Source organism: Monodelphis domestica, chromosome 4, assembly GCF_027887165.1.
Source record: "Monodelphis domestica isolate mMonDom1 chromosome 4, mMonDom1.pri, whole genome shotgun sequence".
NCBI classification, from domain to species: domain Eukaryota; kingdom Metazoa; phylum Chordata; class Mammalia; order Didelphimorphia; family Didelphidae; genus Monodelphis; species Monodelphis domestica.
The window spans coordinates 261369566-261441654 of record NC_077230.1 but is presented as its reverse complement, the minus strand read 5'-3'; positions in this window follow the sequence as shown (position 1 = coordinate 261441654).

The following is a 72089-nucleotide window of genomic DNA, read 5'->3' as shown; positions in this document are numbered from 1 at the left end:
TTCTACCTATTTCTGATATTTTACCTATCCAGGTGATTCTAATAACTTTATTAATGTAAGGCCAGTCTCAGAATTTTAAATCTTATCTGTCTAGGGAAAATGGGGGTTAGCCCAGGGACACACAGCTAAGAAGTGTCTGAATCCAGATTTGAACCCAGGACCTCCTGTCTCTGGGTCTGACCCAAATCCACTGAACCACCCAGTTGCCCCATATATATCATCTAAGAAAAAACCTCATCCTGGCACCAAATGTTGTCAATTAAACACAGTCTGCTTTCTCTTAAGCTATAATTAATTAAATTAATCATATTAAGCTATAACTAAGTTACGAGATACCATAATAAGTGCTGAGTAAACAAAGACAAGAAGGAATAGTAAATGTGCTCAAGTAGCTTCCATTCTACTCATTGTCAGTTTATAACTTGGTTACTCTATCTTGAATCACTTATATTTTAAATCCCAATCAAACTTGGGAAAATGATAATTTATCTGCATCCTAGCTTTTGGTGATTCATTTGATTAGTCCTGAATCTGTCTCCTTTGAGCTTTGGAAAATCTACAGTTTCAAAGATAATTTTCTCTTTAGTTTTCCCCAGATCCAATGTAAATAAGCCAAATATAGCTCTTGGAGTCCTTTTGGTGATGAGGTGATATTGTAGCTTTTCTTGTTCACAAGGATTTGTATTTCCTTTTATTTTTCAAGTAGGAAGGTTAATGACAAGGTGGTTTACCTGCAGGGCTTTACATTCCCATTGTGGTATGTGATAGGGGAAAAACTTGCTAATCATAAAATGCTGAAAAAGCAAGTTCGTTTTTAGCTGCATTTTCCTATGTAGCCACATATTACTCATATTAGAATAGAGGAGCATCCTTTGTATGTGTACCCCTTGCAGTCACTCACGGCTCAGGACAGTGAAAGCAAGCAAAGACACAGTCCTAAGCTTTGGTGCTCATAGATAGGATTTCCTCTGCTTGTCATTGAGCCTGGGACAGCTTTTGCTTAAGCACATGCCAAAGCTGGTAATTCACCTTGCTGAAAATATAGCCCCAAATGTTAATCACTAGCTGCAACATGTCTCTCTGTGAGCTACGGACATGTTTTGTCTTTGAAAACTGTTCACTGTAGTTTTCATGGGATGATCTGCTTCATTATCATGTCAGAACAGAAACGTGTTACTTTGAGGATTCTTACCTTCTTAATTTAGGACAAGGACAACAATATTACTTTTTTCTTTTGGTATTGAACCTTGACTTGGAATAATTCCAAATATTTTATCTTGGAAAGAGAATGAGGATGGGAAGAGGAAGAACTTGATTTTTTAATAGTTCAACAATTTTTGTGTGCATACATATGTGTGTGTATATGTATACACACATGTGTGTGTGCATGAGAGAGATAAAGAGAGAGAGAGAAAGAGAGAGAGAGAGAGAGAGAGAGAGAGAGAGAGAGAGAGAGAGAGAGAGAGAGAGAGAGAGAGAGAGAGAGAGAGAGAGAGAGTACTTAAGGAATGTTTGTTAATTGACTTTAGTTCAGGTCCCTTTAAAGTCTAATATGCTCCCATAGGTGCTCCTAGGTAAAAATAAATTTGTTTTACCTAGATTATCAGCATCTCTGATTTTAGTGTCTTTATATGTAAGAAAGGAAATAATAATACCTTACCTCACTTTACCAGTTCAAGATTATTTTGAGGATCAAATGATATTATGGATGTGAAAGCTCTTAGCAAAAAACTACAGCAATATATGACATTTATTTATTACTATTACTATCAGCATTTGTATAATACTATATTCAGGTAGGATACTTCCTGATGAAATTAATTCCATTATATTTTATTTTTAATTAAAATGATAGGGCTAAAATGGACAATAGAGTTCCTCTGATCTAACTCCTACTTGAAGCATAGTCATCTTCTTGTGACAGGAAACTCAATATTTAGCCAGGCAGTCTCTTACAGTTTTGCACAATTCTTATTTTTAGAAAATGCTTCTTATACCGAGTTAAAAATTGGCCTCTTGACAGTTTTTACCTTTTGATCCTCTGGGGCTAAACAAGTATAATCTCTTTTTTTTCTGTATATGTGTGTATATATATATGTATATACATATATATATATTTCAAATAATATCTATCTTTTTAAAGTTCACAGTGCCTTATATTATGATTGATTCTTCATGATGAGGGGGAAAGGGAACAAATATATATTAAGCACCTAATACATGCAAGCCCACCAACCACTCGACATATACTGTTTTGCTTGATCCTCTTCACAACAACCCTGAGAAGTAGGTAATTTCATAGTTGGGGAAACTGAAGCAAACAGAGGTTAAGTGATTTACCCAAGGTCACACAGCTAACACATATCTCAGACCAGATTTGAACTCAGGTCTTCCTGACTCCAAGTCTACCACTCTGTCTATTGCACCATCTATTTGCATGAATAATAATCTTGTGAGGCAGGTGCTAGAGTTATTTCTATTTTATATCTGAGGAAACGAAGGCTCACAGAGAAAAGATCACTTGCCTAGATTAGACAAAAAATATCTAATGTGGACTTGACTCTAGCTAGGTCTTCACTGACTCACATGATAATCTATTATGTATCTGAAGACAACAATTACAACTACTTATTTTCCCCATGGTATTTCTTTTCCTGAGGAAGATAACCCCTGTTCTTTAAATGATCATCCTTCTATGACTTGATTTCAAATCCTTTCAGCATACTGCTGGCTCTTTACTGACTGGGCTGAGTCTCTGAGTGTAGAAAACAAGGTGGTCTTCTGTAAATTCCGTATTTAATGTGAATTTAAAATCTGGCTCCCACCTTCTTTGTAATATCCTGCATTTCATGAGTAGTCACTGGCTAAAGTAGATCTCTAGAGAAATAATATATTAGAAGTAATCTGAGTTTTGAATATTGAGTCAAAAGACATGGCTATAAATATAATTCTACCACCTCTGTTACCCATCAGTGAGTTGTTTAATGTTTATATGATTCAGCTTCCCAATATGTGACATAGAGGGATTTGGTCTGAATGATCTCTCGGGTCCTTTGTATGGCCCTGATTGGTTGTTGTCCTTGGAACTCAGAGGATCAAAATAACATCATTGGTGGCGTGTTTTACTCACCCATAAACTGGATTTAAGTGAGGCATCATTGCACAAAGTTGTCAACTTTGCCGCCTCTCCTAGTGTTATCAAAGTCTAGCTGCAAGACAAAAATCAAGACAGTGGGGGGTGGTCTGGGATTTCATGGATGACCTTGGCTTCCTCAGCATCTGAACGGAGCTCCAAGCGCTTCACAGTACCTCCTTCTGCTGCCTCTTCACATGTCTGGGCTAGACACCCTGCTAAGTCACCAACAGGACTGATGCTTGTCAGTGACTAGCACCCTGGTTTAGCAAACCTGCTGAGATGATTTACCAGACTGTAGCTGCTGTGTATGGCTTCTTGGAACCACAGGTGGCAGATGGACCCCAAAGAAGGAAAACAGCTTTGTAAAGGATTTGGAAGACCCTGACACCAGAGGAACTTGCTTCCCAGAACACCCCTACATCCCTCTAATCTGGTTCAACCCCTTTATTTCAGTTAGAAGACTGAGTTCCAATCCTGATTATACCTAGCATCTTGCCTTTGATACATGTGTGTATTACCTTGGAAAATTCATTTTGACATTTTGGGCCTCAATTTACTAATCTGAAATATTAAGAAAATAAAAGCTATCATCGTAAGGCCCATTTCAGACATAGTAGTCTCTCGGTGACCAAGAATGACTATTGTCTTTGTGCAGTTTCATCTACCCTCATGTGGCTTTGGAGTCCAAAGGCTGAGGCGCAGAGTGTGTGGCACATGGGGCCTGGGACGCCAGTTGTTACGGGAGGTGCGGTTGTGGCCTGGTGTCGGCGTTCACGCGCAGCAGCAAGACGTTGACGTCGCTCATCTTCAAAGGTGGTGGCGGCATGGTGAATGTGGGTTCGCCAGCTGCTTCTGTCAGAGGCAGCGAGTTCTAGTTGCTTTGGTGTCATGCCAGCCCACTTCAAGTTGGACTTAAGCTGATTCTTGAATCTTTTCTTTGGTCGGCCTTGTTTCCTGAGTCCACCTGACAGTTCGCCATAGAATACCTGTCTTGGTATTCGCTGTGGGTCCATGCGGATGACGTGTCCAGACCATCGTAGCTGGGTTCTGAGGACCAGGACTTCGATGCTGGTGGAGTTGGCTCTGTCGAGGACTTCCTGGTTGGTGATTCGGTCCTGCCATTGGATCCTCATGATTGACCTGAGAGAGTGTTGGTGGAATTGCTCCAGCTGTTTCATGTGCTTCCTGTACAGTGCCCATGTCTCACAACCGTACAGGAGCGAGCTGAGGACCACTGCGTTGTACACTTTGAGCTTCATCGCAGTGCTCACACCGCTGTGTTGGAGGACTTTGCAGTGCAGCCGCCCGAGTGCCTGGCTGGCCTTTTGGATCCTGGCATTAATCTTGTGGTCTAGGGACCCGACGTTGGCGATGGTGCTGCCCAGGTACTTGAAAGTGTTGACGTTAGAAAGCTGCGTGCCATCGATTGTAATGCACGGCTGGTTCGTTGGCCTCCCTGGGGCGGGTTGGAACAGCACCTCTGTTTTGCTGAGGCTGATAGTCAGGCCAAACAGTTTTGTTGTGGTGGAGAACCTGTCCACAATGGTTTGGAGATGATTTTCTTGGTGGGCCATGAGAGCACAGTCATCTTCAAAGAGAGCTTCCAGGATGAGTCTCTCTGTTGTCTTCGTTTTTGCAGTCAGGTGTCAAAGGTCGAATAGTGAGCCATCCAGTCGGTATTTGATGTAGACGCCCAGGTCTAGATCCATCACAGCATATCGTAATACTTGGGTGAAAAATAGGTTGAATAGTACTGGAGCGAGGACACAGCCTTGTTTCATGCCATTGGAGATGTCGAAGCAATCTGAAGTCTCTCCACCAGACAGGACTTCCCCTGTCATGTCGACATGAAAGAGCTGGATCAGTTTGACGAATTTTGCTGGGCAACCGAGCTTGCTGAGGATCACCCACAATGCATCCCTGTTCACTGTGTCGAATGCCTTTGTCAGGTCTATGAAGACAATGTAGAGACTCAGATTCTGCTCAAGGCATTTTTCCTGCATTTGCCTCACTGTGAAGACCATGTCGATGCTGCTGCGATCTGGTCGTAAACCACATTGTGACTCCAGCAGGTTCTACTCTGAAACAGATGACAGGAGTCTGTTGAGTATAACACGGGCGAGGATCTTTCCAGCAGTGGAGAGTAGCGAGATGCCTCTATAGTTGTCACAGGCTGCTCGTGAGCCTTTGTTCTTGTATAGGGCTACTATAGAGGCATCTCTGAGTTCTGGGGGCATGTCTTCTTCTTCCCATATGCTGGTCAGCACTATGTGGAACACCTGGAGCACCTTTCCATTTAAGGCCTTGTACACCTCGGTTGGGATCCTGTCTTTACTGGGTGCCTTGCCTGCACTCATTTGTTTAATGGCTTTTTGGACTTCCTTTATTGAAGGAGGGACATCAAGTTGTTCAATGGTGTGGTTTTGGGGGATCTGGTCAAGGACACTTTGGTCAACTGAAGAGGGTCGGTTGAGAATCTGACTGAAGTGTTCTTTCCACCTGTTGCTGATGCCTTTTTTATCTTTTATGAGAGTGTCACCGTCAGAGGACAGCAAGGGAGTGGTGGTGAGTTTTAATGGCCCATAGACAGTCTTGAGGGCACTGAAAAATTGTTTGTAGTTTTTGGTATCAGCAAACCGCTGGATTTCTTCTGCCTTTTTTTCCCACCATCAGTCTTGCATCCTCCTGATCTCACTCTGCGCCATGGCTTGGAGAGACTTGAATCTGTCCTTTTTAGGAGCAGAGTTTGGGTTATTTTGCCACTCCATAAAGGCTTTGTTCTTTTTGTTAAATAGGTCTTCAATAGCAGTGTTGTTCTCATCGAACCAGTCCTGGTGGTTGCATTGTTTGGGGCCTAGGACTGCCTTCGATGTTTCCTTCACTGCATCTCTGAACTGTTTCCATTTCTTGGTTGATCTTCCAGTGAGTGGTCCCTTGGCAGACAGCTTGTCGTCCTGGCAGGAATGGAATGTTTGCAAATAAGATGGATCTCTAAGATGACTCACATTGTAAAATGCACGAATTGTCTGGGCGCGTTTTGGATGGTGAGGCGCAATGCGCATTTGAAGAGTCACTCTAACCAATCGGTGGTCTGTCCAGCATTCAGCTCTTCTCATGGCTCTGGTGATCTGTACATCCTGGATGTCTTGCCGGCGTCCAATGATGTAGTCAATGAGATGCCACTGTTTTGATTGTGGGTGCATCCACATTGTTTTATATTTGTTCGCCATTCTGAACACAGTGTTCGTGATGGTGAGTTTGAACTCTGAGCATTTGCTGAGTATCAGTAGGCCGTTGTTGTTTATTTTGCCCACGCCATGTTTGCCGAGCACTCCTTTCCATCTTTGATGGTCCTGGCCAACGTGGGCGTTGAAGTCGTGCCAGCTTGTCATTTGTGGGCACTGAGTGCAGGACGGCACTCAGGTCAGAGTAGAACTGCTTGATGGTCTCCTCTGTGTGTGTCAGTGTTGGGGCATATGCACTGATGATTGTGGCATACCAGTCTTTGCTGAGAGGCAAATGGATCTTCATGAGCCTCTCGCTGATCCCCACAGGCATGTCTGGCAACTGTTTGAGCAAACTGGTCTTGATGGCCAGGCTAACACCATGGATTCTGTCTTCATTTGAGGCTCTACCTTTCCAGAAGAAGGTGTATCCAGTGGTGGGTTCACTGAGTGATCCCTCTTCTGGTAAGTGTGTTTCGCTTAAGGCTGCGATGTCGCTGTTATATCAAGCCAGTTCTTTACCGATTAGAGCTGTTCTTCTCTCAGGTCTTGGGGTATTCTCTCTTTCAGACATAACATAATATTTTATGACATGATACAGCAGAGACACAGAAAATCCCGAGTGAACAAACTAAGGTCATGGTTGGTTGTAGAACATCTATTTGAATCTGGTGTCTTATTTTCTAATCCAGATCCTACTTACTGTCCTCCACACCAGGATAGCACTTTTTATTTTACATTTTATTTTATTTTTCTCCAATTACATATAAAAACAATTTTCACTATTTCACTGAGTCCTAAATTCTCTCCCTCCTTCTAAGATGAGAAGCAATATTATATAGATTTTAAATATGCAAAACATTTTCCATACTAATTCTTTTATAGCAGGAAATGTAAAGAAAAAAAATTAAGAAAGAAAATTAAAAAAAAATGTCCTTTGGTCTGAATTCATACAGCACCATTTCTTTCTCTGGTAGCAGATGATTTAAAAAAAAAACTATAAATCCTTTGGGATTGTTTTACATCATTGAATTATTGATAATAGCTAAGTTATTCACAGTTGTTACTTATACAGTATTCATGTGACTGTGTAAAATGTTCTTCAGGTTCTGCTTATTTTACTCTGTTTCAGTTCATGTAAGTCTTTTCCAGGTTTTTCTGAACTCTTCCTGCTTATTATTTCTTATAGGAGATAATAGTCCATTCCATTACTAATATATACTATAACTTATCAGCATAGCACTCTTGACAACTAATTGTTAATGTTAAAGTATCACCCTACTGATAGAAATTATTTATTTTTATAGAACTAAAGTCCCTAAACTGTATGGGAGGCCTTAAGCATTTTATGAGTCAAAACTCCTAATTATGAATGAAAACTAGCTTCATGTATGTCACTGATAATTGGACTGCAAAAATCTATGTTATTGTTTCTATCGCTTTCTGGATAGCTTTAAATTCTGCTTAGTTTCTAAGTGTGTGATGTCTCATATGCAATTTTTCATATATCATAGAACTAGAACAAGAAGAGATCTAGATAGCCATATAATTAATTCCTTCATTTTCTCAGTTAAAATTAAATTTGTCTATTGGCGCCCAGAGGGGCCTTCAACATCCAGTCCAACTCTTGCCATACTTCTTATTTTAGAGAGAAGAAATCTAAAGTACAGAAAAGGAAAGTGAATTTTCCAAGATCATATAGTGGCAGATCCTGATATAGAATCCTGGTATCCTATTTCCATGCCTTTGAAAATACCATATCAAAAATTAAATCCCTCTTAAGCATATTCAGAGAATGAGGTTAGTTAGTGAAAAAAGTAATCACAATTTCAGCAAAGCATTTCAATGAATTTTCTTCTTCTTCTTCCTCTTCCAGTTCGTGATTCTAAAATTATGGGTTCAGGTTGCCAAGGCTACTCAGTGTCACTAAACTAGACAGCACAACTGACATTCTTATAAGATCTAGGTAGAGAAACTTGGAGTACCTGTAGTAGAAGCAATTGAAATTCTTATCCAATATTTCAAATTGGAAAGACAAACCAGATTTTGAAGACAAAGCTGTTTCTTTTTCTCACTTACTTGAGATCACTAGAATTCACTTGATTTCTTGATTATAATGTAGATGGCGGCTACTGTCAGGCTCTCTGTGTTAAAAAGAGAAGACTGTCAGTACCAATGAAAATTCCACAGGAGATTAGGAAAAGATGCCCAACAGGTCAACATGCTTTGTAAGAGTAGAGATTTATCAGGTCTGGCCACTGATGTGATGTCAGGAAAATTTCTATGTTCCTTGTCAAAGGATATCTCTCCTAAGGACAAAGCCGAGGGAGAGAGTTGCTATTCTTAATATTAGTTGAATTCCAATTTAAAGTGACTATTAGGAAGAAAATGCCATCTGTCTGTACTAGCATCTACAATGTTGCAACTCAGTAGACAGGGAAGTTTCCAATGATTTGTCATAAAATTACTGAAAATAAGGATGGAAAAGTCCAGTCAGGACTTATACAATTGGACCCTTATTTTCTGAATGTTTTACATTGCTTTGATATTACTAATGATTTCACTACCAGAAAATTATTCCTAGTATTTGGCTTAACAGTTTCTTTGTTTCTAATTCCATTTTATTTTTATTATGATTTTTGAATTACCCTGAAATGCATCTTTTGTTTGATTGAAATTTATACTATTCAATTATTAGCAGGTAGACATATCTCCTTCTAGTGATCATTTAGCTATTGCTGAAACTGCTAATATATGAAAATTGATTCCCCTCTGATGAAAGTAATCTCTCTTTGGTATAGTGATTTATCTAGACGTCTATATCCCATTCTGTCTTGTATTATATTACTTATCTCCTTGTCTTATTGTATTATCCTCTCCATTAGGTTTTAAGGTTTATATGGGAAGTATACATATATATGTATGTGTGTATACACATCTATTATTAAATCATTCAGGTGCATACATATATATGGGGTGCATATATGCATGTGCATATGCACACAGAATAAGCATAAAGTTAACAAATACACATATTAACATACATGTATATGCTTGGCCCACTATGGGCCAAGTACTGTACTAAACATTTTTATCCCATTTATTATTGTATCGCATATTGTTATATATTTCGGTATATTATATATTATAGAAATTATAGCATTTTATCCTTACAGTAATTATTATTATTGCAATCTTACACTGAAGGAGAAAAACAGATTTAAATGACTTATCCATTCAAAAAATTAGTGAGTGTCTAGGGGTAAACTCAGACTCAGGTCTTTTAGACTCCAGGTCCAGCACTCTATCCACACTGTCTCAGATGCCTTAAAGAGAAGCAAGGAGGGTGGATATTGCAGATATTGGGTTGTTTGGTGCAAAGAAAAAGAAATAAGCGATGGATTATCATTAGTGAGGATAAAGAGAAGTCCAGTTCAACTGGATTCCAGAGTGCTGAAGGGGAATGGCCAATGAGGCTGGAAATAGAGTTGGGGTCGGGGTATGTAAGTCTTTAAAAGTTAAACAGAGAATACGAATAATCCCTTTGACAGAAATAAAGAAATAAATAAAAATGGAAGAGGGTTAAGATGTAGGGGGATCTTACATGATTACAAACTAGATAAATATGTGAATTTACTTTGTACTGTAAAGTATTATTTAAAATAACCTGTGATTGCAATTATCATCATATAGATTAGGTAACATTTTCTTGATGGAGTCAATAGGACCAAAACTTAAGGAAAAAGTATCTTTTGATAATGAGCTTTGAGAACTCTGGTAAAACCATCTTGGTAGATTGGTTAATCCATGTTGAGAGTAGCCAACAGTCCTTAAACCCATTGGTGAGTTAGGGGGATCTCTACACCAAGTATATGAAGACTTCACCAGGCAGAATGGACAGATGAGAACAATTAGTTCCAACAGCCAGTTCTTATATTCAAATAACCCTTAGTTTATGGATAGATATAAATAATATGTGTTGGATATTATGAATACTTAAAATTTCCTATGCTAAAACTAATGGGAACTTTGTAAATAAATCTGTTCTCTGTTTCTTCTCATACTGATGTTAAGCTTTAGGTGGTAGTTCCAACTATGCCATTAACTCATTGTGTGTGCTTGGATCAGTCATTTATTTCTCCAGGTTTCCATATCTGAGGAAAAATGAGGAAAGAGTGAAATATTTCTGTCTTTATTCATAAGCTTGCCCTCTGGCACCTCCAGGATACAAATGTGCAATCCCTTCAGCCTAGCTATTCTTCTCTATCATCATCACTGTTTTATATTTTCCCTTAATAATCTGTCCTAAAACAAAATAGCAGAACTCCTTTCCTTCAGGAAATCATTCCATACTTACCGAACAAGACCTTAGCAATCCCATTAATATTATATCTATCCTTATATAATAATATAGTAATCTATTTCATGGCAAAAGGCCAGAGTCTAGCGAATACTTGCTACAATTCATTCTGCTTAAAAGAAAGACAATTAGCAATTTCATGAATTGTACATTTATTTGTGTTTCCCTCTTCAAGAATGACTATGTGAAGGGATCCTACCAGAAGTGTCATGTGAATATTTTTCCATCCTTACATGGGTATAGAAAGTGAAAGAAATCTCAGAAGAAATGTAAATATAATTTTAGAGATATAAACAGAATTCTATTTAATGGTCAAAGCTAAAACTTTTGATGTATTTTAAAAAACCAACAATAGTTTTCTAAATAATACCATACATTTCAACCTTGCTAATTATTTTCCAGTGCTTTTGTCATTATTCAGTGGAGTTTCAGTTTTCTCTAATTCATTGTGACTCTATTTGGATTTTCTTGGTCAAGTAACTGGAGTGCTCGCCATTTCTTTCCCCAGCTCATTTCTCATATGAGGAAACTGAGGTAGATAGAGTGAAGGGACTTACCCAGGGTCACACTGCTAAGTATCTCAGGAAAGACTTAAATTCCAATACATGAGTCTCCCTGACTTCAAGCCAAGCATTCTATCCACAATATCACCTTACTTTGCAGAGGTTTTATTAATATTTATATTTATATATACACAGACACAGAGAACAACATGCCCCCACCATAGACTTCAACCTCATGATGAAACCATTTTCTATAGATCAGAAATCTGTAGAAGCTAGAATATTTTTGGATACAGAAAACAACAGGATCATTAAATCATCCAAAGGACTGAATCATTAAGATAATTATGCCTATAAAATAGTTTTTTTTGACATGAACTCTATGGACAGCATTTTGTGGAAATTTTGAGATAGTAGGAATAGAACATGGATTTGTAACTGGATAGGTCCTTAAAACCTTTTTAGTTCAAACCATTCATTTGCAGATGAGATACTGAGGCCCAAAAAGGTTAGTCCAATATCACATTGATATTCAATGGAGAATAGAATTTGAACTTAGACCCTTGGGCTTCAAATATCTCCTGATTATCACTACATTAAATTCCTCCCATGTGTACATATTGATATGTCTCCATTATCCTCTCTCCATGAAGTCTTTTGAAAGCAAAGACCATGTTTCTTGAGTCCTTTATATGTATTTCATGAATTTGGGTTGCTTCATAATAAATGGACTACTACTGTTACTCTAACTACTACTAGTAGTGGTACATATTTGGATAGTAATTTATAGTTTTCTCTTTTTATATTTAATTTTTATTTTTTTCTTGATCGCATATAAACAAAATTTTTTAAATACTTAAAAATTTTGAGTTTCGAGTTCACTTTTTCCTTCCCCACTCTTTCTCCTTGAAAATGAAAATGATATGATATAGATTAAGCATGTGCAGAATTGAAAAACATTTCCCCATTACCCATGTTTAAAAAAAACAAGAAAAAGAAATTAAAGGAAAAGTATGTTTCAGTGTTCATTCAGATTCCATTAATTCATTCTCTGGAAGAGGTTAACAATTTTCACTTTAAGTTCATTTAAATTGTTTTAGGTCATTGTGTTGCTAAGATGAGTGAATAGAGTCAGAGTTGATCAGTTCATAATATTGTGTTTACTTTATATACATTTCTCCTGGTTCAGTTTATTTTGGTTCCTGTTAATTATTTTTCAACTTTTTTTTTTCTGGAAGCATCCTACTCATAATTTCTTTCTTTTTCTCCCAAAGACTTTATTATGTTTCTTCCCAAAGGTCTGTTAAACATTAACATTTGTTTTCTAACATTTTTGATCCAATTTCTTTCCCTTGGTTCATCCTTTCTCCCCTACATGAAGCAACAAGCAACAGGATATTGATTATATATATATATATATATATATATATATATATAATCATGAAATATATATTTTCATATTCATCACATTATAAAAGAAGGCACATATTGCTAACAGAAGAAAATAGAGAAAAAAAGAAAGTGAAATAGGTATGTTCCAATCTGCATTCAGACTCCACCAGTTCTTTTTTATTTTTATGGCAGTTGCTAGCATTTTTCATTATGAGTACTTTGGAGTATCTTTGATACTTTCATTGCTGATGATATTTAAGTCCTTCACTATTTGTCATAATCCAATCTTGATGTTACCATGTGCAATTTTCTCCTGGTTCTGCTTAGTTCACTTTGTATCATTTCATACAAGTCCTTATGTACTTTTCCCCTCAAAATTGTCTTTTTTTGTGGCACAATACAATTATATATTATAACCTGTTCAGTCATTCCCTATTGATGGAATTCCCCTTAGTTTCTAATTCTTTTCCACCACATGCAACAAATGCTTTTTTAAACAAATAGTTACTTTTCTCCTTTTTTCCCCCTATATTTGGTAAACAGATATAGCAGTGTATGGCTGGTTCAAATTGGTCTACATAGTTTTCTAACCCCTGTGATCATGTTTTCAAATTATCCTTAAGAATGGTTCCCCATGGGGTCCATAATCTTTTAAGAACAGTTTTTGTCAAAAAAAAAAAAACAACCTAGAGTCAAGGTAGCGGCATAGAGGCAGTGAAAGTTCAGACCTCTGAAAACCCTTCTTTACCAATTAAAAACCAAATACTCCTAGGGGACTGAAAACCAAACCTAACAACAGGACAGAGCAAAGGAAACCTCCTGTTGGACTCAACTTAAAAGGTACATGCCCAAAAGCCTGAATTTGAGGACACTCTGTTTTAAGGGGAAGGAAGAAGAAAGGTCCCAGGACCCTTTCCCCACCTACAGTACTGAGCCTCCAGCAGTGACTGGAATCTCTGGGCAGGCAAGGGCACTAGTCTGAAGGGATTACCTTGTGGTCAAAGCTGTGCCAGACTCAGGGCTATGAGCACAGGCGGTGGTGAAATAGTTGGAGAAGAAGCTCAGAGCAGGCATCCTAGGCACAGCCAAGACACTACATATTGCCTCCCCCAATTTCTGAGGGTTTGGCCTCAGGGAACATTTAGCTCTGCAAGTTCAACTCCTCTGTACTTAATCTTATCAAGTTTTCAGAGGGCAGGGAAGCTCAAGCTCCAACAACCCCCCCCCCACCCAAAACTGCTCTGAGAGTCTTGCTAAGCTCCAAGGTTGAAAATTGACAGAAAAGCCTAAAACCCACAGATCCAACACATAATGAGAGGGGCAAGAGTGCAGGCAACTACAGGGGGGAAAATAAGGGGAAAATATGAGCAAACGACAGAAAAAGAAAAATGAAATTACAATCCGCAGCTTCTATCCAGGCAATGAGCAAAAAGCAAATGGAACAGAGGAGGATTAAAGAACACCAAGCAAAAACACAGAAACTCCAGTGAATTTGGTCACAGGCTTTGTAAGAACTCAAAATAGAATTTAAAACACAATCAATAGAGGCTTAAGACAACCAGGAAAAGAATGTAAAAAGCAAGATAAATCATCTGGAAATAGGAAATAATGTCTTGAAAGCCAAAATTAGTCAACTTGAAAATGAGGCAAAAGAGATAAAACATGAGGCAAAGAAGATGAAAGATGACCTCCAAAGAAAATGAGAATGGAAGGAGGATGACCAAAAAGCCAGGGATGAAATTCTGTCTTTCAAAACCAGAATACAACAATTAGAAGCAAGAGACTTCACAAAGCAGCAGGAAACTATAAAACAAAATTAAAAGAATGAAAAAAAAATGAGGAAAATAGGAAATACCTCACTCACAAAGCAGAAGATTTAGAAAAGTATTCCAGGAGAGACATCTTAAGAATCATTGGTCTACCAGACGACCCTGACCAAAAAAAAAAAGCCTGGACATCATCCTATAGGAAATTATCCAAGAAAACTATCCTGACATTCTAGAACAAGAGGGAAAAGTGGAGATTGAAAGAATCCACAGATTAACTCCTGTACTTAATACCCAACTGACAACACCCAGGAATGTTATAGCCAAATTCAAGAACTATCAGACCAAGGAAAAAATAATATAAGCTGCTAAGAAGAGGTCATTCTACAGTGAGGATAGCACAGGATCTGGCTGAATCTACAGTGAAGGATAGAAAGGCATGGAATATGATATTCCGGAAAACAAAGGAACTATGTCTACAACCAAGAATCAACTACCCAGAAAAACTGGCTATATTCTTACAGGGGAAAGTATAACCATTGAATAAAATAGAAGAATTCTAAGCATTCATAAAGAAAAGACCAGACCTGAACAGAAGGATTGATGCCCAAACACAGAACTCAAGAGAATCATGAAAAGGTAATTAAGAAAGGTGGAAAAAAAACAAAAACAAAATGAAGAAAAAAAAAAGAAAAAACAACTTTTTTTAAGGGACCCAATATGTTAAAATGATATGTATCCCTATAAGAAAAGAGATCATTGGTAACACTTAAAAAATTTTATTATCAAATGGGTATCTAGAAGAATTATACTTATAGGGAATAGTGACAAACTGTATAGGATTAAATGCCAAGACATAAATATGTATATAAATATATGTATGCATAAATATAGATATAGATATAGATAAAACTAGACTTAAAAACAGGTTAATACTAAGAGAAATGGGAAAAGAAACAATGGTGCAAATTTATATGTCACAAAGAAGCACATGACAGGAGGGGGGAGAACATTTATACACTGGAAGGGTAAAGAAGTTGAAGATAGGAAATACTCAATTCTTACATGCATTGAAATTGACTCAAAGAGGGATGACAATCAAATACACTGGGCCAGAGAATTGATCTGCACCCTATAGGGAACTATAAGGGTAACAAACAGAATGTTGGAGAGGGAAGCAATACAAGGGATGGAGAGGGTAGGGGTAGTTTAAAAAGACTGTAAAGAAAATAAGAGGGGAATAAGAAGGGAGTGGGGTAAAAAGGTAAATAAAATAAGGGTGGGAAATGGGACTGATTAAAAGAAAAACACTGGTGAAGAAGGAAATAGTGAAAGAAGAAAAGGCAGGATTCAGAGTGGAAATAAAAATGCTGGGAAATATATAGCTGGTAAGCATTACTCTGAATGTGAATGGAACGAATTCACCCATAAAATGCAAGTGAATAACAGAGTGGATTAGAAACCAAAAGCCTACTATATGCTCTCTACAAGAAGCACACAAGAGGAAGGTAGACACATATAGGGTAAAAGTAAGAGGATGGAGTCAAACCTATTGGGCATCACCTGATAAAAAGAAGACAGGAGTCACAATCATGTTATCTGATGAAGTCAAAGTAAAAATAAATATAGTTAAAAGAGATAGGGAAGTTAATTACATCCTGATAAAAATCAGTATAGACAATGAGGAAATATTAGTAATCAACATGTATGCAACAAATGTCATAGCATTCAAATTTGTAAAGGAGAAACTAGTGCAGCTCAAGGATAAAATGAATAAAAAACTAAACTAGTGGGAGACCTGAACCTTCCTCTATCAGAACTAGATAAATCAAACCAAAATATAAATAAGAAAGAGGTAAGAGAAATTAGAAAAATTAGAGTTTGTAAGATATGTGTAGAAAAATAAATAGAGACAAAAAGGAATACACCTTCTTTTTAGTATCACATGGTACATTCACAAAGATCAATCATGTACTAGGGCATAAAAAACATTACAAACAAGTACCAAAGAGCAGAAGTAATAAATATAATCTTCTCAGACCACAATACAATGGAAATAATAGTTATCAAGGTACATGGAGAAGCAAATCAAAAATTAATTGGAAATTAAATAATACGATTCTCTAAAATTGGTTAGTTAAAGAACACATCATAGAAACAATTAACAATTTCATTGAAGAAAATGACAATGATGAGATATCCTTTCAAAACCTATTGGATGCAGCCAAGCAGTACTCAGGCAAAATTTATATCCTTGAGTTCATATATTAACAAATTAGGGAGGGCAGAGGTCAATGAATTGGGCATGCAAATTAAAAAAAAAAAAACTAGAAAGTGAACAAATTAAAAAAATCTTCAGATGAAGACTAAATTAGAGATCCTAAAAATTGTAGAAATTAGTAAAATTGAAAGTCAAAGAACTGATTTAATACATATGTCTAAAAGCTGGTACTTTGAAAAAAAATAAAATGAAATAGACAAAGTACTAGTCAATCTAATTAAAAAAAGGAAAGAAGAAAACCAAATTGGCAGTATCCAAGATGAAAAGGGACTTCAACTCTAAGGAAGAGGAAATTAAGGCAATCATTGAAAATTATTATGTCCAATTATATGGCAATCTAGGTGATATGGATGAATAATTACAAAAAAATAAATTGCCTAGACTAACAGAAGAAGATCAGAATAACTTAACAACCCCATATCAGAAAAAAAAAAAATTGAACAAGCCATCAAAGAATTCCCTAAGAAAAAATCCCCAGGACCAGATGGATTCACAAATAAATTCTATCAAATATTCAAAGAGCAACTAATCACAATGTTATATAAACTATTTGACAGAGTAAGCAAAGAAGGAGTTCTACCAAATTCCTTTTATGGTACAAATATGGTAATGATTCCAAAGCCAGGCAAGTCAAAACAGGGGAAAAGAACTACAAACCAATCTACTTAATGAACATAGTTACAAAAATCTTAAATATGATACTAGCAAAAAGTTTTCTGCAAGTGATCATGAAACTTATTCATTATTTTTAGTGGTAGTCTCTCGGTGACCGAGAATGCCTATTGTCTTTGTGCAGTTTCATCTACGATGTACCCTCATGTGGCTTTGGAGTCCAAAGGCTGAGGCACAGAGTTTGTGGCACATGGGGCATGGGATGCCAGTTGTTAGGGGAGGTGCGGTTGTGGCCTGGTGTCGGCGTTCACGCTCAGTGGTAAGACATCTACGTCACTCATCTTCAAAGGTGGTGGCGGCATAGTTAATGTGGGTTTGCCAGCTCTTCTGTCAGAGGCAGTGAGTTCTAGTTGCTTTGGTGTAATGCCAACCCACTTCAAGTTTGACTTTAGCTGATGCTTGAATCTTTTCTTTGGTCAGCCTTGTTTCTTGAGCCCAGCTGACAGTTCACCATAGAATACCTGTCTTGGTATTCACTGTGGGTCCATGCGGATGACGTGTCCAGACCATCGTAGCTGGGTTTTGAGGACCAGGACTTCGATGCTGGTGGAGTTGGCTCAGTCGAGGACTTCCTGATTGGTGATTCGGTCCTGCCATCGGATCCTCATGATTGACCGGAGAGAGTGTTGGTGGAATTGCTCCAGCTGTTTCATGTGCTTCCAGTACAGTGTCCATGTCTCACAACCATACAGGAGCGAGCTGAGCACCACTGCATTACACACTTTGAGCTTCGTCGCAGTGCTTACACCTCTGTGTTGGAGGACTTTGGAGCGCAGCAGCCTGAGTGCCTGGCTGGCCTTTTGGGTCCTGGCATTAATATTGTGGTCTAGGGACCCGTGGTTGGTGATGGTGCTACCCAGGTACTTGAAAGTGTTGACGTTAGAAAGCTGCGTGCCCTCAAAAATTATGCACGACTGGTTAGTTGGCCTCCCTGGTGCAGGTTGGAACAGCACCTCTGTTTTGCTGAGGCTGATAGTCAGGCCAAACAGTTTTGTTGCGGTGGAGAACCTGTCCACAATGGTTTGGAGATGATTTTCTTGGTGGGCCATGAGAGCACAGTCATCTGCGAAGAGAGCTTCCAGGATGAGTCTCTCTGTTGTCTTTGTTTTTGCAGTCAGGCGGCGAAGGTCGAATAGTGAACCATCCAGTCAGTATTTGATGTATACACCCAGGCCTAGATCCATCACAGCATTTTGTAATATTTGGGTGAAAAATAGGTTGAATTGTACTGGAGCGAGGACACAGCCTTGTTTCACGCCATTGGTGATGTTGAAGAGATCTGAAGTCTCTCCACCAGATAGGACCTCCTCTGTCATGTCGACATGAAAGAGCTGGATCACTTTGACAAATTTTGCTGGGCAACCGAGCTTTCTGAGGATCATCCACAATGCATCCCTGTTCACTGTGTTGAACACCTTTGTCAGGTCTATGAAGACAATGTAGAGACTCAGGTTCTGCTGAAGGCATTTTTCCTGCATTTGCCTCATTGTGAAGACCATGTCGATGCTGCTGCGATCTGGTCGTAAACCACATTGTGACTCCAGCAGGTTCTACTCTGAAACAGATGACAGGAGTCTGTTGAGTATAACACGGGCGAGGATCTTTCCTGCAGTGGAGAGTAGTGAGATGCCTCTGTAGTTGTCACAGGCTGCTCGTGAGCCTTTGTTCTTGTATAGGGCTACGATGGAGGCATCTCTGAATTCTGGGGGCATGTCTTCCTCTTCCCATATACTGGTCAGCATTATATGGAATGCCTGGAGCGCCTTTCCATTTAAGGCCTTGTACACCTCGGTTGGGATCCCGTCTTTACCGGGTGCCTTGCCTGCACTCATTTGTTTAATGGCTTTTTGGACTTCCTCTATTGAAGGAGGGACGTCAAGTTGTTCAATGGTGAGGTTTTGGGGGTTCTGGTCAAGGGCGCTTTGGTCAACTGAAGAGGGTTGGTTGAGAAGCTGACTGCAGCTGAGGAAGTCTCCAGACGTAGCAATTTTTCATGCCACTGGACCCAGGCTTCCAACGCCGAGAGAGTGGGACTGTCTCTGTACATAGGCTTTTCTACTTAAATCTCCTTCATGCACAAGTATCTTTTTGCACACTTATCTATCTTAACCCCGTCCACCCTCTTCAAGACCTGTGGCAATGGGGGAGTGGTGACGCAACAGGTGTAGGTGTCCACTGGCAGTTGTAGTCATGATCCTGCACGTAGGTGGCCCACTGACTAGTGGTCGCTCGGCACTGTGGGCAGCAGGGACGCTCAGTAGCATCCTGGGCGACTGAGCAGCCTTCTCTAGGACAGCACTGCTCACCCTAATCAAGGGAGGGGACTAGAAAAGGTGTCGGGTCGTTGACCCCTAGTGAACCAGGCCTTTGCTCACCCAGCATGTGAAGACTGCTTTGGCTGAACAGACGGAAGAAACCAATAAGAAGGTTTGAAGGCTGAGAGGGCGACTCAGCAAAGCACTGTGGAGTGCTTAGGGAATGTTGGAGCACAAAGGACAACACGGCCATCCAATGCAGTATTCATTATGACCAGGTAGGATTTATGCCAGGAATGCAAAGGATGGTTCAATGTTAGGAAAACCATCCACATAAGTAACTATATCAACAAGGAAACCAACAAAAATCACATGATTATCTCAATAGATGCAGGAAAAAGCCTTCAATATAATGCAAACTCATTCTTTTTGAAAACACTAGAAAGCATAGGAAAAGAAGTGCTTTTCCAAAAATTAATAAACAATATATATCTAAAACCATCAGCAAATATCATCTGTAATGGGGATAAACTAGAAGCCTTCCCAATAACATCAGGAGGGAAAAAAGGATACCCATTATCATCTTTATTAATTAAAATGTTACTAGAAACTCTAGCAGTAGCAATTAGAGAAGAACAAATAAGAAATTGAAGGCATTAAAAGAGGCAATGAGGAGACCAAACTCTCACTCTTTGCAGATGATATGATGGTCTACTTAAAGAATCCTAGAGAATCAACTAAAAAGCTAATGAAAATAATCAACAAGTTTAGCAAAGCTGCAGGATACAAAATAAACCCACATAAGTCATTGACATTTCTAAATATGTTCAACATATTTCAGCAGCAAGAATTAGAGAAATTCCGTTTAAAATCACCCTAGACAATATAAAATACTTAGGAATCTATCTGCTTAAACAAACACAGGAACTATATGAATGCAACTACAAAACACTCTCCACACAATTAAAACTAGATCTAAACAATTGGAAAGACATCAATTGCTTATGGTTAAGATGAGCTAACATAATAAAAATGACAATCCTACCCAAATTAATTTACTTATTTAGTGCCATACCCATTGAACTACCAAAAAACTTTTTTACTGAATTAGAAAAAAGACATAACAAAGTTCATTTGGAAGAGCAAAAGATCAAAGATATCCAGAGAAATAATGGGGAAAAATGCGAAGGAAGGTGGCCTTAAAGATCCAGATCTCAAACTATAGTATGTAGCAGTGGTCATCAAAACAATATGGTACTGGCTAAGAGACAGAAAGGAGGATCAGTGGAATAGACTTGGTGTAAATGATCTCAGCAAGACAGTCTATGATGAGCCCAAATATCCCAGCTTTGGGGACAAAAATCCACTATTTGATTAAAAAAAAAAACTCCAGAAAATTGGAAGACAGTATGGGAGATATTAGGTTTGGATCAACATCTCACACTGTACACCAAGATAAACTCAGAATGGATGAATGTCTTGAACATGAAGAAGAAACTATAAGTAAATTTGGTGAACACAGAATAGTATACATGTCAAATCTTTGGGAAAGGAAAAATTTAAAACCAAACAAGAGTTAGAAAAAAATCATAAAATATAAAATAAATAATTTTGATTACATCAAATTAAAAAGGTTTTGTACAAACAAAACCAATGCAACCTAAATTAGAAGGGAAGCAACAAATTGGGAAATAATCTTCATTACTAAAACCTCTGACAAAGGTCTAATTACTCAAATTTAGAAAAAGCTAGATTAATTGTACAAAAAAATCAAGCCATTCTTCAACTGATAAATGGGCAAGGGACATGAATAGGTAATTTTCAGTTAAAGAAATCAAAACTATTATTAAACACATGAAAGTGTTCTAAATCTCTTATAATCAGAGAGATGCAAATCAAAACAACTCTGTGGTATCACCTCATACCTAGCAGATTGGCTAAAATGACAGCAATGGAAAGTAATGAATGCTTGAGGAGATGTGCAACATTGAGTCATTAATGCATTGCTGGTGGAGTTGTGAATTGATCCAAACATTCTGGAGGGCAATTTGGAACTATGCCCAAAGGGTGCTGAAAGACTGCCCTTTGATCCAGTTATAGCACTGCTGGGTCTGTACCCCATACAGATAATAAGGAAAAAGCCTTGTACAAGAATATTCATAGCTGAGCTCTTTGTGGTGGCAAAAAATTGGAAAATGATACCTTTCAATTGGGGAATGGCTGCACAAATTGTGGTATATGTTCGTGATAGAATACTATTAAAGGAATTATGGACTTAAAGGAATAATGAACTGGAGGAATTCCATGTGAGCTGGGACAACCTCCAGGAAGTGATACAGAGCTAAAGGAGCAGAACCAGGAAAACATTGTACATAGCCACTGATACACTGTGGTACAATCTAAGGTAATGGACTTCTTCATTAGTGGCAATGCAGTGATCCTAAATGACTTGGAGAGATCTATGAGAAAGAACACTATCCATATCGAGAGGAAAAACTATGGGAGTAGAAACACCGAAGAAATACAACTGCTTGATTACATGGGTCAAGGGGATATGATTGGTGTTATAGACTGTAAATGAATATCCCAGTGCAAACATCAAAAACATTGAAACAGGTTCTCATCAAGGACACATATAATACCTAGTGGAATTGCACATTGGCTATGAGAAATGTAGGGTGAGGAGAGGGAGAGAAAGAAATATGATTCTTTTAACCAAGGAATAATGTTCTAAATTGAATAAATAAAATTAAAAAAAATTTGTTAACTGTCTTTCAATAGAATTGGAAATAATAAGCAGAAAACGTACTGAAATTAAGGAGGATTGAAAATGCTTCCTGTAGAAAGTGGGATTTTAGCTGGAACTTGAAGAAAGTCTGGAAAATGAAGAGGAAGAGGAAGAGAATTATTGTGTAGGGGAATAGATAGGAAAAGTGAGGCAAAGGAAAACATTTAATAAATAATTCCAAAATGTATTATTATTATGTTAAATGGCTTTTGCCTTTAAATTAAGTCCACCTCTGTCTCTTCCATGTGCTAAAAAGCGTATGGTCAGGGTATCAGACACTTAGATGCTATGAGAGTTTGATCAAGGCTTTTAGCTTCTCTGAGACTAGGTTTCCTTTCTGTAAAGTTTCCTTTCTGGAGTTTCTAATAGCACTTACTTCATAGGGATTTTCTAGGGTCAAATGAGATAATTTATATAAAGGTCTTCAGCAACTACAAAGCAGTATTTAAACCTGAGCTCTATTATTTAAAGACTGTTCAAAGGAGTGGTAATCCCTAGATTGCTGTATGGATGGAAATCACTTCTTAGTCACTTACAGCGACAGAATCCATTCAGTTTCACACCAAGGGAACATTCTGGGAATTTGAACTTGCCTCTCAACTACCACAAAATCCAGAGCACTAAAGAAAACTGAAAGACTACTGGGATAGTGTCTCAATGGTACTATATTCCAGAAGATGTGTAGGTACAATAAAGAATGAGGAGAAAAAAAGGAAAGCCCAAAAGCAAAATAAGCAAGAAAAAAGACAGGAAAGAGAAAAAAATGATGAAACAAGAAAACATCATTTTTGGAATATTGTGCATGCTAGTTATGGGCTGTGTGTAGCTGACAGAAAAGGAAAGTGGATGAGTTCATTTTCAAGTTAAACATCCACATTGGCAGCTCCTTTTCTCAGTAATTCTCTGTATAGTAGGCAGTATCTCTAAAGAGGCAGCTGAGGTTAAGAGTTCAGAGATGGGAACAAAAGAAAGATGGGCTATTTGGAATTCAGCTGCAGTAAGTTGTACCTGCTTTATTTTGAGATATAGATAGGGTACAGTCTCTTGTAAGGTACCCAAGAGAAATCACTTAAACCTTTATGACTTTTTTTTCTACTTCTCATAGGTATTTGTACCGTCACTCCCCCTAACAACTGTGTCTGTCACCATTAGAGTACTATGAGAGAAAAGGTGATCTGTTCTTCCCTGCTGAGTGCCAGGAGTCTTTACCCAAAGTCCAAATCTTGTACATACACCCTTCACAATAGTGTCATGCTGACCAGACACAGTGACTTACAGCTTCAGTGAAAAAGATAGAAATTCCCCCACTGGGAAAGCTGAGAATGCCACATCAAGAACACAAACAACTAAAGTCAGTCCTGGACTGAGAATGATGCATTATGGATGGGATTACCCACAAAAATGCCCCTTTCAAAAAATCTTGAATGTAAAACTCCTTCCACTTAGTTCAGTATCATCTAAAAATCTGGAGCTGGGGAAACAGAGAGAGAAAACACCAAAAATCAGTGCCTTTGGCTATACACATTAAAATATATGAAATATTTAAAAACTATAAAATAATTGTTATATTATTTGTTGCTCAATAGCATATCTGAAAAATAGAAATTGGTGTTTAAAACAAAATAAAATTGCAAGTATAAAACATTGTCAAATTAAACATCACTGTGAAAATGTTTTTCAAGAAAACTTAATTTTAAAAGTTAACATAATTCATAAAGGATAAATATATTTTTTATTAAAAACATTTATTTTTAAATAGTATTGGTGAAATTTGCAAAATGCCTCTTATCTAAAATAAATTTTAAAAATATTATGTCAGTCACCTCTGTGACATTTTGTTGAATCTTATGGACCCCCTTTCAGAATAATGGTTTAAATACATAGAACAATATACAGAAAATTAAAAGTAATATAATTATATGGAAATACAATTATCAAAAACTATTCTTTAAAAGACCATGACTCCCCAATATAATAACTCATGATCCAGTTGTTGCATATAATCAGCTTTTGCTTGGTGGCAAAAGACCAAAATTCTATTTTTCCCAATATAATCATTTTTAAAAATCAAAGATATTATATTTTTCCAATTTAATCAAATTTGCAACATTATATATTAACAAAATTATAAGATCCAAGTTGGCTTCCTCTCTCCCTTTATTCCCTGCTCTTGGAGATAGCAAGCAACTTGATCTGGGTTATATTTGTATTATCATACAAAACATACTTCCATATCAATCATTATTGTAAGATAATACTCATACAATACCAAAACACCCAAATAAAACTATAAACTAACGTGAAAGATGGAATGCTTTGATACACACTTGACTCTAGCAGTTCTTTCTTTGCAGATTTTTTTAAGCCCAACTATAACAATACTTTAATGCTAGATGATGCCTATACAAAGCAATGGTATGGGCAGAGGTATAGAGAAAATCAGCAAATAGTGTCTGCACCTGGATTTGAACTCAAGAAGATGAGTCTTCCTGATTTCTAGCTTGGTGGTCAAACCACTGTTCCACATAGCTGCTAAAATTGTATTTTACTAGTATAGAATTTTGGGCAAGTTCACTTTGTACTGTTTACCTCAGTTTCTTTATCTATAAAATAAACTGGAGGAGGAATGGCAAACCACTCCAGTAGCTTTTGTGAGATGGTACATCTGAGTTATTTTAATTTGATTTTCTGTAATCAGTAGTGATTTGGAGCATCTTTAATATGATTATAGATATTTATTGAAAATTATATACCATGATCACTTAGGATTTATATGAGAAATGCAGGGCTTATTTGATATTAGGAAAATAATAAGCACAAATTACCATATCAATGGCAAAAACAATACAAGTCTTATGGTGATCTTACTAAAAGGAGAAAAAGCTTTTGAAAAAAATTAACATCTATACCTATTAATGACCCAGGAAACTATAGGAATAAATAGAGCTTTTCTTAAAATGATAATTAGTATTTATCTAAAACCAAGATTAAACATTATCTGTAATTGTCATAACTAGAAGCCTTCAAATAAGATCAGGGACAAAACAGAATATCCTTTTCAGCACTATTATTCAATATTGTACTAGAAATGCTGGCTATAGCAATGGAACAGGAAAGAAATTGAAGAAATAAGAATATGCAAAGAAAAGACAAAACTATTATTCTTTGCAGATGATATAATGGGAAAATTAGAGTACACAGAAAGTCAACTAAAAATGTTAAAACAATGAACAACTTTAATAAATTTGCAGGATAAACTCACATAAAACATGGGCATTTCTCTATGTTACCAAGAAAACCCAGCAGGAAGAGAAAGAAAAATAAATTCCATTTAAAATAACTGCAGACAGTATAAAATATTTGGGACTCTACCTGTCAAAAAAAAAACAACAACAAACCAGAAACTATGAATATAATTATAAAACACTTTTCAAACAATTATAGATATAAGTAACTGAAGAAATGTTAATTGCCCATAGGTAGGCTGAGTCAATATAATAAAAAATCAACTCTTCTTAAATTAATTTACATGCTTAATGCCATACCACTAACAACTATGAAAATGGTGGGGAAGGGTCAGCAAATGCTTCATGCAAGGACAATGTCTTGAAGGAATTAGCTATTCTAAAAGACAGAATGGAGACAAAAGAGAATTATTATCAGGAGGAGGTGCAGCTTAGGCAAAAGGAAAGAGATGGCAGATAAAAAGTAATGTAGCAAAAACAACTAGACCAGTTTGGATGGAATATGGAGTACATGGGGAAGGGTGGTGGAGGATATGGAAGGACTAGAATAGAGTCTGAATCTATGATTTCATCAATTTAGCTCCCACATGATAAAACTTCTACTACCAATGCAGATCGGTTGGTTATTTGTTTCTTTGTTTGTTTGCTTATTATTTGTTATTATTCTTTTTCAATCTGTAACCTTAACAAGTTCCCTAGATCACTAGCAAATTGATTTGTCCAAGGTCTCATAGTCAGAATGTTTCAGAAGCAAGACTTGACTAAACTCTTTTTGGTTACAAGGCTCTGGAAACTATACTATACCATCTGAAATTATTTTGGGAAAATTAGAGACAAACTATAATGAATTTGAAATGCTAAATAGGAGTTTTTTTTTTATTCTAGAGGAGGCAGGGAATGTCCATACATGTGAGACAGGGCTATTAAAACAATGTGGGAAAAGATTGAAGAACTAACATTAAGTTGGTGCTCAACTGTAGGTTTTAGAATATGCTGAACCTTTCTCTCTCCAACATCTTACTAGAGACTTGGGAAGATGAAGGGGAAGATAAAGAAAAGTTGAAGAACTGAGATATAAAAAAGGAGGGTAGATAGAAATGTAGATGAGGGAAAATGGAATAATTTTAAAAGTATATATTAGTTTTTAATTTTTCTCATTTTCCCTAAACTGTAGTTACAAGGGAGGGCAAAAAATGAGAAAAGAGAAGAATGTTTATGCAGCTTATGGGAAGGAAAGGAAAAGGGATGGATCCCTCCTCCTGTGGAAGATTAGTTTAAGGATCAACTATTTTAACAGCAGAGCAGTTGTTTAGCAAGTGAGATTGGGGTACTTCTTTGGGTTTTGTGATGTGAACTATGATTGTTAATTCAATTGGGATGAGAAGGAGGCCATTTTTAAAATAATCTACATCTTCATGAGTCAAGATTTTGATATAGATTCTGTCTTCACCAAGAAATTAGGATTTGATTTGGCGTCTGTACGAAGGAGAGAATCAACACTTCTGAAAAAAAAAAAAAACCTAGGTTGTGTTTTTATGCAATAGGCAAAGATAATATGGTCATAGTTTTAGATCTGGAATAAACTTTACAAATCATCTGGTAGATGAGAAAACTGAGACTCAGAGCAAATGACTTTCTCAGGTTTTGAGCCCAGATCCTTTGACTCCAAACCCAGCAGTCTTCTTACTGCAGAATTACTTTGAGATGCTCTGTTATGTCTTTTTAAAGTCTTAAATAGAAAGCAGAGTTAAATATCCAACAGGTCCTTTTGAAATTTCACCAAAGAGAAGTTTTGGCTAATTAGAGACTAGTCAAAGATCTGAAGTATATTTGATTTAGTGATTCATCTGAATGTGATATGATGTCATGAAAAAAACAGAGAATATGTTTTTGGTATAGGCATAATTCAGCCTTCTAGTGAAAAGGGCATTGTGTTTGTAAGGAAATAGGCTACATCTATGTAACCTGCCCTGTTATAAATGAAGGAACACATGACTGAGTCAAGTTGAATGACTCCCAAATGAAAGGGAAAATGAAAACACAGAATTAGTAAATATTTCTCCTAAAACATAGTTCCAATTATGTCATCCCTCCCTAATTCAATAAACTCTATTGGTTTCCTCTTGTCTCCAAGAGTAAATTTAAAAAACATTCAGTTTGGCATTCAAAGATTCTCAACTGCCTTTCTAGCCTTCTTATACTTTGGTCCATAACATGGACTCTTCAATCCAGTGACTCTGACCTCCTTTCCACAAATCAGGCACTCTATTGCTTAACTACAGGTCTTGTCTCTGGCTGGTCCCCATTCCTGGAGCACTCTTATTCTCTGCCCTTTTCTTCCTTTCAGGCTATCTAAAATACTAACTCCTATAGGATGCATTCCCGAAACCTTAATTTCAGTGCTTTTCTACTTTGTTTGCAGGAGTATATGCCTGTGAACATTTTATCTCCACTATTAGATTGTAGGCTCCTTGAAGACAGGAATTGTCTTATGCCTCTTTGTTTCTCCAGGCCAGTGTCTCACACACAGTAGGTGCTTATTAATAAATATTTTTGATAGACTAAATAATAATGGAAGCTTAAACTTACTTTTAGATTTATTGATTTTTTTTTTACATTAGAAAGACCTTAAAGTTCACCTGTCCCAATCATCTTTATGTTGTTGAGGCAACCTAGAGAGGTTAAGTAATTTACCTAAAATCATATAGCTAGGAAGGATTTAAATTAAGATCTGAATTAATTTCATTTAACTTGATGACTTGTTCCCCTATAATATACTGAGAATATCTTCTCACAACTGGTGTTGTCAAAAAGTTTGTATTAGCTAATTTGATCTTTCTTTTACAGATGAGGAAAAAGAAACAGAATTTAATTATCTTGTTCAGTTAGAGTTGATATCTAGCTAAATGTAGAAACCAAAATTTGAAGCTGCATCTTCTCTGACTTGTCCGACTAGGAAATACAGAAGGCCAAATGTGAATTTCACCTCTTCCTGATTCTGGGCCCCGTATCCTCGTTCCCTGAAGAATACTTGGGGCTGAAGCAGGAGGAGGAGGTAGCAAGGTGGAAGGTGACAGAAATCGGGAGATAAAGAACATGGGTTTCTAGCTGTATTGAATAATGCCTTATACATCATAGATAGTCAACATTTGAATGAATTCACACATACATGAATGAAAAGAAGTAATCCAAGGAAAACAGTAAACAGTAAAGGTGAGATGAAAAATTCAGCCATCAGGAGGTCTGTTTTCAAGAAGTATGCTGACTTTGGCCCAGGGTTTTATCTAATGCAGGCAACCTTGGTTGATTCTCCTACAGTCAGTTTGTCAAAACTTCTCATTAAAGTGGCTGTCTAGTTATTTGCCTTCCTACCTTGTATCTTTATTTTACTGTGGTATTTTCAAAACAATTGAAATCTTAAAACTAGCTGGTGTTTTCCTTCTAACATCTTTTAATTTTACTGACCTTTCAAAAACCATTTCTGTTACCTAAAGGTAGTAAAGAAGGCTAGACTGTGTTAAGATAAAGAAATAGGAGATAGAAATTTGTGAGTGGAGAATAGTGGCAAATCCAGTTTGGTGAGAACCTACTATGTATTAAGGGGGAATACTCTGAAGTAAATATGAAAATAAATTGAAGCCAAATTAGAAAATGAATCAAATGCCAGGTGGAGGAGTTTGTATTTACTTTTCAAGGAAATAGGGAACCTCTGGAAGCTTCTTAGAGGTCTGGGACATGACATAACCTTAGGAGAATCAACTTGGCTACTATGGAAAGGATTTATTTGAAGGGAGAGAAGTTATAGGCACAAAAATGAAGTAGAAGGATAGAAATGTACAGGTTGAATAAATGAGACTTAGAAACTTATTAGTCACATGTCTTAACAGTAATAACTTTGTCCAGTGAATGATTATATTGAAATGAGATAGTAGCTAGAAGACATATTCACTAAGGGTATTTTGCCAATGTCATAAATGAATTCATGAATGAAAATAATTCATTAAACACTATTTGCAAGTTATTTAGCTATGTTATAAGAAATCAAATGTAACAGCAAAATGGTTCCTGCCCTCAAGGAGTTTGCCCTCTATTAAGATATTAGAGGAATACATACGTCTGGAAGTCTGAGAGATGATGTTCTCAGAGACAAAGAATAGCCATTTGGCATGCCTTTTTCCAGAAACAATAGCATGGTTGATTTGAGTATAGTTCCCAGAGTAAGAGGGAAGTGGGTTATGTTTCAGATGTGTTGCCATGACATGAAGTTGGCTGTGGTAAAACATAGTTTGGGGTCTAGGACCAGCTAGAAAATGTGGACACTCCTCAATCACATCAGCCTAACACTAGTTCTATAATTCTGAAAGCACTGAAGAAAGATTGTCAAAAGGAAATATGTCCTTGTGGCATTTAGATATAGTGGACTCTAAATAATTAGGAAACCATAGCCCCAGGATTTGTAGGGTTGTTTACACGGAGAGGTTCCCAGTAGATGGTGAGGTATTCCATATGAAACCTTTTGCAGATAACATAATGCTGATTAAATCAAGTCAGGGGAATTCTATCAGCATTTATTAAACCTTTCTAAGTACTGGGTACTTAGTGCTGAGAATACAAATTAAAGTCTCCCGGCCAGCGAGCTTTATGGTAGGAAAATAGAAACAGGATAGAAGTTTTTGAATCCCGCGAAGGGCGTGAAAGAGCCGACCTTTGAGATATGAGTAATGAGTCAGTAATCAATTATTAATATTCGGGAGCCACAGCCATGCTCCGACCACTGGACGTTACTTTTAAGGCTATTCCCATCTAGTGATCCCAATTCAACACTGCACTGGTCAGAGGATAATACTAGCTCAGTAGGGAGAGAGATTAGAGATTGAAAGAGTTAGACAATGCTAGGTATTAGCACAGGAAAAGAGAGAGAGACACAGAGAGAGAGACCTGACGGAAGGGCCAGGCCTCAGGAAAGAAAAAAAGGAGAGAGAAAGGGGAGAAGTTAGTCTGTAGGGCAAACCTGTGGATGTCCTTGAAGTGGGGGGAGCTGGCTGTGATCCTTCGTTTTATTATCTTTGATATGCAAATGAACTCAATACATATTGATAAGTTACATGATGCCTCAATACATATAGATGAGTTAAATAGTGTATTGCCATTGGATAATTGCAAATTATGACAAGGTGAAGGTGGGGTTATTATCCTCAGGTGAGTGAGACAAAGGGAAACAAGGTTCCGTGCCCTAACTTCAGCCACGCTGAGAATAGAGTTCATTGCCATGCGCAGAATGGCCATGTGCTCACTCACAATCCTTGTCTCTCCACAATACCTATGGGCTGTACTGCTACACAAATTGAAGCACAAAGACAGTCCTTACTCTAAAAGAGCTTAGGGTTTTTTTTTTAATTTAAACTTTTTTTCCAGATTACAGGCCGACATAATATTCAATAATAATTTTCTGACATGTTGCTATCCATGTTATCTCCCTTTCTTCCACCCTTACCTTCTCCCCAAGAAGGCAGGTAATATGATATCGATTGCACAAGAATTATCATGCAATACATATGCAATTCAATTTCATCATGTTGTAAAAGAAGACACATTACTTACACTAGAGAAATATACATGAAGGAAAATAAAGTGCAGAAAGGCATGCTTTAATCTGCATTCAAATTCTGTCATTTCCTTCCATAAGAGTAGGTAGCCTTTTTCATCTTCAGGCTCTTGGAGTTGTCCTGGATCCTTGAATTGCTGATAATAGTTTATCCTTTCACAGTTGATCATCATACTTTATTCCTCTTTCACTATTCAGTGTTCTTCTGGTTCTTCTCATTTCATTTTGCAACACTTCATGAAAGAATTTGCATATTTTGTCATTTTGTTTGTCATTTCTTATGGCACAACAGTATTCCATTACAACCATATACCATCACTTGTTTAGCCAATCATCAACTGATGGGGCATCCTTTTAATTTACGGTTGTTGTTTTTTTTGCCATCACAAAAAGAGCTGCTATAAATTTTTTTGTACAACTAGGTCCTTCCCCCCATTTCTTTGATCTCTTCGGGATACAGACCTAGTAGTGGTGTTGCTGGGTCAAAGGGTATGCACAGTCTGATGATCCTTTGGGCAAGGATTCAAATTGTTTTGCGGAATGGTTATCAGTTTACAGTTCCATCAAAAGTATATTAGTCTTCCATTTTTTTCCATAGGCTCTCCAACATTTATCATTTACCTTTTTTGTCATATTAGCTAGCCTGATAGGTATGAAATAGTACCTCAGAGTTGTTTAATTTTCATTTTTAATTAATAGTTATTTGGAGCATTTCTTCAACTTCAGAAAGTTTTAATTTCTTCTTTTGAGAATTGCTGTTTATACTCTTTGATCATTTGTCAATTAGAGAATTATTTGCATTCTTATATATTCAACTCTGTTCTCTATATATTTGAGAAATTTGCTCTACAATCTTATCATTTAGTTGTTTGCCCTTTAATCTCTTTTAATCTAGAGGGTATTTCATTATGCTCTTAAACACAGCCTACATAAGATCCATAATAATTCAAAAGAATCTCAAAAGATTCAGTTTGACCAGCCACACAAGAAAGAACAAGTAAATAAAGAATGCATATTATCCAGACTATGATATATAGTAGAATGGAGTTTAATGTGCTTTCATAGGACTGGTCCATTAAGCTGAGGGGATATCCATTAATTGAGGAATAACTGAACAAGTTGTCTTATGTAATTGTGATAAAATATTATTGTGCTATAAGAATGATGAGCAAGATGATTTCAGAAAGAATTGATGCAAAGTAAAATGAGTAGAACCAGAAGACCATTGTATACAATAACAACCATAATGTAAAGATGAAACTATGAAAGGCTTAGCTATTCTGATCAAAATAATGAACCAATCATTTCCAAAGCACCCATGATAAAAAATACTGTCCACTTCCAGAGAGAAAATTGATGAACTCAATGCATATTTCTTCTTGCTTAATTTTTTCATGGTTTTACATATGTGTGTGTTTTCTTTTGCAACATGGTTACTATGGAAATATATTGCATGACATCATGACTGTATGAATTCACATATATAATCAGTATAATTTTTCATGCTTTCTCAAGGAATATATGGGAGAGGTGGAGGGGAGGAAAAAAATATCTTAAAATTTTTACATGTAATTGGAAATATTTGAAGAAACATATATGAACTGATCCATTATTACAGGTATCTTAGATATTGCTAATGGACAATAAGGTAGACCTAGAAATAAACAGAAGGAAATTAAATTAGATTTTGTTTTGGAAAATGTACATTTTTCTTTATGATACTAAGCTTCTTAATGAAAGAAATGTCCATTTTTGAAGCATAAATATATTTCTGGTGATTTGGTGAAGCTATAGGACTGTAAATCATAGAGACTGGCAGTTACCAAAGAATTGAAGTAAAGAGTGACTCATAGGGCAATGAATATATGTATATATATAACATTACCAACCATGATTATTGCTAGAGAAATAGAATCAAGGATGTCAGGAGACTCAAGGTCTGAAAAGAGCCAGAATGGATGTGTATAAAGGCAGAGAATTAATTAGCTGCCAGCCCAATTATTCCATTAGCATATGTCTAATGTCAAAGGGATTTCTAAGAAGGCCCTAGCTCCATGAGTGGATTTGATTTGTGATATTTATGGGAGGTTATGGACAAGGTTATAATCTAAAGAATAAAAAATACTCCTGAATTAGTTGCAACATGAACTGGCTCAGCAAGGTAAATTTAGGATAAATTCAAGAAAATATTATCTAATAATGAATAAAAGTATATATGGCACTTATTATAACCACAAGTTAGCTCTGGGAGAAAATATGAATGGATTCCAAAGGATCAGGTACTAAAAAAGCTGAGCTACTATATCTAATCCTTAAGATTCAAGTCAGGCAGGGCAATTACTGATACCAATTCAAAAATGTATAGTTCTTTATGATTAGTAAGTAATTTACTTTCATTATCTCAATCCTAGAAACAAAGCAAGAAGTTTGGTAGTACAAGTATCATTATTCTCATTTTACTGCTAAGAAAACAAGACTCAAAGAGATTTCTTTTTTAAATTCTCTTTCTTTATGTCTTAGGATCAATACTATTATTGGTTCCAAGGCAGAAGAGCTATAAGCTCTAAACAGTTGGGTTTAGCTGACTTGTCAGTCACTCAGCTAAGAAGTATCTGAGTCCACATTTGAATCCAGGATCAACCATCTCTGTCTCAGCTCTCTATCTACCTAGCTGTATATTATCATCCTTATAAGAACATTAATTCCTTGAAGACAGATCATTTTTTTTGGCCTTTCTTTCTAACCCCAGTGCTTAAGATAATCTGTGGTACATAAAAAAGGGCTTAATAAATGCTTGTTGAGTGAAAGTGAGGTGGCTCGGTGGAGAGTTGATTTCAAAGAGATAAATTGACTTGCTTATCACAGAACTTACTAGTGGAAGAATATAATTAGCAATCAGGGGTTATGACTTAATCCATTGATTTTTCCTTTATACTATTAGGATCACATAGAAATCAACTGACTTTCAGAATTTTTAAGAACATAATGAGGAATTCTGATTTTAAAGGTCTCTCTTTTGTTGACAGTGCTCTCATATTCTTGGGTCACATAAAGAAAACTAATGCCATTTATTTTTACCCTAAATGACAGAATACAGGTCTCCTTTTCTATTCCAGCTCTTTCCATCTTGTGGAACTGCCTGCATTAATTTATCCATATTCCTTATGGTTTCCATTGACAACTGAATATTATATAAGATAAACCAAATATATGACTCGTTAGGGCAATTTCAACCCTCCTAAATTCCCAGACTCAGGAGATTGATGGACTGAAGATTCTGGCTGCTCACATTCAAATGTCACATACCTTATTTGACTTTAGAATTCCTATATTAAGCAATGTCACCATGAATTCCACTTTGCTTCAAAGATTAGTTGTTGTGACAGATGAGATACTGTAATATTTGAAAGGAAGTGAAGCAAGTACTGTACTCATTTGCATGTGAAAACCCCAAAAGTACTTCTTTCTCATTTCTCTTAACAAGGAATGTGTCACCCTAATGATAGCAAGCTGAAATCTCTATGTATTGCATTGACTTTTCTAAATGCCATCATATGGGATTCATATTCAAAATTTTATCATATAGTCTCCTTTTGAGTTTCTGCATAAAACAAATAGTATTAATTAAGGACTGTCTTCTGATTTTTATTCCATAATGGTGGTCTGACATCAAGCAAAAAGAATCTCTTGTTCTAAAATGTCTTTATTGTCAAAATTCTTTGAAAATTTATAAAAATCTAGGCAGATCTAGAAATCTGCTCACCAACTTCATACCCAGAATTGCTGAGACAATCTATGAGCTATAGGTTCTTCAGGGGAAAATATTATTTTATTTTATTGTTAAAAATTGAAACTTTACCGATGAATAAAGAATATTTCATGTTAAAATCTAAAGTTCCTCACCATGAAAATCTGCCTACTTGACAATAGCCATGTCAGGCAGTAGACAGTAGGAGAGGATGTGAAAGGTGTCACTCAATTGAAGTTAAAAATATAGCCAATAACACTGTTTTATAAAAATAGCTCAATAACATCGGGATTATGACAAATTCAGCATCAGTGATTACACTGCAAAGAGAAAATTCACAAAGGAATGGAAAATTAAGAAGAATGAGAGGACAGGGACCACTTTGGTCATAGGGTGACTTTTATATTTATTTTGGCAACATGAGACTTTATTGCTGTCAGCTTTCCCAAATTTTTCAGTAAATGTAACTAAACTCCGATATGCATGTGGGATTCAACTAAAAATCAATAAGAACTGAATCTGTTTAGAGTGCTGTGCTAAGTGGTGGAGAAAGAGAAAAATAAAGCAGAGACATTTATTTATAAAGTCAGTAGTAGTGTGATGACTAGAGAATTGGTCATGGAGACTGGCAAATTTGACTTTGAGTCTCACTTCTGATGTTCACTGTCTGTGTATTCCTGAGAAATTCAGTGAACTTTTTTCAATGGCCTGGTAATTCTCTAAGATGTGATGTTATAGAGTATCAGTCTGAATCAGTTGAAGGAATTCCATATTAGGAAATCCCCATACCAATGAAATCATAAGTTTATTTGTAAATCTTGAAATCTCTCAGACTTGTGAATGTTAAAAATTTCCCCATCGGGGAATTCTTAATTGGAACAAATTCCCTACTGAGAAACATTCCCCATTTTGATGTGAGAACTTGCCAGGATCAGAAATGGGAGGACCTCTACTCTACCCATACTTAAGACTGCTTTAGGAGAGAAAACTCCTTGCTAAACAAAGAAAGTACTTTGATCCATGCTTATGGAGGACCAAGGAGTTCTTTGAGCCAGGTCTGTTTTTAGAATTGATACAATGAGATGCTAGGTACCTAAAAGGGTCGGGCAAGTTTTCGCTTGATGAGATTAGTTGACTCAGCTGTGTTTTCTCTTGTTCAGACTTACTGAGGATCTTGGTCGACACAGCAGCATTTTTTCTGATTCAGACTTACTGAGGAGATTGGTCGACTTAGCAGCAATTTAGATGGGCAGTCCTTTGGAAAGCACCTACAGTGATTGGTAGATGTAGGGACTTAGGGGAGGTGACATGGGAGAAAAACCACTATATAAGAAAAAGCAGAATCTCTTGAGAGATATATCCTTTTGGAGAAATCCTTTTGGAGGATCTCTGATGAGGATCACTTGGGAAGAATCTCTTGAGAGAGGCTCTGGAGAAAGGCCCTTTGGAACAGTCTCTGGCTGGAAGGCTCTCTGGTGAAGTCAGCTGAGATGGAGCTGGCCTAGTGTTAGTGGAATCCTTGTTTAGTCAGACCTTGTGGTGAGTGTTAAAAAAACTGACTGATTTCTCTCTTAAGACTCAGGTCTAGGCCATATTGGCTTGAGGCCCTTCATACTTATTCCTTTCTTACTCTGTCTCTTTCTTTGATTACTCATTGTATTGTTAATTAAAAATCTCTATAAAACCCAATTGACTTGGGTATTTGAATAATTGGGAATATTTCCCTGGTGACCACCTTATATTTGATTTAATACCCAAGACACTGTAGTGAAACATATTTCTGTGGTCAAAATTTACTCACTCTCTCTTATATCTAACACAATTTATATCTTCCACCATTTTAACTCACTATAGTTTAAGACCTCAACCATTTTAAATCTCACATATTACTATAGATAGCTATACACAACCATTTATACATGCATATATATATATATACATATATATATATATATCTTATATAATGGAAAAGTATATAACAGAGGTCCAAAGAGTCTTATAAATTCAAAGACAGAGGAGAAAGGTCACTATTAATTGAAATGGGGATGATGGTAGTCAGGGAACACTTCTTGGAGCTTCAAAGAATATGTGGGTATTCAAGAAAAGATAGGCATTCAGGTGGCAGGGAGGACATTCCAGGCAGAGAAAGATGGACTTTTGTGTCCCTTATGCTAGATTCTGACAGGTGTTATGAGGCACCATTTATGAAACAAGAGAAATAAGACAGTACATAAGCCACAGTACTTAGATGTTTGAATCTAATCTAATTAAAAATGACAAGTTCTAACTTTCTGTATAAGCCTGCTCTGTGTCATATCATGATGTGTGACCCTGAATATCTCTATTCTGTGTTTTTTGTGACTTTGTAAATGAGGAATACTGTTGTTAAATCTGTCTGATTCATCTGCACTACTTTCCTTCCTCAGTTGGTATTCCATTTTTGGAGCAACTTTCTTTGCTCTACCCCAATTCTTGGTTACTTCACTAGAGCTGGAATCCTTGGGGCCTCAAGTATATTGCCAGATGTTTAGGTTAGAGAAGAGATGATTTTCATGGGTGAAGATGTGGAAGATTTAGTTGGGGATTATATCTGTCATCCAGGGTTTAAAGGACTGTCACATGAAATGGACATATTGGTTTCTCCCTCAGTGGAGATATGCAAGCAAAGGCTGGATAAACCTCAAAATTGGTATAATGTAGATTTGCATAATTTGGACTAGATGGCCTCTGTGGCTATCCCTAGTTGTGAGCTTGTATAAACCTGATCCTTTCACTGGTAAGAACCACTGACTGTTGACTTAATAAATTTGTCAGCATTAAATCTCTTCAAGCTACAGAATTTTAGGGAAAGAGAGATTGGTGACCATATCAATCAGTGAACAAGTATTTATTAATCTTATACTACATACCAGGAAATGTATTCTCAAGAAGGATTTACTCTGAGAGATAAGACAACATATGATATAATGAGCAAGTTAATTAAAAAAAAACATGGAAAGACCTACAGAAAATTATAGTGAAATGAGTAGGATCAAGAGAACATTATACAAAGCAACAGAAATCTTGTTTGAAGAATAATTTGTATATGCCACTTCCAGAAAAAAAGAACTGATAAATAGAAATAAGCAAGTATATAACCTAATTTTATATATACATATATATTTTTGTTAAATGATGTCTTCTATAGTGCAGGGAGGGGAGAGGAAGAGGGAGATAGATACCTAGGAATTTTAATGTAAGAAAAATAAATTTTAAAATATAATAATATGTACACATATTAAAATATATAAGCTTTATACATAGTAATAATGATATCTATAATTTATGTAATGTTTTTTACGGCTTACAACATGATACATGAGTATTAATTTGTTTTATCCTTACAACAAACCTGGGAGGTAGATGCTATTGATAACAAGATCTGAGGGGTTGATTATACTCAAAGTAATTAAGAACAACTGGATATTACAACCAGTTACATAATATTCATTCAGTTTTAGAATGATCCTCTTTTATTTTATTAGAAATGTAACTACACTGAGAGTCAGAAAGTTAAGTTTGTTTCCAGGTTCTGCCCCTTACTAGTTGGTGATTGGAACAAGTCCCTTTGTATCTTTACATCTTATTTCTCCTTGATAAAATTAAACCCTGGAGATTGTGCAAAGGTCTTAAACCAGGAGAAACAAAGAGTAAATAATCTATATAATGTTCATATTTAATAACAATACAGTAACAAGGAGACACTTAACAGTGATATTATGTTGCATGGGACATCTAACTAAAAATTATGAAAAAAAAGTTAAAATAGGGTTCTGGGAGAGAAAAAAGATATTTAAGTAAATATAATAAAGTAAGTGTTATTTTAATGTTAAACAACGGACAAGAAACTTAGTACCTAGGAAATTTTATTCCTTTAACTCCAAGTTGGCAATGAAAAGAACCCTGGGCTTTAAGGGAAGATATTTGGCTTTTAATATTTTTTTCCATACATTTTAGTCATTACATACGCTAAGATAATCTATCTGAGTCTCAGTTTATTCTCTCATAAAATATGGATAATATGGGTGAGTTATTTCATCATTTAAAAGTATTTAAATTGTGGCCTAACAACTCAATAAAGTTATATGTGCTTAAACCTCAGAGGAGAGGAAAGACATTATGCTCTTTGTATGCTCTTTTCCTACCAGCTGTGCCTTTGCTACCCTAATTGCATACCACCATTTACCTGGTGGGAGCTACCTGAGGTGCAGGCATAGTACCTAAGAGGAATTTAAAAGTCTTTTTGAGAACAACTGTGCCTGCAATCCCTTGTCAGGAAAAGAAATAAAAAATCAACTCAACAAACATTTACTGAATGCCTCATTTATACAAGACTTATTTTAAAAAATATGGTATTTATATAGAAGAGTAGGACATAATTTATAAATTTGAGATCTTAATATCATCCAGATATAAACATGTAGAACATTAAAATTGCACTGGAATCTTGAAAGAACAGGTAAAGACAATGATAGAAGAGCTGTCACAAAAATAGAATAAGATTAATCGCTAAGTGAATTAGAAGGTAATTAATTGCTCTAAGAGTTATGAGGTAGGTGAAATTTCTTGTAAGTTTGTGAAGTCAGAAAGGCCTTATGGAGTAGGTAGAATATAAAGAGCTGGCAGGATTTGTGTTTCCAGAGAGGAAGAGGAGGCCCTTGTTGTCAAAAGATATATGAAGTGTCAGGACATGGAAGTCCTTTAGTCCTATCTGGGAGTCACTATTTTCAAGGGGAAAATAGTATCATATTTAAACCTTCTTGTTATACAGGATGGATTGGAAGGAGCTGGTATCAAGAAATCCATATTAAAGGATACTGAAATAGTTCAGTTGTAACAAGGGTCTGAATCAGCTGCTGGTAGTAGGAATCAATAGGATGCGTAGTTGTTCAAGGAGAATCAACAGGGCTTATCTAATTTGTTATTGGGTGGTGGGATCAAGGGAGTGAAATAGAGGGAAGATTTGAAGACCTTTTAGCCTTCTCTAGTCATTGTTATTTGTACAGAACCATAGCCTCACCACAGGATCACTTGGCTTCTTTACTGTTTGAAGAAGTACAATACTGGAGAATGTTATCTGAACTGCAAGCAGGAGGTATGATGAGTCAGAGGAATTAAAATGAGTTTCTAAACATAAATTTGATTGCAGTTGAATTAGAGAATTCAGAGGAGAAAACTGAGGATTGGGTAGTCAATAGGAGAATCAAATAGAAATTTCAAAAGGAAGATCTGATCCTAGCTGAGATTCTTTCTTTCTGATTCAGCCTAGCTGAGAAGATTGGCTTGGCTCTTAACCATTAACTGATTAACTGGGGAAATTAAAAGGAACTCCATAATGACTGGATGAGACTATTCAATGAAATATGCTGCAGAATTTAATAGTCCTAGGCTGAGGATGCTGCCCAAGGATAACTCTAGCTCTCTTTGTTAGGGAACCACAGTTTTTGTAATACATTGATAGTAACAAGACAAACTAGGATTGAAGAGTAGCAATGCCTCCAAGGTAATTCACCTTAAAGATTTTAGCTGAGGCTTAGTAGGAAGGTTATGGATGCATCTGAAAGAATTATAGACCCACCTCAACAAGGAAAATGATTACTTATCACATCTTCCTTAGTGATGTAGGTCAAGACATTAAGTGACTGAGAAGATAGAGAGGTAGTGAAAAGACCAGCTAGAACAGTGAAGAGGTAATATTAGTGAGAAATTACTATAATTCCCAAGAAAGATCAAGGAATTACAATGTCTCTAGGGGTATAGATCCAACAGAGAGCAGTGCCATTGAGAAAACATTGATAGCATCAGCATTGATGTGCCTTTCCATGTAGAAACTTTGGTTAAATATGTTCCTTGTCTGTGAACCCCCTCAAATGTATATACACTGCTAACACATGTTCTACATATATTTATACTCCCTATGGAATTTCAATTTTTTCTCGTTTTTGAAATGGTATTTTAATGTTATTTATTTTAAATATTATTTTTTTTTATTTTAAATTCTAAATTTTCTCACTTCTGCTCCTCCTCTACCCATAGAGAAGGGAATCAATATGATATCAATTGAATGTGAAATCATGCAAAACATTATTTCCATTATTTACATATTAGCCATTTGCCAAAACAATTTACCATACACATACACAAGAAATATAAAGAAATTGAGAAAATTATGCTTCAATTTGCATCCAGGGTTCATTGGCTTTTTCCCTGAAGGTGGATAGCATTTTAATTATGATAATGGCGTATATCCCTCCATCATATTTCCTTTTGTATTCGCTCTCCTTCTACTATATACATTTGCAAAATTATTTTTTGCTTCTGATCACTAATTCCCTTAACTTGCCCTCTATTTTACCAGCCTTCTCCCCCATTTTCTTGGCACAGGATAGAATATTGGGCTTGAAATCAGGAAGACTTATTTTCATGAGTTCATATCTTACATCAAACACTTACCAGTTGTGTGACCCTGATCACATCACTTAACCCTGTATACTTTAGTTCCTTATCTATGAAATAAACTGGAAAAGGAAATGGTAAACTATTAAAGTATCATAGCCATGAAAATCCTAAATGGGGTCACAAAGAGTCAGACATGACTAAAACAACTGAACAATAATAACAAACCCTTTCCTTATTCCCTTTTTCTTCTCCTCTTGTGAGTAAGATAAAGTTTTGTACCTGATTGAGAGGGGTGGGGGAGATGATTCTTTGCTCTTTGAAACTATTTAGATGAAAGTAAGTTTCAAGTGTTACCCACCCACTCCATTTCCCTATTTGATGGTAAAGATTTTCTTTGTGGGCCTCCTTTATGTGAATAAATTTTCCCTAACTTATCCCTACTCATTCTTCTGAGGTATTCCTTTTTCTCAGTTCTTCATTTATTTTAGATCATCCCAATATAATCAACTCTTACCCATGACTTCTCTCTATGTATATTCCTTTTAACTGCCATAATGACAATAAAATTCTCAGGGATTATGGGTATTGTAAGATTAAAATTAATGTACAATAGCTCCAAGTATTATATTTTATAAGATTAATAATCACTTGAAGTATAGGACATAAAAAGACAAAAGTAAAGCCTGAATGAAGATAAGTTTTCCCAACCACATTCCAGGAGAAGACAGCCAGAGGGCGGGGTTACAGAAACTTTATCTCCAAAATGTAAGGAAGTAATGTGAGGATGAAAGTGAGATTCTGGGAAATGGAGTTTTTAGGGTAACAGATTCTAAATACACAGTATCATCTTTCTATGTAGTAATGTAAACAGTTTAACCTTGTTGAGACCATTATGAGTATTTGTTCATATTTATCTTTCTATGCTTCTCTTGAGTATATAGTGTTTTAATTCAAATTTTCTATTCATCTCTGATCTTTCATAAGGAATGTTTAAAAGTTCTCTATTTCATTAAATATATTTTTCACCTGAAGCAATTAGTAGGTTATTCTTGTTTTTAATCCTAACTTCATCTCCTAAAATATTTTATTCCAAACCTTCCACTACTTTAATGTAGAAGCTAGCAAATTTTGTGTTATCCTGACTGTGTCTCCATTTAATTTAATTTGTTTATTTCTGGCTGCTTGTAGTATTTTTCTCCTTGACCTAGCAACGCTGGAATTGTGTTGTAATATTCCAGGGAATTTCACTTTGGGATCTCTTTCAAAAGGGTTTTGGTAGATTTCTTCAACTTTTGCCATCATAATCAAAGATATTGGGAAAGTTTCCCTTGATAACTTCTTGAAATATGATGCCTTGGCTCTTATTTTATCACAATTTTCTGGGAATCCAACAATTCCTAAATTATCTCTCCTTAATCTATTTTCCAGGTCAATTATTTATTTGATGAGATTTCACAGTTCTTTTCCCAATTCCTTTGACTTTGCTTTCTTATTCCTTTATGTTGCATGGAATCATACACTTCCACTGGCCCAATTCTAATTAAATAATTTCTTCAGTGAGCCTTTTATTTTTTTTATTTGTCCTATTCTACTTAAAATATATATATATATATATATATATATATATATATATATATACTTTTCTTCTGTGAATTTTTGTACCTCTTACTTTTAAACCAATATGATTTTAATGAGTTATTTAATGAGATATTTAATGAGTTATGGGCTTTCTGTGCTTCAGGCAACCCTCAAATTGTGAGATATGGTGATCTGATTTAGTGAATGGGCTTCCCTATTGATTCACTGAATAAAATAAGAGGACTTTGATACTTAGATATTTTACATGTTAAGTAATTTTAATATTAAATAATAGTTGAATATGATAATGATGCTTTGTTAGAGTTATATAGATAGAATTAATTCCTAAAACACCTTTAGCCAGGTCTTTTTATATTAGGTGTTGGATACTATATTTGACATTACTTTGGTTTGTAATGGACTTTTTGTTGGCTTCTTAGTTTGCTTTTTTAACATATTTTTCCCTTCACTCAGTCATTGTCAGTTGATGGAGAGAGCAATAAAAAAAAATTAAGAGACTTAGTGAATGCATCTCAGTTCATAAACCTACATTTCACTAAAAAGGTTGCTGTCTTCATTTATAGCACATACTAGTTCAATTTAAACAGAAATAGTTCATAAGAATAGCTTCTGAATAACATAACAAATATTATACAAATCTTTTCATTTTTTAGAGAAATGAAAAGACTTGGAAAATCAATATTAAAAAATCACTCTAAGTTTACCCAGAAAAATAGAAATTCTATTGTATTTTTATTTTAAGAGGAAAAAAACCCATCAGCAATAGCCTAATGGTTTTCTTACCTTTTTCCTATGAATATTTACTAATTTATTAATAATTTTTAATATGTTAATGGAGGGGACAGCTACATGAATCAGTAAAGAGAGGTTAGAGATGGGAGGTCCTGAGTTCAAATATGGCCTCAGACACTTTTTATCTATATGATCCAGGGAAAGTCACTTATCCCCATCGCCTATCCCTTCCATTCTTCTCAACTGGAACAATACATAGTCTTCATTTTAAGATGGAAGGTAAGGGTTTAAAAAAAGCAATGGGATAATTTGGGAGAATTTTTTTTTTCTGACAGAAACATATGAAAATGACTCTCATATATAAAAGCACATGTTTTTGTTAGCATTTAGCATTTTTTAATTAGATTCTCATTTCTTTCTACCTTCTTGACAAATGTGGAAATTTTTACCTTCCTGGTTAATTTCAAAATGTGAATGACAGCATAAGAACACTTAAGGTTGAGGCATTTTGCCCCATCAGTATTTCAAAGTCTGTTTTGTTTCTGCATCTCTAGATATCACCTTCTAAAAATGTACCTAGTAGAGAAGAGGGATAAATTAGGAGGAGACTGATTCATAATGCCCAATCAGGGCATTGAATGGAGTTTCATATTTGATGAAGTGGATTATGAAATATATCACAAAATTTTTTTCATTATCTCCCTATCAGTCTGATTTGTGTAGATAAAAAAATATTTTTGTTAATGAATAAAGCTGACAAATTTCAGTATTAGAAGCCTCTGTTGTACTAAAATTCCTGTTCTAATCAAGGAGCTCAGGGGCTCAGGGATAAATCTCTGTAGGAATTTAGGGAAATGACTCATTTAATCAGAGAAGCTTCAGCAGAAGTCAATGAGAAGGCTTTTACATTTTTACATTTACTCATAAAATGGCTCCTTACATATGGCTGTTAAATACACATAAGTTACAGTTTATCTTACATTGATTAGCTTGGTATTCTGGAAATGATTGATTAGCTTTTATCTTTTGGTAGCAATGAGAAATAATTTTTTTTTTAAATGACAGACTTGTCAGCCTCAGTGGCTATTTGAAGAATTACAGATCTGTAAATGGATAATAGCAGGCTAATTGTCCTATTCAACATTGCAAATGTTTTGTGACTGCAGCAATATTATTATTAACAGACATTTATAGAACATGAACAACATTTCAAGTGCCATATAGGGTAGACTAATGGATGTTCCCCTCAGAATCCATCATCATCCTACTTGGGGATTGGGGTGAGGGAGGTAGAGAGCCCTGGTACAGTCATGCAAATGTCAGAAAAAAAAAACCCAAAAGTTCAATAAGACTAAGTCTGTTTTTAAGTACATTGACTTTTCCTTTCCACTGAGTCTTAGAGAAATATCTCTAGATTACAGCAAAATTTCTGTGAATGCTGATCAGTCACTCTTTTCTATTATTAGCTTTAAGTTCTTGTTTGCAACATTGGGGAATCCAAATCAAATTGCTGAGATAGGCCAGGAAATAAGAACATTATTAGCATTACAATTAGTGCTGGTTAATGTGCAGCAATAGTTGCATTTCCTTTTCTTACAGAATAATAATGGCAACTCTAAATTAATAAACAATGGGAATTTAGTTGTTAGTAAATTAAGTTGGTCCTTATCTACTTTCAGAATTACTTAGCTATGTTTGAAAGACTTGGAGGTACAATTAAACAGAATAGAGGTGTTATTCTAATCTCTGGCTCTATCATAAATGAAACAAACAGGGAAAAAATTAAGAAGTACTCAGAAAAAAATAAGATTTAAAATATATTTTTGGTATTTTAATTTGCCTCTAAAGTAGATATACCTATGAGAGATTCCAAGCAATATATAGATGGAGGTCTTATTTCTGGGTACCCTAAATTTTATTGTTTCTGTATATACATATGTATATGGCCCTAAATATTTTTAAACTTTATATAAATTATTTTCAAATTTATACTTACATAATTTATATAGGTATGCTTACATATCTACATGGACAATCTATCTCTCTCCCCTTCTTTCTACATCTTCATCTTTATTTGTCTATTTCTCTATCAACATATACATTCACACACACTTACATATACTCAAATGGTATCCCAAAATCTTAGAGCAGGATTAAACTTTAAGAGTTGTTAAAGAATTAATAGCTTACACTTCCTGGAAGACTTTGCAATACCTTATATATGGCACACATACTCCCATTCATTAATCAGTTTAGACTATGGGAATGAGAATCCCTTAATTACTTATATGAAGTAAAATCTATATAATTTCTTCAGTATAGATAATCTTTTTTATCTATTTCAATTGCACCCCATCTATCATGCACTGGGCAAAGGCTAGTAGATGATGTCACAAAATAGACATTAACCAAAAACTAACAAAAAGAATGGAAAGAAGTCAGTATTACTTTGTAGTCAGCCTTTCAGCAACGCATTTTTATAAAACTAAATAACTGTCCCTCTTTTGCAAGATGTTGCTTAACCTGCCCTTGAAGCTTTTCAGGCTTTTATGGATCTTGGCTTGTACTTGTCTTTGAGGACACAAAATAATTTTGATATTATGATTGTGCATCAAAATTAGATGTCAAAAGATGTGTGTCTCACATTTCATTAGAAGTTATCTAAATGAAATGAAATTAAAAAAAATATTTCCAAAGGTAAATAGCCACCACTCTTTGCTTAGAAATAAAGAAATATTTACTCATCCATTGCTTTATATATTTAATAATCATAATTCTGTTATATTTTATGGAAATGCACATATCCCTGAAATCTAGGATCATGGATTCACAGATTGATAGCTAGAAGTAATCTCAGAAACCATTTAACCTAACCTCTTCTTTCTCTTTCTATATATGTAAAGAAACAGAGACTCAGGAGCGTTAAGTGACAACTTGTCTGAAGACATATAGGTAGTATGTGTTGGAAATGGGATCTCAAAACAGGGTTATTGACTCCTGAGCCATTAGTCTTTCTGATTTACCATGTGGCATCTCTGACATGTGACAATATTAAAATGACTGAACATTTGAAAAACTGTATAGATGGCATGTTTTGTCACTTTTGATTCTAGAGGAAGGGTAGTGGTAATTTAACTTTGGAAGTGTCCTTTATTTTAAGCAATTAAGATCACTTCAGATAAAAATATAAGATATCTTGTTTTGCAATGAATGATAAATGATATGATGATTACTTTAATTAATGTCTATTCCTCTAATGAGGGCACTAGAGAATATATTAATGCATGATTATTAAATTATCTCCCCATTTAAAAAGAAATTGTGTATCTCATGGGTAATTGTAATTTGGTCTCAAATTGGAAATTCGATTATATCATTTAGAATCCCTCATGAATTAAGGTAGAATACTAGACACTCCACATAGTTTGATGAACTTTCAAATAGATTATGTGGAAGAATATGAATAAAAGGGGCAAAACAATGTTTTAAACCTATTTGAAATTCAGCTGATGCTAATATTTAACATGAATAATTAAATAATTGTTAGAGACTATAAATCATGTGTTTTCTTTTGTAATTATCAAGTGTTTTTATTAGCCTTAACATATGAACCAAATTCTGCCTCAGACTCCTAATAAAAGTTAGATGGATGAATGAAGAGATTATTTGCTTCCTGAAGCTAATAATCTAAGTTAGGCTTTATTTGTGTGTGTGTGTGTTATATTTTTTTTCACTGTTGCTCATTATTTTCTTTTTAATGTAGTTTTTTTAATTTTTCTTTAATTTCATCAATTTCAAACATTATTCCTTGGTTACAAAAATCATATTCTATTTTTCCCTCCCCTCCCCTGCCCTTCCCGTTGCCTACTCACAATTACACTGGGTATTACATGTGTCCTTGATCAGAAACTATTTCCATGCTATTGATGTTTACACTAGGATGTTTCGTTAGGGTATATATCCCCAAACCTATCCCCCTCAATCCATGTAATCAAGCAGTTGTTTTTCTTCAGTATTTCTAGTCCCACAGTTTTTCTTCTGAATGTGGATATTATTCTTTCGCCTAGATCCCTTCAGTTTCATCATGATGACTGCATTGTCATTAATGGAGAAGTACATTACAATGATACACAATACAGTGTATCAGTGTTAGTGTACAACATTTTCCTGGTTCTGCTCTTCTCAGTCTGCATCACTTCCTGGAGGTCATTCCAGTTCCCATGGAATTCCTCCACTTTATTATTCCTTTGAGCACAATAGTATTCCATCATCAACATATACCACAATTTGTTTAGCCATTCTCCAATTGAAGGGCATCTCCTCATTTTCCAATTTTTTGCCACCACAAAGAACACAGCTATGAATATTCTTTTTTTTTTTAAACCCTTACCTTCCATCTTGGAGTCAATATTGTGTATTGGCTCCAAGGCAGAAGAGTGGTAAGGGCTAGGCAAGGGGGATCAAGTGACTTGCCCAGGGTCACACAGCTGGGAAGTGTCTGAGGCCAGATTTGAACGTAGGACCTCCCGTCTCTAGGGCTGGCTTTCAATCCACTGAGCTACCCAGCTGCCCCCTGCTATGAATATTCTTGTACAAGGTTTTCTCCTTATTATCTCTTTGGGGTACAGACCCAGCAGTGCTATAACTGGATCAAAGGACAGACAGTCTTTCAGCGCCCTTTGGGCATAGTTCCAAATTGCCTTCCAGAATGGTAGGATCAATTCACAACACCACTAGCAATGCATTAATGTCCCAACTTTGCCACATCACCTAAAGCATTCATTACTTCCTTTGCTGTCATGTTAGCCAATCTGCTAGGTGTGAGGTGATAACTCAGAGTTGTTTTGATTTGCATCTCTCTGATTATAAGAGATTTAGAACACTTCTTCATGTGCTTATTAATAGTTTTGATTTCTTTAACTGAAAGTTGCCTATTCGTGTCCCTTGCCCATTTATCAATTGGAGAATGGCTTAATTTTTTGTACAATTGATTCAGCTATTTGTAAATTTGAGTAATTAAACCTTTGTCAGAGGTTTTTGTTATGAAGATTGTTTCCCAATTTGTTATTTCCCTTCTAATTTTGGTTACATTGGTTTTGTTCATACAAAACTTTTTAGTTTGATGCAATCAAAATTATTTATTTTACATTTTGTGACTCTTTCTAAGTCTTGCTTGGTTTTAAAACCTTTCCTTTCCCAAAGGTCTAACATGTATACTATTCTGTCTTCACATAATTTACTTATAGTTTCCTTCTTTATGTTCAAGTCATTCACCCATTCTGAGTTTATCTTGGTTTAGGATGTGAGGTATTGATCCAAACCTAATCTCTCCCACACTGTCCTCCAATTTTCCCAGCAGTTTGTATCAAATGGTGGGTTTTGGTCCCAAAAGCTTGGACCTCTGGGCTTGTCATAGACTGTCTTGTTGAGGTCACTTACCCCAAGTCTATTCCACTAATCCTCTTTTCTGTCTCTTAGCCAGTACCATATTATTTTGATGAACACTGCTTTATAGTATAGTTTGAGATTGGGTACTGCAAATCCACCTTCCTTCCCATTTTTTTTTTCATTGTTCACTAGATATCCTTGAACTTTTGTTCTTCAAAATAAACTTTGTTATGTTTTTTTTTCTAATTCATTAAAAAGTTTTTTGATAGATTGATGGGTATAGTACTAAATAAGTAAATAAGTCTGGGTAGGATGGTCATTTTTATTATGTTTGCTTGTCGTACCCATGAGCAGTTAATGTTTTTCCAATTGTTTAGATCTAGTTTTATTTATGTGGAAAGTGTTTTGTAGTTGTGTTTATATAGTTCCTGTGTTTGTCTCTGCAGATAGATTTCTAAGTATGTTATATTGTCTAGGGTGATTTTCAATGGAATTTCTCTTTCTAATTCTTGCTGCTGAGATGGGTTGGAGATATATAGGAATGCTGATGATTTATGTGGGTTTATTTTGTATCCTGCAACTTTGCTAAAGTGTTGATAATTTCCACTAGCTTTTTGGTTGATTCTCTAGGATTCTTTAAGTAGACCATCATATCATCCTCAAATAGTGATAGCTTGGTCTCTTCATTGCCAATTTTAATACCTTCAACTTATTTTTCTTCTCAAATTGCTACTTCTAGTGTTTCTATCAGTTGAGGCCCAATAGGTTTTACTCCAACCTTTAATTCTAATGTGAGTATCTACCCGCCTCAGATATGTTTCTTGTAGATAACATATGATAGGATTATGGTTTCTAATCCACTCTACTATTTGTTTTTTGTTTTATGGGTGAGTTCATCCCACTCATGTTCAAAGTTATGTTTGTCACTTGTGTATTCCCAAACATTTTGATATCTTCTAGTTCTGTCCTTTCTTCTTTTGCTATATCCTTTTAAACCAGTGGTTTACTTTTAATCAGTCCCCCTAATCAAGTCCCTTAATATGCTTCCCTTTCTGGCCCCTCCCTTTTTTCCCCTTTTGTGTTTTTAGGGCCTGCTAAGTTCCCTCCCCCTTCTTTTCCCTCCCTTTTTGTACTCCCTCACTCCTACCAACCTTAGTTTTCCCTTCTCACTTTTCCTGTAGGATAAGATAGAATTCAAGACCCCAATGGATCTAGATGCTCTTCTGTCTCAGAATTTATTTCACTGAAAGTAAGGTTTAAGTATTACTTATTAGCATGCTCTTTCTCTCTATTTTTATAAGAGTATTCCTGCCCTCCCCTTCCCATGTGTATCTTTGTGTGATAAAGATTATCCTTTTTATTTTATTTCGTCAAGTTTCTTTTGGTGCTATCTTCGATTCCCCCCTCCATTTTTCATTTTTTACATATCATCTTATAGTACTTTATACCCAATCTCTTCCCATGAATCACTCTTCTAATTACTATCATAGTGAATATAATTTTTGAGAGTTACAAATAATATTTTCCATATATTAATATATATATATATACATATATATATAATTTAATATAATTGTAGCCCTTAAAGAAGAGAGTTTGAATAAAAAAATTTCCCCTTTTCCCTCTCTTATTTGCCTTTTCATGTTTCTCTTAACCTTTGGGGTTGAATATCAAACTTTCCACTTAGTTCTGATCTTTTCTTTACAAATACTCCCAAATCTATTTTTGAATGCCTATACTTTCCCCTGGAAGTATATAGTCAGTTTTGATGGATAGGGGATCCTTGGTTGAAGACCCAATTCTCTTGCCTTTCTGAATATCATGTTTCAAGCCTTGTGGTCCTTTAGTGTGGAAGCTGCCAGATCTTGTGTGATCCTGATTGGTGTTCCTTGATATCTGAATTGTCCCTTTTTGGCTTCTTGTAGAATTTTCTCCTTAGTTTGAAAGCTCTTGAATTTGGCAATTACATTCCTGAGAGTTGTCTTTTGAGGATTTAGTGTAGAGCATATTCTATGAACTCTTTCAATGTCTATTTTCCCCCTTGTTTAAGAACATCAGGGCAGGTTTTTTTGAGAGATTTCTTGTAGTATGATGTCAAGATTTCTGTTTATTTCTGGCTTTTCAGGTAGACCAAAGATTCTCAGATTGTCTCTCCTGGCTCTGTTTTCCTGATCTATAATCTCAGTGAGATATTTTATGTTTTCTTCTATTTTGTCAGTCTTATGACTTTGCTTTAATAATTCTTGCTGTTTTGCAAGATCATTGTCTTCCATTTGCCTAATTCTCATCTTTAAACATAGGTTTTCTTTTCAGTTTGGCCTATCCTACCTTTTGTGGCTTCCAGCTGTTTCTTCAATTAGGAATTCTTGTCCTTTACACTGTTATTTTCTGAGGCAGAGTCAAGATGGTGGCCTAGAAGGAGCAGAAGTTAAGACCTCTGAATGCCCTTCCTTACCTATCCCAAACTGAATGCTCCTAGATGACTGAAAATCAAACCTAACAGCAAGACAGAGCCAAGGAATCCTCCTGTTGGACTCAATTAAAAAGGAACCCCCCCCAAGAACTGGAATCCAAGAACACTTGGATTTAAGTGGAAGGCAGAAGGAAGGTTCCAGGACCCTTCCCATCCCTGCCTAGAGTTCTAAGCCCCCAGCAGCAGCAGGAATCTTGGGAAAGGCAAAGGTGCTGGTCAGAAGGGTGTACCTTGTGGGCAGGTCTGTGCCAAGTTCAGAGTGTCAAACATAGTTGGAGGGGAAAGATCTGCAGAGGGAGCATAAAGCTGGCAGGCTGATAAGAGTCATGGAGATCCTCCATATTGCTCCAGGCTTCCAGGAGGTTTTGACCTCAGAGCACACCCAGCCAACCCAGCTGAACTTAATTTCATTATAAGTCTTCAGAACTGGCTTTAAAATGTCCCTGAACAACCTGCAGCAATCTACGAGAAAAAAAAAAAAAACTATCCTCAAGCAGAGGACAAACTGAGGGAGTAAAAACACCGAGGAAAAGCAACTGCTTCACTACAGAGGTTGAGGGGACATGATCAAGGAGAGAAGCTAAATGAGCGCCCTAATGCAAATACCAACAACAAGGAAATAGGTTCAGAGCAAGGACACATGTGATACCCAGACAAATCGCGCATCGGCTAGGGAAGGGGTGGTGGGGGGTTGGGGGAGAGGAAAAGAAAATGATCTGTTTCCAATGAACAATGTATGAAAATGACAAAATAAAATAATGTTTTAAAAACTAAAAAAAAAAAGTCTTCAGAACTCAGGGAAGCCCAGTCTCCAACACCCCTCCCTCAGGGACTGCTGGACTATAATCCAATCGAAAGTCTCCAGAGGACAGGGAAGCTCAAACTCCAACTATCATCCTCCACAGACTACACCAAGAGATCCTCTCTCAAATCTCCAAGAGGGGAGACAGACAGAATCCCACCAAAACAAAAGAAATGAGAGTAACAAGAGCACAGATAAATATGGGAAACAAAAAAGGGTTAAATATTAGAAAACAACAGAAAAAGAAGAAAGAAATTACAATAGACAGCTTGTATTCAGCAAATGGAATACTGCAGGATGCATCAGCAAATGATAAATCAGAAATCCCAGTGAATTGGATACAGGCTTTGGAAGAACTCAAAATGCAATTCAAAACACAATTAAGAGATACTGAAGACAAGTGGGAAAATTACTTAAAAACTAAGATAAGTCACATGGAAACAGAGGCACTTGAACTAAAACAATAAAATAGTGTCTATAAAGCCAAAATCAACCAACTGGAAAATGAGACAAAGGAGATGAAAGATGAGGCAAAGAAGATGAAAGATGAAGTAAAGGAGATGAAAGACGAGGTAAAGAGGATGAGAGATGACCTCCAAAGAAAAGCAGACTAGAAGGATGACCAAAAAGCCAGGGATGAAATCCAGTCTTTAAGAACCAGAATACAACAACTAGAATTAAGTGACCTCTCAAGGCATCAAGACACTATAAAAAAAATCAAAAGAATGAAAAAATTGAGGAAAACATGAAGCATCTTATTCATAAAACAGAGAATTTAGAAAATTGTTCGAGGAGAGACATTTTAAGAATCATTGGTCTACCAGAAGAACATGGCAAAAGAAAAATCCTGGACATAATACTATAGGATTTCATTCAAGAAAACTGTCCCGATATTCTAGAAAAAGAAGGAAAAGTGGAGATTGAAAGAATCCAAAGATCAACTCCTGTACTTAAACCCAATTGACAACACCCAGGAAAGTTATAGCCAAATCCTATCAGACCAAAGAAAAGATATTATAAGCTGACAAGAAGTCATTCAGATATCATGGAACCACAGTGAGGATAATGCAGGATCTGGCTGCATCGTCATTGAAGGACCAAAAGGCATGGGATATGATATTCTGGAAAACAAGGAAACTAGGTCTATAACCATGAATCAGCTACCCAGAAAAACTGATTATATTCTTAAAGGGGAAAATATGGTCATTCAACAAAATAGAAGAATTCCAAGAATTTGTAAAGAAAAGACCAGACCTGAACAGAAAATTCGATGTCCAAGCACTGAACTCAAGAGAATTATCAAAAGGTAATTTAAAAAAGAGGGAAAAAAGAAAAAGAAAAGAAAACAAACAAGCAAAAAACCCTTTTTAAAAAGAGAATAATAAGTTAAAATGTTATATATCAGTATAAGAAAAGAGGTCATTGGTATATCTTAAAAAAATATTTTTATCACCTGGGCAGCTAGAAGAATTACACTTAGAAGGAACAGTGACAAACTGAATAGGATGAAAGGACAAGAACTATATATATAAATATATATATATATATATATATATATATATATATATATATATATATATATATATATATATATACAACTAGAGCTAAAAAGAGGATAATACTAAAAGAAATGGGAAAAGAAACAAACGGGGGTAAATTTATATGCCACAAAGAAGCTCATGGTGGGAGGGGGAGAATATCAATACACTGGAAGGGTAAAGAAGTTGGAGATAGGAAATATTCAAATCTTATGTGCCTTGCAATTGACCCAAAGTGGGAAGAAAAATCCAATCCATTGGGGCAGAGAATAGATTTGCACCATATAGGGGAGTAGAAGGGTAACAAACAGACTGGTGGGGAGGGAAGAATTACACGGAAGGGAGAGTATGGGAGAGTAGTTTTAAAAAGACTGCAAATTAAATAAGGGAGGGATAAGAAGGGAGGAAGGTAGAAAGGGAAGTAAAATAAGGGTGTGAACTAGGGGGACTGATTAAAAACAAACATTGGTGTAGAAGGAAATAGTGAAAGAAGAAAAGACAGAACAAGGAGTAGAAATCAAAATGCTGGGATATACACAGCTAGTAATCATAACTCTGATTGTGAATTGAATTAACTCAATTGTAAAATGCAAGCAAATTGCAAATTGTATATTAGCATCCCAAACCCTACTATATGCTTTCTACAAGAAATACACATGATGAAGGTAGATACACATAGGGTGAAAGTAAGAGGATGGAGCCAAATCTATTGGGCATCAACTGATAAAAAGAAGGCAGGAGTCACAATCATGATATTTGACAAAGCCAAAGTAAAAATAAATCTAGTTAAAAAGGATAGGGAAGTTAATTACATTCTGATAAAAGGTCATATAGACAATGAGGAAGTATCAGTACTCAGCATGTATGCACCAGATGGCATAGCATCCAAATTTCTAAAGGAGAAACTAGTGGACCTCAAGGATGAAATAGATAGAAAAACCATACTAGTGGGGGACCTGAACCTTCCTCTATCCAAACTAGATAAATCAATTCAGAAATTAAATGAGAAAGAGGTAAGAGAAGTGAATGAAATCTTAGAAAAATTAGAGTTAGTAGATGTGGAGAAAAATAAATAGGAACATAAAGGAATACACATTGTTTTCAGCAGCACATAGTACATTCACAAAAATTGACCATGTATTAGGGCATTAAAACATTGCAAACAAGTGCAAAATAGCAGAAATAATAAATGCAACCTTCTCAGATCAGAATGCAATGAAAATAATAATTAGTAAGGGTACATGGAGAGGTAAATTAAAAATTAATTGGAAATTAAAAAATACCATTCTCCAAAACCAGTTGGTTAAAGAAAAAATCATAGAAACTATTAATGACTGCATTGAAGAAAATGAAAATGATGAGACATCCTTTCAAAACCTATGGGATACTGTCAATGCAGTACTCAGGGGTAAATTTATATCCTTGATTTCATATTTTAACAAATTCAGAGGGGCAGAGATCAATGAATTGGGCATGCAAATTAAAAAACTAGAAAGTGAACAAATTAAAAGTCCTCAGATGAACACTAAATTAGAGATCCTAAAAATCATAGGAGAAATTAATAAAATTGAAAGTCAAAGAACTATTGATTTAATAAATAAGACTTGAAGCTGATACTTTGAAAAAACTAATAAAATTGACAAAGTATGGGTCAGTCTAATTAAGAAAAGGAAAGAAGAAAACCAAATTTAAAGTATCCAAGATGAAAATGGAGACCTCACATCTAATGAAGGGGAAATTAAGGCAATCATTAAAAACTATTATTCCCAATTATGTGGCAACAAATATGGCAATCTAGGTGATATGGATGAATACTTTTGAAAATATAAATTGCCTAGACTAACAAAGGAAGAAATAAATTAGACCCCCTATCAGAAAAAAGAAATTGAACAAGCCATCAAAGAACTCCCTACGAAAAATCCCCAGGTCCAGATAGATTCACAAATGAATTCTATCAAACATTCAAACAACTAATCCCAATATTATACAAACTATTTGACAGAATAAGAAAACAAGGAGTTCTATCAAATTCATTTTACAACACAAACAGGGTACTGAACCTGAAGCCAAACAGGTCAAAAACAGAGAAAGACTATAGACCAATGTCCTTAATCAATATAGATGCAAAAATCTTAAATAGGATGCCAGCAAAAAGACACCAGAAAGTTATCTCAAGAGTTATTCACTATGGCCAGGTAAGATTCATACCAGGAATTCAAGGAAGTTTCAATATTAGAAAATCCATCCACATAATTGACCATATTAATAAGTAAACCAACAAAAATCACATGATTATCTCAATAGATACAGAAAAGGCCTTTGATAAAATAAAGCACCCATTCCTATTGAAAACCCTAGAGAATATAGGAATAGAAGGGCCTTTCCTAAAAATAATAAACTGCATATATCTAAAACCATCAGCAAACATCATCTGCAATGGGGATAAACTAGAAGCCTTCCCAATAAAATCAGGAGTGAAATAAGGATGCCCATTATAACCTCTATTATTTAACATTGTTCTAAAACACTAGCAGTAGCAATTAGAGAAGAAAAAGAAATTGAGGGTATTAAAATTTGCAATGAGGAAACCAAGCTATCACTCTTTGTGGATGATATGATGGTTTACTTAAAAAATCCCTGAGAATCAACCAAAAATCTAGTTGAAACAATCAACAATTTTAGCAAAGTTGCAGGATACAAAAAAACCCACATTAGTCATCAGCATTTCTATATATCTCTAACCCATTTCAGCAGCAAGAATTAGAAAGAGAAATACCATTTAAAATCACCCTAGAAAATATAAAATACTTAGGAATCTATCTGCTGAGACAAACACTATATGAACACAACTACAAAACACTCTCCACACAATTAAAACTAGATCTAAACAATTGGAAAAACATTGATTTCTCATGGGTGAGACGAGCTTACATAATAAAAATGACAATCCTACCCAAATTAATTTACTTATTTAGTGCCATACCCATTCACTTACCAAAAATTTTTTTAATGAGTTAGAAAATCGACATAACAAAGTTCATTTGGAAGAACAAAAGATCAAGTATATCCAGGGAAATCATGGGAAAAAATGCAAAGGAAAGAGGACTTGCAGTCCCATATCTCAATCTATACTATAAAGCAGTGGTTATCAAAACAATTTGGTAGTGACTAAGAGACAGAAAGGATGATCAGTGGAATAGACTTGGGGTAAATGACCTTAGCACGACAGACTATAAAAAGCCCAAAAATCTGAGTTTGGGACCAAAACCCACCATTTGATAAAAACTTTTGGGAAAATTGGAAGACAGTATGGGAGAGATTATGTTTGGATCAATATCTCACAGCCTACACTGAGATAAACTTAGAATGGGTGAATGATCTGAATATAAAGAAGGAAACTATAAGCAAATTAGGCAAACACAGAATAGTATACTTCTCAGATTTTTGGGAAAGGAAAGACTTTAAAACCAATCAAGAGCTAGAAAAATTCACAAAATATAAAATCAATAATTTTGAATACATCAAATTAAAAAGTTTTGTATAGACAAAATTAATGAACCCAAAATTAGAAGGGAAGCAACAAATTGGGAAACAATCTTCATTACAAAAACCTCTGACAAAGGTCTAATTACTCAAATTTATAAAGAGCTAAACCAATTGTAAGATAAATCAAGGCATTCTCCAATTGATAAATGGGCAAGGAACATGAATAGGCAGTTCTCAGCCAAAGAAACCAATACTATTAATAAGCACATGAAAAAGTGTTCTAAATCTCTCATAATCAGAGAAATGCAAATCAAAACAACTCTGAAGTATCACTTCACATGTAGCAGATTGGCTAACATGACAGCAAGGTAAAGTAATGAATGCTGACGGGGATGTGGCAAAGTCAGAACATTAATTCATTGGTGGTGGTGTTGTGAATTGATCCAAGCATTCTGGAGGGCAATTTGGAACTATGCCCAAAGGGTGATAAAAGACTGTCTGCCCTTTGACCTAGCCATAGCACTGCTGGGTTTGTACCCCAAAGAGATAATAAGGAAAAAAAATGTACAAAAATATTCATAGCTGCAATCTTTGTGGTGTCAAAAAATTGGAAAATGAGGAGATGCCCTTCAATTGGGGAATGACTGAACAAATTGTGGCATATGTTGGTGATGGAATACTATTGTTCTCAAAGGAATACTAATGTGGCAGAATTCCATGGGGACTGGAACTACCTCCAGTAATTGATGTAGAGTGAGAGGAGCAGAACCAAGAAAACATTGTACACAGAGACTGATACACTGTGGTACAATCAAATGTAATGGACTTCTCCATTAGTGGTAATTAAATGAACTTGAACAACTTGGAGGAATCTACAAGAAAAAATACTATCCTCATTTAGAGGAAACACTGTGGGAATAAAAATACCGAAGAAAAACAACTGCTTGAATACATGGATCAAAGGATATGATTGGGGACGTAGACTCTAAATAAACATTCTAGTGCAAACAACAACATGGAAATAGTTTCTGATTATGGACTCATGTAATACCCAATGAAATTGCACATTGGCTGCGGGAAGGTTGCCTGGAGGGGAGGGATGGAAAGAATGTGCTAATTGTAACCAAGGAATAATGTTCTAAATTGACTAAATAAACTAATTCAAATGTGAAAAAAATAAACTCTTATTTTCTCTTTGAACTATTTCCCATTTTTCTGGTCAGAAGGCTTCCATGTTTTTGATACGTTCCAATTTAAATTCTTCAAGAGCTTGTGGGCAATTTCCATTTTTTGGAAGGTTTTGGGTGTATTTGAATTTCCTCTTCTATTTCTTCTGTAGCCTGGGTTTTTCGTCTATAAAAATTTTTCAGGGTCAATCACCTCTTCATTTTTTGTTTGTTTGTTTTTTATTTATTTATTTATTCATTCATTTATTTGTTTGTTTATTTATTCATTCATTCATTAGTTTGTTTGTTTGTTTATTTATTTATTCATTCATTCATTTATTTGTTTATTTATTCATTCATTCATTTATTTATTTGTTTGTTTGTTTGTTTGTTTGTTTATTTATTTATTTATTTATTTATTTATTTATTTATTTATTTATTTATTTATTTATTTATTTATGTGGAGGGAAATTGTTGCTCCTGGTCACAGTTTGTCATCACTGTGGAGGTTTTTCCTCCCCTTTTTAGTCAGAAATCTGAGTGAGATGAGCAAGCTCTCTGTGTATGGAGTTAAGGAGCAAGGATTTTGCCTGAGGCAAGCTCTCATATCTCAGCAGCTTCTGCTGTTTGGTGCCCTTCTCTGTAATATGTTACCTCGAGCACCCATGGTCTGTGGTCTTCAGCCTACTGTGGTTTCAGGTGTATCTGCTCTTAAGGGTAGGCCTTTGGTTGTCTTAGTTAGCTCCCAAGGACTTAGAGGTGCCCTTTATTCACTCTAGAGTTGCCCCTTGCTCACTAGCTGATTCTGCTGAGTGCTGGCTCTGACTCTGGCTCTGTACGTGGTGTAGGGGTGGATGGTAGATCAGCTCAAGTTTTGATTGGAGATTTTTCACCCCCTTATAGTGTGGAAATAAATATATCCCATGTACCTTCAATGCTGTGCCCTACTATAGAGTCCCTTTGTCCTTATGAATTTGTTTTTGTTTTTGTTTTTTTTTTTTGGTCTTTTGAGGTTTTTTAGTCTATCTTGGTGGGTGCTGAGGAGAGGATGAGTCTTGCTTCTAGACTGCTGCCTTGTTTATCCGGAAGTCCTAAATTAGACTTTAGATAGATAGAATGCATGGAAATGTCCCCAGAAATGATCTAATGTTACTACAGTTGATCTTAAGGTGGTTGAGGTGAGGATATGAATATTCAAGGAAGAACAAAGACCCTAGAACCACATAACTCAAGGAATTCAAAGATAATTGGAAAATTGAAGAGATTTTTAAGAAAAACATTATAATAAATAACATAACAAATTGTTACAATTTACCAGGATATCCTTTTTTAGCCAATTTACATTGAATTATATCTGCTTAGTTGTAAAATGAAACACTAAATGTAAAAATATTAAACAAATAATAAAGGGTTTACCTATGTAAAATATCATATTAGTCAACACTGAAAATATTAACTTATACTTAATTTTTCCTTGGTGGTTAATTAAAACAGTTTTCTCTAATCTATTTTAAAAAATACCTCCCCCCCAAAAAATTATAGACTTCTTCCAGCAGAAGCAGCTGTTGAATAGCCATGAAGGCAGCAGAACCAGGCTCTGAGGAACACATAGAGATTAGTTAGACACTAAAGAAGCCAAGATCATCCACTTAATGCAGAGCTATCATCAATACTCTTGAGGTTTCTCTTGCCTCTAGATTTCTATGGTTCTGGAAGAAAGAGTGAAGCCTTTGTGAAACTCTGCTGCACTTAAATCCAATTTGTGCCTGAGGCACAAGACATCACCGCTGATGCCATTTTTGTCTTCTTCTTGTAGGAAAGGCAAATACCAGCTTCCAGTAGACTTTAAGTTTATTAAAGGAAGTCTTACTTTTTCCAGCATTTGTATCTCTAGTACTTAACATACTGCCTGGCACATAGTAGGTACTAAAAAAATGTTTATTGACCATTATTGACTATCCACAACAGAGCATTGAATACTAGCTTGTTCCCTGGGGCAGAAAACATGAAACACTCCCACAAATTAACTGTATAATTAATCCAAGAAGTGCTCCATCTTGTACTGGGGAGCCAGATAATAATGGAGGAAATTGATAATTATTTTGGGAAAGTCTCTGCATGATTAGATAGGGAATGGGGCAGAGAAGGCTCACCCAGAAGAGAGGTCCTTTAAAAGTACAAGGCAAGTGAAGAGAAATCAGGTCAAGGATATACATAATTGTCCTCTAAGTTCAAGATCAAGTTAGGAATCAGCATATGACTGGAGGAATTAAAAAGGTAGCATGAAAAAAAGGACCAGAACTGAGGTCAGAATCTGAGACTGTGGTCTGAAACAGGAGTGCCAGAAACTGGTCTTAAAAATACAGAAAAATCATAACAACGATGGGTTGGTGGGAAAATAGTTTCTACAATATAGGGTCTGAGTTTTCCCCCTTTTGAACAATCAGCCCCTGCTATAAGCAAATAGGTTTTAAAGGTTCCTTCATCTGCAGAGGCAAGTACAACATGGCATTCCACATTTTAACTGCTTGAGCTCAGAACTGAAAGTAACAATATACACATTGCTTGGTTACAGATAAAACAATGAAGCAGACAAATATAAGAAGCAGTTTATTTTTTAGAAAAAAGTAGTATAATGGAAAATCTGAAGTTCATAAGAAACATTTTGTGATTGCAAATGGTATATGGCGCATATATGGGCTAGGACCATGACCTTTTTATTAAGTACTTTTTGAATGAAAAAAAATTCCACAGTATCCTAAATCATAAAGCTATAATGGATGTGTGATACATGGAAATGATCACATCAAATATGAAGAAGAAGGCATTAAAGGGCTATTAACACAGCATTCATCTGACATTTCTCAGTAACTGGAATATTTGTGCTAAATGACCAAATGAACCGCTGAGGAAACCTTCAGTGTTCAATAGCCCTCAAAGTTAATCTGTATTTATTTTACCTGTGGTGAAGATGTCTGACAGTTTATTGGGAGTAGAAATCTCAGATAATAAGGGGCATGGTTCAGTACTTCATGAGAGATTTTATGTTATTTTTGGCATAGCAGACATGTATTTATCCCATCTCCCCCATTTGGAACCTTCTTCTGAAGGTCAAAATTGTGTCTGTAGTTCAAAAAAGTCTGGATAAACTTTCTCTCTTTTCCTGCTTTTTTGCTCCCCTGCTTATAAAATGTGTGTATTACCACTCTCATGAAAAACCTTGATTCTAATTAATCTGTGACAGAAATACTTTGTTAATGGGTTGTGTTGGTTCCAGAGGTTCCAGAGGAAGTTTAATGACATTTTTTTCAGAATGCTAATTCTATTTTTTAAGAACAAGATTTTAGAGTAGGTTGAATTAGACTTTAATAACCATGAAAGCTTTTTCTGGATTTAATTTCAGCTCTAATATACTACTTTGTGATTGTTTTAAATATACTAGTATATCAAAATACCACTGTCTTAGTATTTATGTTCAAGTCCCTCAACTGCTTAATTGGATCCCAGTCTACATTTATAACATTAGCAGAGGGCAGATTTTAATGACTACATAGGAGATGTTCCTAGCCAATTTAGGGATAAAATGAGATAATACCTCATCTTAATAATATAAATAAAACTCTGCATGGAGATATCTCCCAGGGCAAAAATGACTGAGCCATTTCTAAATTATGTGTAGCCACCCCACCCCCATGTCTATAGTCTCTGTTTTTTAATAGCATATGACAAAAGGAGATTATGTATATATATATGATATATATCTATATCTATATCTATATAGATCCACAAATCCATATGAATATGTATTCATAAATCATATTGTCATACTGAAAATAAGTTCAAAGAAAAAAGTAGTAAATTATATATGTATACATATATACACATATATATGTTTATATATTATATGTTAAAATTAATTGTGGTTGGACTGATAATATATTATTAATTAGGTGGTCCTTAGGGATTTAATTTCTAAATCCCAAAATGAATTACTAAAGTAAATAGAATTTATGGTAGTTTATTTACAATATTTACAATAGAAGCAAGTTATTAAGGAGAGAGAGGGAGAAAACTCTGGCTTCCTCTTATATCTGTTAGAATTTCTATGTCCCAGGCATGGGAAGAGAGTCTCAAGAAGTTAGGCCTTTCCTGGAGGCTTCACGCCTTCAGAAAGGCGGAGTCACTAAGTCAGCTTTTCTCTCACCAATGGTAGCAGTCTAAAAGAAGTCTGGGTGTTGGTCTTCGGGTCACTCCTCTGTCCTTCACTCCAAACCCAGTGACTGACTGTCCAAATGTCCGTCTTCTTTTCATCTCCCAGTGACTGATCCTTCACTCCAAGCTCAGGGTGACTGGTGCCTTTTTCAGTCTTTTTTTCCATCTATTTAAAGACCTCTTTCTCTCTTGTCACCTCCTCTAAATTTTCACATCTACCAATCATAGCAGACACTTTTCTCCAGGACTGCCCATTTTTTAGTTCTCACCTACTTTTGTTAGATTTTATCTTTTTGGGTTACTTAAATCCTTTTTTGTTAAGTTCACCTTTTATAGTTATTTAACACCTTTTTGTGGTTAATCCATCTTTTGTAGTTACTTAACACTTTTTGTAGTTAAAATCTAAAAATAGATTGTAGTTTACAATTCTAGCTTCACTATAAAGGAGGAGCTAAGTACCTTCATTGTTACAATCAGGAGATAGCTAAACTCCAATCTTCACAATATATATTTAATATTCCTTGGCAAAAGATAATATTGATTAATCTTTTAGGGGTTTTATGAAGAAGCCTGTATGAGATTAAAAATCCTAGGGGTCTATGATTTAGAAATGTGTCCCATATGAGAGAGGGATATAATCATCTTTGACTAGTATAAATACTCAAGTACCACCAGAAGATTCTGATGGACCTCATGATCCTCACGAATCTTCAGCTTGAAAGCTAGGTTTTCTCCATCACTTTGGCCAACACATTTGACTAGTACACACCTTTTTTTTCTCAAAGTATTGATGGTTAGAAAATTATTGGGTAGGTTTTTTTCTATTGATTTATCTTCCAAAAAACCTAGATTTATTTTGAATTATGTATGAGAGATATTTTATTTAAAGAAAATATTTAAGGAAGTTTTTTATTTCTTAAATTAAATCTTTATAGCTTACAAACAATAAAGCAGAGTAGAATTTTCCAAAATTGTAAAGTTGTAATAATTTGTAAATTAATTAAAAAGTCTTTGTTTCCTAATAATATTCTCATTGAGGAAGACTTCAATTAGAGTATTGATGAGTCTCGTGAATTTTTGTATAGGTAGAAGAATAGGCAATAAGTTTAATAATTGATTTCTCATAGTAAGCTTTTTTTAAGGGTAGGTTGTATTAATAAAGTCTCGTCTTTCCCCCATCCCCAAACCTTTGGTAACATCCCTTCTTCATATATTCAATTTATCAATCCCTTGATATTTTCCTCTTCAGTTGAGATTTCTTCTACATACCCTTGAACCAAACCAACTGTTCTTTCTGACTTTGTTGGGTTTTAACACTATTTTACATTCCTTATAAGCACAATTGGATAGTGTTATGTTCAAGTGTGGAAACTCTACTATTCTTGATGATGACAGATTGTTATAAAAATTCATGTAAATTTTCACCCCAATTTTTATTTGGTTCATTGTCTTTCTTCCAGGTACAATTTTACATGCCCCCAAGATGATTTTGCTTAGTTGAATTTCTTTTTTTCCCCATTTGAATAAGTTTATTTAGTTAATTTAGAACATTATTCCTTGGTTACAATAATCACATTATTTCCCTCCCTCTCCTCCACCCACTCTTCCTGCAGCCAATGTGCAATTTCATTGGTTATTACTTGTGTCTTTGATCAGAACCTATTTCCATGTTGCTGTTTACACTAAGGATATTCATTTAGAATCTACATCCCCAACCATATCCCTTAGACCCATGTATTTAAGCAGTTGTGTTTTTTTCCAGTGTTTTTACTCCCACAGCTTAATTGGATTTCTTGTCAAGATTTTTTGAAGTGATTTCTTCCTTTACTGGTTCTCATAATCATTGCCCATGCTTCTTTGTAATTTTTTTACAAATGTTTCCTTCAAAATGAATGCTGCTTTTTCCACCATTTCTCTCTAAATGGCAATCAAGACATGTTTTAAAAGTTGCTTTTTATTATTTTTGGTCTCTGATATGGCAATTGATCTATTTTGCTTCATTCTATATAATGTTCAATGTCAATGTCATTTTAAAAATCAATTTCTGATGTTTTACCTTCATTCATATAGGTAAAAAGCTAAGGACTGAGTTCCTTTGAGTGTCAATCTTTTTGTTGTTGTTGTTGTTGTTGTTGTTGTTATTGTTCTTTTTATCCCCTGCACCACTCCCATCTCTTAGCTTTTTATCAAATCTTTGGCCTGACATCCTGCTCATCTAATGATGTACATAATTGATTCAAACATGACTGAAACATCAGTAATAAACCTTTTTCTATTTGCTAAAATATAATTTGACTTTTATGATGGTATTTGATGTTTACTATTTCCAGAACCCACTAATTATTTTTGTGGTTATGAGGCTTCTGGGTCCTCTGTAGGTCTTTTCTTTCTCACCTTTCTCTTGATCCCTGCTTCTAATAGGAGATGGTTTAATGGCAGAATGAAACATTATTTTATGGGACATATTATTATCTCATATTATTCTGCTCATGAAAATTATTTTTAAAAAGGCAACCAGAAAAACAAATAAATAGAAGACCACAGCTTATGCACTACTACTCATTACACTGGATGAATAGGTGGAGAAATTCTACATAAAACTAGGCTGAGAACCTGAATTAAATTATTATATATTTTGATTCTTGGTGACTCCAATGAAAAAATTAGAATAGTTGAGGATGGTGATAAATATTGGGAAGTAAGATAGTATTAATAATTCTCAATATTTTAAGTAATACAATACCATTTTTATTTATAATGTTTGCATAGCTATTTACTGTTTTTAAAATTTTTATTTTATTATTTTCCTAATTTATTATTTGTTTATTCCTTAGCTGCTGAACTTTGTTTCTTACCTTTTTCTTTGTGGCTTCAGGATTTAATCCTTTTTATTTAATATATTTTATGTTGAATATTTTCTAATTAAATATAAAACCATTTATTTACATTCCTTTAAAACTTTGTTGACTTCGAAATTTTTTACTTCCCTCCCCCACCCATTGAAAAGAGTATGATATTAATATGATATCAGATATACATGGGAAGCCATGCAAAGCACATTTCCAGAAAAATCATGTGTAAAAAAAGAAGCAGTGAAAGAATTATGCTTCAATTTTTTCTGAGTTCATCAATTCTCTCTCTGGAGATGAGGAGTATTTTTCATCCTGACCCCTTTGAATTGTTGTGGATCAGTGTATTGATCAAAGTAGCTAAGTCTTTCACAACTGATCATTGTTTCAAAACATCGTGATTGTGTATAATGATCATCTCTTTCTTGACATATAGATATATAACCAGTAACTCAGTATAATTTGCATATACTAGCATTATAGATTTACCTTTTTAAAATTCCTATATGAAATAGGAAGGGGCTAATTATCAGCATTATAATTTCAAGCATGTACAATAGTGGCAATTTAAAGTGCCCATGAAATCTCTGGAGAGTTGGGCAACACATGCACCTGAACAGTATATTATAAATGAAAAAAATTCCTTTTGTCATGGTAATTAATTGCCTGACTGCATATGTATATGCCCTCTGAGTGAATCATATCTTTATTTTAAAGAAAGAATTTTTTAATTTTTTAAATAGTTCACAGAATGTCAGCAATCCTAAATTACAATGAAAAGAAAAGTAAGTATGACCGTTAATATGGAATGATCTATCATGAGATATGATCCTTAAAATTTCAGTCAGTAAAGGTGATAGGCCATCCCCTGTGTACTAATGTGGAACTCCTGCCCATCAGCATTTTTTCTTATTCTTCTTACAGTTCAGAAGTGACAATTTTATCCTTAAGGGATCATCTTAATTCTGATGGATTTTTACCATGAGAAAATGTTTCCCCTTTGCACAGGTGAGGATCATCACTCCTAGTTATCACCATTAAGCTTAGCCTCAAGGAAACAAATGGCCTGGGTCCAAGATTCTAATTAAAGTTTATCATGTTTCCCTCTTTCAAAACTACCATCACCATGAAAAGCTTATTCATTTTAATGGAGGCTTTATGACTGAAGGTTAATCCTAAAATGTGTACACATAATATCTACAACATCCTCTTTTATGCACTCATTTCTACAGGTAGTTAAACTTCAAAGCAACAGCTTCTGTCAAGGAATCAAGACTGTGTGCACAAGGAACATAATAGAAATCTAAACAATATTTAGTGAATGATTGGATTAATATTCAGTGTGACTAGAATTAGTAATTATCATTTATATTTATTTAAACATTGAATCTGTCTTAATGTAAGCCATTTGAGGCATGAAGACTGTTGTACTAGATAAAGCAAGGAGATCTGGGTTAAAATCTTACCTTTGATACTTGCTAGCTGTGTGAATATGTGCTAGTCATTTAAAGTCTTAAAAGCTTTAATTGCCTAGTCTATAATAAAGGGGTAATAAATAATGGTACAAAATGGAGACACTGATACACAGCTGAAGGAATTGTGAACCAATCAAACCCTTTTGGAAAGCAATTTGGAATTATGCCCAGAGAATTATAAAACTGTGGATACCCTTAGACCCATCAATGAAACTGCATTGTTTGTTTCCCAAGAAAATCAGGGAAAAAGGTACAGGATTTATTTATATAAAATGTTTATACCAGTTTTCTTTGTGATATCAAGGTACTAGAAATTGAGAGGATGTCCATCAGTTGAGGTATGGTTGAACAATTTGTGGTAGATGATTATGATGGAATGCTACAATGCCTTAAGAAATGATGAGAAAATTAAGTAAAAACAACAGCAACAAAAACTTGGAAAAACCTACATGAAATAATGGAGTAAAAAAAGAGAAGAACCAAAAGAACATGATATACAACTATAGAGTTAATATTTGAAGAATAAACTTGTGAATATCCACTTCCAGAGAATGAACAATTAATAGAAACAAGAAAAACATGATTTATATATGCATATCTTTTTGTCAGATGATACCTTCTACAATTCATGGAAAGGAGGGAAGAGCTAGAATACCTGGGAATAGATTCTTTAAAATATTAAAACTAACTAAATAAATAAATGATTGTACTACCTACCTCCAGTATTATTGTGAAGAAAACACAATGAATTTTTGGGGGGTTTATAGGAATGAACAAAACAAACAAGCACACAATTATAAACAACAAAGTTTCTGCTTTGAAAAAAACTTGCATTGAATGTAATAATATATAGAGGAATATATAGAGGAATAAAATATAGAGGAAGTGTCAGAAGTCAGGGTTACTTTTACAGGTATGGTTTGAAAATGTCCATCAAGTGACCTGAAGCCCATGGACAGATGGACAAAGTAAGGATAAAGGACTGCTATTAGAACTCTTTGTTAAAGCCTTTTGTCATGTCCATTAATGCACAACTATATCTATGTCTATATCTATATATGCAATATGAGTGAATAATAGCTTTATTTTAGAGCAGGATGAGATTCCAGTTTCTGCTGTGAGGGAGAGGATATAAACCAGTGATTTAATGTGTGTAGGATATTTCTGGTGCGGATTTACCCTCTCTGATATAATTCAGCAACTGATCAATAACTTTTAATCAGAGACTATTTTTCCAATACAGAGAGATTCAGTGCCTGGCTCACCATAACATATTAGCATATGCATATAGGGCAGCGATGTGGTACAGTATCCAGACATAGAATGCCTGGCCTGGAGGCAGGAAGACTCATCATCCTGAGTACAAATCTGGCCTCAGACACTTACTAACTGTATGACCATGGGCAAGTCACAGAATCCTGTTTCCTAATCTGCAAAATTATCTGGAGAAGGAAATGACAAACTGCTGCAGTACGACCAAGCACTTTGCCAATAAAAGTCTGAATATAGTTATGAAGTGTCAGACACAACTCAGAAACAATAACATATGTCATATAGATTGTCAGGGGAAGAAAATCTGAATTCAGTTCTTGAATTGGAGACCAGTTCTCAATTGAATGTGCCATGCTTCATCTCAATGCTATAAATATAATTCATTCTTAAAACTTTCCAATATTTTATAGCTTTTTTTAGGTTTTAAACAGTAGGGTCAAACAATTAAAAAGAGGGCCATCAGCCAGTATATAAGGATCTCTAGGGAAACATATTGGCTTAGTTTAAAAATATGTTATCTAGGTTTAATTGCACTTTTACTTATTTGGTTAAATATTTACCAATTACAGTTTAGTCTAGATCTAGGTCTGCCCACATGGATGGTGATTACATTATTTGATGTCTCTAGTTTAGACTTAAGAAAGGGATGGAGAATTTGTTAATTATGCCAATTATATTTTGGAGTGTATTACACATAGTTTTTTTTTAATTTAGTTGTTTGTTTGTTTTGTTTTTTAACCAGAAAGTCAGTGATTAAACATTTACCAACATATCTCCGGTTATGGCCCACTAGGGAGAGCACAGAGTTGAAGCTAATTTGTAAAAAACCTTGTTCAAAAGTCGCTAGCTGCTCCTAAATAATGGCTTAACAAATTGGTGAATATCCTATCAACTCTCTTGGAATCCTTCTATTGGCCTTTTTTTTCTCTGGACTTTCTCACATATTACCTTCTCTTTCAATGCCTGGGGCTCATTTTTTTTCCACTATAAATTCTTCACAGGATCTTCATATGTAGGAAGAGCCCAAACCAGCCATCCTTTATTTTCTTGACTTCTTTGAGGATACTTTCTGAAATAATTTTCAATTCCCTTTTATGTACTGACTCCTCCATTAGAACATAAGCCCCTGGATATAGACAATAAATGATCACCCTAGTGCAAATATCAATGATAAGGAAATAGGTCTTGATCACTGACACATGTAAAACCCCGTGGATTTGTGTGTCAGTTACAGGAAGGAGGTGGGGGGAAGAGAGGGAAAACATGAATCTTGTAACTGTAGAAAACTGTTCTAAATTAATTACTTAAAGTATTAAAAAAAAGAACATAAGGTCCTTGAGAGTAGAGATTGTCTTTCTTTCAGATTATGTTTGTAAATTTGGTTCTTTGGTTCTTTAAATGGTGCCTGACACATAATAAGTATTTAATAAATGCTGACTTTTTTCTCTTCCATAAATATATTGCTATGGCTCAAGATCCCCTTTTTTAGATTTTATTTTTGCTGTAGTATTGGGAGCTGTATATTTGATTCCAGGTCTTTTAGATATCATACATCAGCTCCCACTCTTCCTCTACCTAGTTGTTTAGTGTGTCATCCTCTCTAGAATGTGTTTCTCAAAGGCAAAAAATATACTTTGGGGGTTGATTTTCTTCTTTCTTTTTATCCACAGTATGAAGCTCAATGCCTGGAAAATAGTAACATATAAGTTCTTGGTGATTTTTTTATTATTTTAATTTTTTTTAATCTCTATTTTTTAAAAAAATAAAGACTATAGATAGAACCATAATGCTAGAGTTTGAAAGTGTAAAAAGGTAAATTGCATTTCAATTGAAGTAGTGATGACTCAAACTTGTTCATAATTATTATTATTATTATACTCTAGGCTATTTAATATATGTATATACACACACACACTCATACACACACTAATATATATATATATACATATATATATATATATATATATATATATATATATATATATATATAGAGAGAGAGAGAGAGAGAGAGAGAGAGAGAGAGAGAGAGAGAGACATATACTGAAATTTACAGGTGGAGGTAGAAATTTGCCACTGTGTAGGAGAATTCAGTGTTCTGGAATAAAAGGCTTAATTAGGTTGAGGCATGGAGAAAATGATCCTTAAGGCTAATTCTACTGGATGATTTTCCATTCTATGCACTGAGTCCTGAGAGACTATGTATAAGGTTCTGAGTTCTGGGACCTATTCTCTTTTGAGTACCAAGTTTTGAAAACAATGATAAATTAACTGATATAAGAGCACATATAATAGTCTGAATCAGTATTTTCTGAAATTCATATAGAATGGGAAAAGAAAGTTGGGACTAGGGGAGTTGAATATGCTTATATCCAGATCTTTTGTGGTGAGTCTGAACAGATAATAATGTGACACTTAAACATAGAAGGGTCATAATCTGCATTTCTAGAGTGTGTACTCATGCTGACGGAATCAGGGATTTCTTGATGTATTGAACTATATAGATATGTCAACACAGGTGTGTATATATATATATATATATATATATATATATATATATATATATATATATATATAAAAGGAACTGAGAATATATCCAGGTATACTTAGTAAATTGTTCATATTTGAAGAAGTTTGTTACTATGTACTGACAACCTTGTCATTATATTTTCTCTCTCTGTCTCTCTCTCAAGGTTCACAGAATAAGCACACTCAAGCATGTGCTATGTACAGGAAAGCCTAGGAGACTGAAGGTATAGACTCCATTTAGCTTACTGACAGAGATATTGAAAAGATAAATATAAAATCTCTAATTCTGAAGCTACAAAGTGTTCATCAAGCATTTTTTTTTGGAGTCAATTTTCTTTTGAGATGCAGAGAGGACTGTGCTATTTATATGCTATTTTGTTGTGTTTAAAACATTATAACTGGTGACTTCCGGGTAAACATCGCTTCAATCTAGACATGAATCACTTCCTCTCCCCAGCACCTAATGAAATAGACTACCTCAAAAGAGCATAAAAATCATCCTTGGAAGAATGGAGGGACGCTCCAGTACACCACAGTAACGAAGGCATGTGGGGAGTGAACATTTCCACGCTATAAGAAAGAGGAAAAGCTTGCACAAAAATGTGAACTGAGCTGCCCTTTCCCCCCCACCTCCCGCATGGAACCAGAGTAGGGGCACAGAGCGCTCACCAGGGACAGCAAGTGAGTGAGGAACATCTCTGTCTGGGGGGGGCACACCATGGTCGCTAGGGAAATACCTCTTAGGGCAGTTTCACTGGAACCCTGCCCACTGGAGAGTGCACAGTCCGTGGAGGACCTTGCAAACTGCGAACAGTGTGGTGGAATCTTGAGAAACTGTAGAAACTGCCTGAGGCCAAACCTCCACTCCTTGTGGCAGTGAGTGGGGAGGTATGCCAGGGTCCTTGGAAACTGACAGGGACTACCAGAGATCTACACCTCAGAGCAGTTTTACAGGAAATTCCTGCACACCAGAGAGAAGAGCATTGGGGCAGGCATGCTAACAAACCATGGAAGCTGGGAAGAACTAGTCTGAGACAACTTAAATCCACAGAAAACCCACCCATATCACCCAGACCTCTGACCAAAAAGGAAACACAAAACCACCAAAGGGATGGCTCACACTTCCCAAGATCAACCCTCCAAGAAAAAAAGGGGAAA